The 72089-nt window shown below is 42.0% G+C and overlaps 3 protein-coding genes, 1 long non-coding RNA gene and 1 other non-coding gene across 5 annotated transcripts; 4 read left to right on the forward strand and 1 right to left on the reverse strand.

Annotated features, from left to right (window-relative positions):
• The first annotated feature begins 8331 nt into the window (after positions 1-8331).
• On the forward strand, positions 8332-8438 carry LOC125593657. The gene has a single exon (XR_007329557.1). It is a non-coding gene; the product is annotated as a small nucleolar RNA R71 (small nucleolar RNA).
• A 12039-nt stretch (positions 8439-20477) lies between these two features.
• LOC106390631 (mitochondrial amidoxime-reducing component 1) lies at positions 20478-22309 on the forward strand. The gene is made up of 8 exons (XM_013831135.3): positions 20478-20732; positions 20883-21032; positions 21119-21295; positions 21376-21464; positions 21536-21600; positions 21659-21761; positions 21841-21951; positions 22030-22309. Exons 1-8 carry the CDS (start codon positions 20609-20611, stop codon positions 22153-22155), a joined length of 945 nt encoding a protein of 314 aa, XP_013686589.1. The 5' UTR covers positions 20478-20608; the 3' UTR covers positions 22156-22309.
• A 4695-nt stretch (positions 22310-27004) lies between these two features.
• Positions 27005-31280, forward strand: LOC106390632 (putative methylesterase 12, chloroplastic). The gene is made up of 5 exons (XM_013831136.3): positions 27005-27577; positions 28080-28319; positions 28420-28563; positions 28823-28957; positions 30907-31280. Exons 1-5 carry the CDS (start codon positions 27305-27307, stop codon positions 31177-31179), a joined length of 1065 nt encoding a protein of 354 aa, XP_013686590.1. The 5' UTR covers positions 27005-27304; the 3' UTR covers positions 31180-31280.
• A 2466-nt stretch (positions 31281-33746) lies between these two features.
• Positions 33747-35580, reverse strand: LOC106392352. The gene is made up of 3 exons (XR_001278764.3): positions 34386-35580; positions 34195-34267; positions 33747-34018 (listed from the first exon to the last, which is right to left on the reverse strand). It is a non-coding gene; the product is annotated as an uncharacterized LOC106392352 (long non-coding RNA).
• Positions 35581-65732: 30152 nt separating this feature from the next.
• LOC111209458 (uncharacterized protein Mb2253c-like) lies at positions 65733-66206 on the forward strand. Its single transcript, XM_022709371.1, has one exon. It carries the CDS (start codon positions 65733-65735, stop codon positions 66204-66206), a length of 474 nt encoding a protein of 157 aa, XP_022565092.1.
• The last annotated feature ends 5883 nt before the right edge of the window (positions 66207-72089 follow it).

The raw sequence follows: 72089 nt of genomic DNA on the forward strand, positions 1-72089 counted from the left end.
GAAGACTCCTTAAGAGATTTTATTGGAATTTCAGTATTACTATCTCTAATTTTTAAATGCAATTCATTCAGTTGTCTTGCTTTAATATGCATGAGTAGTTACCTTGTTAGATTTAGGGTTTTCTAGGGTTTTGATGAATTTATAAAACATAGAACTGTTATGGTGATTTATTTGGATCCTTCACATGATTGATCTTATTGCTTGTATTCTAGATTAGCTAACTAGAAACTTGAATATAGGATAATCGGCAACCGAAAGAGTGGGTTTGACTCCTGAAACTAAATCCTGTTGAGCTAGGTTGTTAAGCGCATACGAGAGTTAAATAACTGAGTGAGCAAATTGATTTGAACGTTAATTCTTGTCTAAAATAAGTATCAATCGACACTCTGTAGTATCGGTGAACACTCTTCCTAAATTTGCATACGAGAGTTGGAATTATAGGATTTAGACATCTGATTAGACTCAGAGCGAGAGTTGGATATCTTACTGATTGAATTCAAGTTCTAGGAAGGTTTTTTATCACACCCTTAGCATCTATATATTACAGTTCTAATTGCCTGCATAAAACCCTAAGTCTAACGCTTTTAGCATATTATTTACAACCAATATTTATTGTTTTATATACTGCTTTTAATATTACTGCCTAGCTTAATCTTGAAGTCTCTAATCTATTGTGTACCCTCGCTCCATGTGGATTTGATCCCTGAGTTCTCCAATCAATCTCTTATTTGACAAAATTGCTTTAGTGTAATTTGAGCTACATCAATATATATTGAAATATCTCTAAGTTGAAGGCAATTTCTTAATAATAGAAAAAACAAGAAAAGTTTCATTCGGCCCCAGACTTTCATCCTCATTCCGTGAGCAATAACTTGGATTTCTTCCACTTGTTTTACAACAAAAAATGTGTCACTCATCTTAAAGTTTTAAAAATTTCCCACAATGAACTTCTTATCGCTTACTTCAGATTTGTACTTCTTCTCTAATGATTCCCACAACTGTTTTGGAGTTTGGAATATATGATAAACGTCTTAGAGAGAATCGTCCAAGGTGTTAAAAATATAATTGTTGCAAAAAAAATTGTTTTGTGTCCATGCCTCTGAGGCTCTGATGCTTTAATGATTTCATGAAGAATATAACCTTATACAGGTAATTCTGGTCCTTCAGAATTCAAGCAGTGTGACAGATTCAGTTTCATGAGATAAAACAACATCTTTTGTTGCCATCTTTTGAAACCACTCGTCGGAATACAAAAGGCTTCTCTACGTGACTTTTCACAATTGCAGTAGATTGATCCATCTTCTAAACAATATTTGAGAAGTGATTTGTACATGTGTCATCACAACATTCATTCTCAACAAAAAAAATGACATGACTTTCAAAAATATGAAATGTCATCAACCTAATTGTGACAAGTAAAATTTCATATATTATGATTTATGTTTTTGGTAAGATTTCTTAAATATGCTAATGCCTGTTTCCTATATAAAATTTTTTTGATTGACAAAATTTTGAAATATAGTAATAACTAATAAATTGTACATCAGAAATATTTTTCTCTATAAATATTCATTTTGGTAAGATTTTAGAAATATGGTAATATCTAATATATTTTCTGTTCCTATTAAAATTATATACTTCTATATATATATATCACGTTAATAAATAAATAAAAGTTTCGAATATGACATTTTTACATCAACTTATGAAACATATTTTTATTATTATATATATTATCAAAATAAGTGTAGTTATAATTATATTTTTATCAACTTATAAATGTTATTTATATTTAATTTATATATTTATTATAATTAATTTATCTATTTGAATATACACATATTTAATATAAAAGTAATTAAATAAAGTATAATATGAATAAAATATCTTTATAAAATGTAAATTATCTTATTAAAACTTAAATAAAATCAAAAGTTAAACTAAACTTAAATAAACAAAACTACAAATAATTACATTGTGGTTTTATTTTTTAACTAATAAGGTTAAAATATAAAAACTGAAAAAAAATCTTTTATATAAAACAGTAATATTTCTAAACTTATTATCTCTACGCATGGTGCATGAAAACTCTTAATGTTTCTTTCTTCGAAAAGAAGAAAAGAAAATTTGTCTTAGACTGTTAATCTAAAGTACATATGCAAATCAGTCGTACCTAGTCAATATGTTTTCTTCACAGATAACTTATAAACCCTTATAAATTATTAACAATATTCACAAAACCCTTATAAATATTTAAATTGTTAATTACTTTTTTTCCTTTCACAACTTAAATGATTGTAGATTGATAGAAGTTTCCTTGAGCAATCTCATAAGACATAATTTTGCTTCTACAATGGTGTGTATAGTTCATGGACATTTATCTTGAGGATTCTACTATCAATATCCGTACAATACACCATACGATCCTAGCAAACTATACTCAATTTTTCTACAGAAATTTGTTATAGAGAAGAAGAAGATTTAATCAAAATGATTCTTGTCTTTTGCGGTGACTAAGAAAAAATTGGTTTGCGCAATAATTGAAGTGATGTGAGAAGGTGAGAACTCATCAATCAAAAACTTTTCGTATAATAAGGAAATGGCTAGTCTATCGTTGTCTCTTTTTTCTTTCTCTTCCTGCTCTTCTCCCATGCCCGCCAGAAACCGCTGTTATAGTGGGACCTCTCCTTTTATGTCTTTAAAAAAGTCAAGTTCTTGTATAGCACCACTAGACCGAAGCTGTAAACATTTCTATGATGGAACAACCATAATAAACATATTAAGAAGAAACTTCGTGTGATACTTGATGGCTTTATATATTGACTCAAATGATACCTTTAATCAAGGCGTACATTGACTCAAGTGGTTCATTTATCAATACATATGTTGACTCTTAACCGACACATTTTTTGTGAAGCGGTGCTTCCTGTAATTATTTAAAGACCAACAACCCTAATAAAATTTAACATCTGTTTTACGGGATTTAAGCACATCCACTGCTAAACAGACAAAAAAACAAAGTGGATCCATGTCTCTTTCTTCTTTGTATTCCTCCTCCCAAGTTCGCTTTTGTAAAATGAAATATGCTTCTTCAGATTTTATTTTTTCTCAAGAGAACTTGTATTTAGTTTTTATTTCTAGTATTCTATTATTTCCATCTATCTTTTGAAATATGTGAAGCTACATATCTGATAGTGGTGTAATGGTGATGACGATGTCAGCGGCAGGGATCCATTCGAGCTTCAACCATGGTGTCTCTGTTTTCTCGCGTCGTCGTGCTTTGCTCTTACTTCAATACCGGCGTGCCTCGTCCAAGCTCAATCCAATCAGCCGCATTCAGCTTCCTCGTGATGTCACATGATGATTAAATCTGGTCCGGCACATTCTCACTTTGATTCAATTAATCATTGTCGTGAATTTCATTCCTCTCTGACTCCCCCTCCAACTGTCACGAAAAGATTGAAAGGAACGATGACTAACCTTGGCGTTTTTGCATATCTGTAATACACTAAAATTGTGTATTTTCTACTGCAAGCAAACAGTGTTGTTGTAATATTTGAGATTTAATTCCAGAAGACCAGTTTATACTGTATTTCTATGGGATCAATATCAAGCTAAAATAAATATGAGGGTTTTAAACGTTAGAAATCGTGAAGGACAAGTAACATGATTTGATTTGGGTTTTAGATTAAAGAGAATGCTAGCCTAGGGTGGGTTGATCGGGTGTTAAACAAGTGTGAGCCAAACAATTATTCAAGTTCAATTTAGCACTAGTCTAGAACTCGGATCACTTAAGATAGATAAGCCCACTGTCGTGGTGCTTCACATTTTGTCAATCGATCTCAGTACCTAAACTGTCTTTTGGATTGAGACGTGATGATAAAAATTAAGATCAAGTCCGATATGTTCACACAACACCCTAACATCTACTTTCGCTGGTTAGAGTATCTACTACACGATTAATGAGTAGAATAAACCTAAGTTCAGACATTAAGCTATCAGATTAATGCAATCAATAAGAACAGTTATAAGTGAATACAATCAAATGATTAACTTATTTATGTTTAGGCACGGATCTAACACCCTAACACCCTAGACTAAGAAAGTTGACTATTCAGCCATGAAACAAAAAAACACAGAGATAATAGATGAAAAAACATGTCCTAATCAATAATAAGAAACCAAGAGGGTTTAGAAATCTTCTCCAGAGGATGTAGAGATTCTTCTCCCTCAACAAGGTTACAATTTTTCTCTCCCCAAAAAGCTCACTCTAAATTCACGTAGTATGTCCAGAATAATAATAAAAGATATATTTGAAGGTTTGTGGCGGCCTAGGAGGAAAAAGAGGGAACCCTAGGTAAAATCTCGAAATATTAGAAGTTTCCATAAAAGTCTTTGCCACTGGAACATGCACTCGGGTTGCTCCGCATGCTCGAGAACAGCCTGCAAGGTTGCTCCGCTCATGAAAATCTTCAATTTGGGTTCTTACTGACTCTTTTGCTCCAGATGATCTTACTTCTCTTATTTTCAACTCCAGACCTGTAATGACTCGAAAAAGACTAGGAAGACTCAATAAAGACTTGAAAACCAATTAGAAAACATATATAAAATATGTCAAAAACACGATATATCAATTCTCCCTGACTTAGATCCTTATTTGTCCTCAAACATTGTCAAGTATTAAGAACATGGAGAAAGGTTTGAAAGTGTGGGAACTCTCCTATTCTCGGTAACCTACTTTAACCACAAACCTCTGAACCATACAAACAGTAAAACTAAGACAACACACCCTTACCAAAACCCCACTGACTGCTGTTCAAGATCGGCTTCATACTCTGAAAAAGCCACACTTTCGAGACAAAACTCCCTATATTCAATTAAGAACTGTGTGTGCTTCTCATCACATGCACTATTCAGGGTAGACAGGCTAGGTGTGGAACAAGCTATTTTACAGGTGGAGTTAAAGAGTGTTTAGGGGGTACCAATATTTAGAGGATACATGATATCGCGCAAAATTGCAAGAGAGGATGGATCAATTGATGTCCACAGCCCCATACTCATTTTTTCTTTTTTCGACTGACTGCTCTTACATAGGGATCAGTAATCAGACTGCTCAGCCCATCCTTTCCTCTTTTCATACAAGACTGGTACATTTCCTTTGGTAGACCTTCCAGTGGTTTATTTTTTCGAAATATTCTCCTTCTCAATCACCATATTTTAAATCAATGAAAGACTCTTTTTTTTTAAGATTTGGTGATGAGACAAAGAAGGAGGTACCATGTGTGAGGCTTTCCACTGGTGGTTCTGTTTCGCACCATTCTGTTTCTCTACCTTGCTCTAGCACATGTATCTCCCGAAGGAGTAGTGGCTGCTCCCTACAATTGATTGCTCGGCTGTTCCGAAAATCTGACTGCTACCCTTTCTTTGATTTTAAATGGCATTAAGGAGTAGGAGACTGCGTCGATCCTTTCCTCTCCAACCTTTTTGCACATATCTGCACATATGAAACTGAAAAAAACAAATGCAAGAGGTTGGAATAATGGATAAGGTGCAAGGTGGGAACTAGCTAAAAATGAGCTAGCCACTCAGGATCAACAAGATGGATAGAAAGAATAAGAAGTCATGAGTGTAGGTCTAGTTTCTTTGACCTAGTGCCCATAACAAGAAGAATTTTAGTCAAGATTAGGTTCAAGTTAGGTGGAGTTAAGTCTACCTGTGTAACCTGATCGGTCGAGAACTTCTGGAGAATCAAATGAGATATGTCAGGGTGTTTCAGGTCCACATGTGTGTCTTTCGCCACTGCTAAGGTCACTGAATAAGATAACTAAAGCACAAGGTGGTTAGTGATCAACACAGAATAGGGTCCTAATTCCCACAAAGTTTTGACTGACTCGATCCTAAAAACTGACTCAAACCGACTAAAAAAAAAAGAAAAGAAGGACACGAGTTAGTAAATGAGGAAAACCCTCTCACAGACTTACTTCACACTGTCTCTGGTGTGAAATTAAATCAGAGAGAATGTAAAAACAAGAATGGAAAAGATTTTTTTTTTGTCGAGATACTTACTAAGTGGAGCGGTTGCTCCAAAAAAATATCATGGGTGCTCCGTTTCTGCAGCCCAAAATTTTTGAAGTATCTCGGATTTTTTTTGCTTTTTGACCTGAGACTCAATAAGTAAAACAGAAAATAAGTAGAATAAAAACAAAACCAAGTTATATTTACACTTACCGGTGGGTTGCCTCCCACCAAGCGCTTGGTTTAAGTCACTATCTTGACTTGGTGGCGGGGATCAGTCGGGTTGAGCATGAGGGCTTTCTCCAAAACAAGCTCCACAATCAGACATGCTCAACTTCAAGACTCTGCTCACCAACCCTTTTACAGCAGCTTCCCCTTTCTCCTTCAGATCATGTGTGAGAATAGCTCTGAATTTAGAGAAAGGTTTAGAGGTACCCTTACACTTTACCTCATACTCAATGGATTTCTCATTACACTTCCGTGGTATCAAAGTCATTGTAGGGTCGCCCTTGATCCTTTTCTTCTAGACTTTTTCTTTCACCTTTGCATTCCCACTGAGTTCTTTAGTATCAGTGTGAGAATCTCCATCCAGAACTTTTTTGATCTCTCTCTTGTCACCTTGCTCCTTCTTAGGAAAAAAATTCAGATGTTCTCCACTAACCACTGAGATGCAAGAGGCATATCGGATTTGTGATCTGGTTGGCACATCATTGTAGAAAACCTTCTTGTTGATGTTGGAGAAGGAGACTCTCTTATAAGGCAGGTCGATGATTGCTCCCACTGTAGCCATAAATGACCTTCAAAAGATGAAAGACATCTCATGATCCTTGCTCATCTCAACAATCTGAAATTCGGTATGGAGCATACAATCCCCTACTTGGACAGGAAGATTGTGAAATGGTGCCATAAGGGACTGTTGTGAAAGAGTTTGCAAACGCCAGTTTCACCTGAGAAGGCTCAGTGTCCACAATACTCAGCTCCTCTACAATCGCACTTGAGACAAGGTTCACACTAGACCCAGAGTCACAAAGAGCTTCCTTGAATTCCACTCCAGCAATGGAACATGGAGAAGAAAAATTTCCAGGGACATCAACCTTAGGCAATACCTTCAGTGCTGGTGTCAATGCTTCAGTAATGAGGGCCTTAATTTCCTCGTGAGTCTCTCTGCAATTTTTGAAGAACATATGCAATGGCTGAATCTCCCAAGCAGGTGCAAATGAGATCTTTTTAGGAATCCTTCTCACTATCTTCCTAAACCCAGCCAGCTGCTCTGCACTAATGGAATCCATCAAATGTTTAGGTGGAATTGGATAGGGAACCTTAGGAACATAGACTCGAACTGATGGGGTCTCAGCAATTTCGTCGGGAGCAGTCGCTTTAGAGCTGGTAGGGTGCTCTGTTCTCTCTTCTGCGCCTAAAGCAATCTCAGCAAACAGCTGCTCCGTCTTGTTTTCCTCAGCCTTCTCACATCCCAACTCTATTGCATTACAGTGCTCAACCCTAGGATTTTTATCAGTTTTTTTCAGAGAGCGTTCCTTGCTGCTTCTGCTCTGGTGTCTACGAGAAGCTTCATGAGTCAAACAATTTACGAAGCCGATACTTATCCTTTGGTAGAGAATCTGACACTTTCAGCTGTTTGAACAAGCTGAACATCAATCCTCCTTATGTGGTTGCTCACAGTATGATATTTGGTACTCAGCTCGGTGAACATGTTTTCCATCCTAGTGTTGATGTTTGTGGTAAACTGATTCAACGCCTTGGCCTGAACTTGATGACCCTGCAACAGCTGTTGCATCATCATATCCAGACCCTTCAGCTCATCTGGTGGACCATTTGCGGCAGCTGGAGGATCTTGCTGGTTGCTCTGCGGTTGTTTCTGGTTCTGGTTCTGATTCTTATTTTGACCCACAAACTGGTTTTGTGCCTGACTGAAAACTAAATTTTTACCCTGAAAGTTCTGCAGGAAGCCTTTCTGATAGTTTCCTTTCTTTTCAGCCCCAAGAGCAACCTCTTGAGTGTTCTGAATCTGCCCACCCATAGCTTGCTCCATGCTGAAGATTTTTCCTTGGTTGTTTTTAGTAGCTGATCAACCTTAGCTGTCAGCTCATCTATCTTCTGGGTGTCGACACTGTTGATTTTCTTGGAGCGGTTGCTCTCATGATTCTCATTGGTTGAGCTAGCTACCATGTTCTCAATCAGCTTAAACGCTCCATCAATGGTCTGAGTCATGAAGTCCCTATTGCTCTACGAGTTTAGACAACTTCGGTATTCCAAGTCTACTCCATCATAGAAAAGCCTAGAAGATAATCATCATCAAATCCATGGTGAGGGCATTCTCTGCGGTACTCATTGAAACGCGCCCATGCGTCGCAAAAAGGCTCATCAGTGAGCTGTCTGAAAGAGGTGATCTTGTTCCTCAATGCAGTTGTTCTCTCCTTTGTGTAGAAACTGTTCAGGAACGCTGATCGGACATGTTCTCACGAACTAATAGATCCAGTGGAGAGAGAGTTCAACCACCGTGCAGCCTTTCCATCAAGAGAGAACGGAAATAACATGCCCTTGATGTAGTCTGGTGGTACGGCATTTGCGCAAGTAAAGCTGCAGAATCTTTCAAAGCTCTCAATGTGCTTTATTGGAATCTCTGTCGGGAAACCAATGAACACTTTTCTCTGCACCAGATCGATCAAAGCAGGATTGATCTCAAAGTCCTGTCTGGTGCCGGGTGGAGGAGCAATGGCAAAGCGCATAGTAAGGAAGTTACACAGAAGGTTTCTCTGCCCAATCGGAGTAGCTTGCTCCAGCTGTTCCTGCTACTGCTGCGCGGCGAGTAGAGCATCTTCTTGCTGAGATTGGATGGTCTGCTGCATCTGAAGCATCTGCTATTGCATTGTGACAGCGAGATCATCCTGGTTGCCGTAGTCACCCATAGTGGTGTTGGTCGGCCTTGTCTGTTCTTTCTAACATTGCTAGCTCCTGGTTGGTAAGCATAACTAATTCTCCTTGTGCGTTTTTGCGAGTATGTCTACTGGTCATGCACCTGGAACATTAGCTGCACAAAATATGATAGAGCAAGTTAGAGGTCTAAGACTAAATATATAACCAAAATATTAAGGTAAAAAGATGGTCCCCGTCACAACGACGCCAAAACTTGATACACTAAAATTGTGTCTTTTCAACTGCAACCAAACTGTGTTGTTGTAATATTTGAGATTCAATTCTAGAGGACCAGTTTTCACTTTATTTCTATGAGATCAATATCAAGCTAAAATAATATGGGGGTTTTAAAAGTAAGAAATCTTGAAGGACAAGTAACATGATTTGATTTGGGTTTTAGATTAAAGAGAATGCTAGCCTAGGGTGGTTGATCGGATGTTAAACAAGTGTGAGCAAAACAATTAATTATGTTTAATTTAGCACTAATCTAGAACTCGGACCACTTAAGATAGATTAGCCCACTGTCGTGGTGCTTCACCTTTTGTCAATCGATCTCAGTACCTAAACTATCGTTTGGACTGAGACGCGATGACAAACATTAAGATCAAGTATGATCTGTTCACAAAATACCCTAACATCTACTTTCGCTGGTTAGGGATGCAAGGCTCATTCATATCATGTCAAGCTATCTACTACACGATTAACGAGTAGAATAAACCTAAGTTTAGACATTAAACTATCAGATTAATGCAAGCAATAAGAACAGTTATGATTGAAGACAATCGAATGATTAACTTATTTATGTTTAGCTCACGGATCTAACACCCTAACACCCTAGACTAAGAAAGTGATATCATTCAAATTACCCTATAAGTGATTTGTACTCTCATAAATAAGAGTTCGAGTTGCAGCATTTAGGGATCGAATTCACGGGGAGCAAAGACACACATTAGATCTACTAGTTATGTGGTAAAGCTAGGCAAACAAGTTTAAATGTAAATAGCAGGGTTGTGAACAAGTAATTATTTGATTGATTGATTGGGGTTATAAGACAGAAATGAAAAGCGTTAGACTTAGGGTTTCTATTCAGACAATCAGGATTATAGAGATATAGATACTAAGTATATATTGGATATTCTAGAACTCAAACAATAAGAATAGTCGATCAACTTCTGTATTTTTAGACTATCTATCGCCGGATCTATGACCTCAACTGTCGCTTGTTGGTCCTGAGAAAATGTCGATCAATACCAACAATGGGTTATCGGTCGATACACCTTTCATCCCGTCGATCGTTACAACTAATGAGTTATCGATCGATGAACCTTCCAGAGAGCATTACACATGGGTTAGACGTGTTCACTAGGTTTAACTAAATCAGCTTCCGCTTGTTTCTTGCAATCCTAGCACAATCTAAACTAATTCAGACAGAGAACCAAGCTTCCGCGTGTGCCCTAATGTCTATAGGCAAGGTCCTAGTTAGCTACTCTAGAACACATGCATTAAGATGTAATTGATGGATATCCTAATACTTAGCAATTCCATATTTTGGGCTAATCCCTCATAAATATCTGAACCCTAAATCTAACAAGGAGAACTACTCAGACATAGTTAAGAAATTCATCACAAAGAAGTAAGAAAACTGCATAAATAGAATAGAGTAGAAAATTTGAGTTCCAATCACAAATCTCTGAAGGAGTTCTTGGATCTTCTCTCCAAACCTAAAACTCTTAAGTATTTTGATGTATGAAAGTAAGAAAGCGTGTGTTGCCTAGAACAATGGCAGAGCACATAAATATTAGGTTAAAACTCGCTAATGATAATCTGGTAATTCTTGTGGGATTTGGGCTTAAAGTCGGCTAGAACCAATCTGGCCTTTGCGCGCTTCGCCATCGAGTGTGTGTCGATTGATTATCATCCTCAATCACCGATCGCTAGGCTTGTCGATGGTCAGCGTTGGATTTTTATCATTTTATCTCCAAACTGCACCAAAATCACCCCTTTCCTCCAAATCACTTCAAAACCAAAACAACTATAATGTATTTAAAAACACCTATATACCATCGATAAAAGTGGGTAAAATCCATGGTATTACGGAGGCTTCAACTCAAAGTCTTGCCTTTGAATGGCTGGTGGATGGATGGCAAATTTGTTCTCGTAGTACTATTTGGCCTGTTGTAATCATTTAATGTCCTCGGTCTAGCAGCCTCACCTACAGCTTGAGCAGCTGCAATATCAACATCAGTATCAGGGATTACAACCCCCTGATCATCTATCTTCTGGCCTGCTGCATTACGCAGATGACCCTCCTGGTCGTGCAGGTTTCCAGTCGCATCCTGAATTAGAACTATAGTCACAACCATGTCTTGCAGCTCAGTATCGATCGATGTGTGAGGTGGAATGATGATCGATATCGGGTGGGTATGGACGGTCGGCGGAATAATAGTCTTAGTCGACAAACGGGTGTTGTTGTCGATCGATGCGGTGCGTTTTTCTCTGTGGATTGAGTGTTCTAAGTTTGCAGGATCTGAAAAGAGCAGTGTTTGTTCCTTCTTGCTTTTGTTACTGCTAGGCATGCACCTTAAAAGACAAGAAATTAAATTTATCAGTTTTTGCAAGTAACAAAAACCTAGACTAAACTTAACTAAATTTGATATAATCGTGATCGAAGCTCCCCGGCAACGGCGCCAAATTTGATATCACTCAAATTACCCTATAAGTGATTTGTATTCTCTCAAATAAGAGGTCGAGTTGCAGTACTTAGGGATCGAATTCACGAGGAGCTAAGACACACAATAGATATACTAGTTATGTGGTTAAGCTAGGCAAACAAGTTTAAATGTAAATAGCAGGGTTGTGAACAAGTAATTATTCGATTGATTGATTGAGATTTTAAGACAAATATGGAAAGCATTAAACTTAGGGTTTCTATTCAATCAGGAGTATAGAGATATATATACTAAGCATATATTGGATACTAGGGTTTTCCTGCACCATGTGCAGTAAGGAATTTTTTAAGTCTAACTTATATTTAAAAATAAAATTTATTAAATATTATAGATTTTACTATTTTCTTACTAATGTTTAATATAGATTTGATATATATTAAATCAATTTGTATAAAACTAATAAAAATGATATAAAATTGTATAATTATCAAAATTTTAGCCTCAACAATATTTATAAAATTTGTAGATATATAAGAAACTAATGATCTTACGATTAGATATTTAATTTTTTAAAAAAATTGTAGAAATTTTTTAAAGTTTTGGTAATACAAATTGTATAATTATACAAAAGTAATAATATTTCAAAATTTGAAATGTTATATATGAATATATTTATTTTATAGATGATGTATGAGCTATTACCATATTTAAAAAAGTTTACCAAAAAGAAATATCAATATTAAATGTAATATATGAATTATTAACATATTCTAATAAGTTTGCCAAAAATATAAATCAACATTTAATAAAATTATCTATGTCATATTTTTTCGGAAGCCATGTCATCAATTTCAGTAGCCATGTCATATTTGTTTTGTGAAATTGATTGTAGAGATGACATGTGGCAAAATCACTTCGGAAATATAGTCTAGGAGATTCTAGAACTCAAACAATAAGAATAGTCGATCAACTTCCGTATTTTTAGACTATCTATCGCCGGGTCTAGGACCTCAGCTATCGCTTGTTGGTTCTGAGAAAGTGTCGATCGATACCAACAACGAGTTATCGGTCGATCCACCTTTCAGCCCGTCGATCGATACAACTAATGAGTTGTCGATTGATGAACCTTCCAGGGAGCGTTACGCACGGGTTTGACGTGTTCACTAGGTTTAACTAAATCAGCTTCCGCTTGTTTCTAGCAATTCTAGCACAATCTAAACTAATTCAGACAGAGAACCAAACTTCCGCTTGTGCCCTAATATCTATAGGCAAAGTCCTAGTTAGCTACTCTAGAACACATGTATTAAGAACAATTTAATTGTTGGATATCCTAATACTTAGCAATTCTATATTTTGGGCTAATCCCTCATGAATATCTGAATCCTAAATCTAACAAGGAGAACTACTCAGACATAGCTAAACAATTAATCACAAAGAAGTAAGAAAACTGCATAAATAGAATAGAGTAGAAAATTGGAGTTCCAATAACAAATCTCTGAAGGAGTTCTTGGATCTTCTCTCCAAACCTAAAACACTAAGTATTTTGCTGTATAAAAGTAAGAAAGCGTGTGTTGGCTAGAACAATGGCATAACACATAAATATTAGGTTAAAACTCGTCAAGGGTAATTTGGTAATTTTTGTGGGACTTGGGCTTAAAGTTGGATGGAACCAATCTGGCTTTTTCGCGCTTCACCGTCGATCGACAACACAGAGTGTGTGTTGATCGATTATCATCCTCGATCATCAATCACTAGGCTGGTCGATGGTCAGCTACGGGTCTTTATCATTTTATCTCCAAAATGCACCAAAATCACCACTTTCCTTCAAATCACTTCAGAACCTGAAAACATACTAAAAAGACTCCAAAACAACTATAATTTATTTAAAAACACCTATATACCATGGCTAAAAGCGGATAAAATCCATGTTTTATCAACAAGCTGACTACTCAGCCATGAAACAAGAAAACACATAGATAATAGATGAAGAAAACATGTCTGAATCAATAATAAAAAATCAAGAGAGTTTAGAAATCTTCCCCAAAGGATGTAGAGATTTTTCTCCCTCAACAAGGTTACAAGTTTTCTCTCCCCAAAAATCTCTCTCTAAAGTCACATAGTATGTCCAAAATAATAATAAAAGATATATTTGAAGGTTTGTGGCGGTCTGGGAGGAAAAAGAGGGAACCCTAAGTAAAATCCCGAAATATTAGAAGTTTCCAGAAAAATCTCAGCCGCTGGAACATGCACTCGGATTCCTCCGCACGCTCGAGAACAGCCTGCAAGGTTGCTCCGCTCGTGAAAATCTTCAATTCGGGTTCTTTCTAACTCTTTTGCTCCAGATGATCTTACTTCTCTCATATGCAACTCCAAACCTGTAATGACTCGAAAAAGACTAGGAAGACTCGAGAAAGACTTGAAAACCAATTAGAAAACATATATACAAGATGTCAAAAACACCATATATCAATCTGGTCCCTCAATTTTTGTCTCATTTCAATTTTGACCCCAATACTCTTTAAACGTACATATTGCTTCTCAGTTTCACCCTCAAACTTCCAAATTTACATTTATCCCCTGTGATATGCAAATGAATATACAAATTCAATATATACACATAAAATGCAACCTAATATGATCTAAATGAACTAAAACAAGATTCTCAAAATTATTAAAATCATATGATATCTTTAGTTTTGAAACGCTTACTTTCACATGAATCCCAAATGAATTACTCGTCTTTATGCTAGACGATTTCAATTGTTATTAGATGATTTTTGCGATTTAATTAAAAATCTGATTTTAACAGTGTTTACAGCAAAAATGATTTTTGCGAGCTTGACAAAAACGTGATTTTTCGATTTTAAGTTTTTAACTTGAAAATGTGATTTGAGGTCTTAATGAGAAAACATGATTTTATAGTAACTAGAGTCAGCCTGCCCTTCGGGTGGATTATATTTTACTTGTAATCTAGGTTATTATTTTTTGTATGATTTTTCCTGTTTAGGTTTGCATTCATTGTATTTAATTCTATTCCGGTTTGATTCTTTGGTTCTAGGGGTTTAAAGTCTGTTTGGGTAGGTTCGGTGATTTTTGTTAGGTTCGGTTTCTGTTAGGTTCGGTGATTTTGGTTTTTGGTTTGGTTCGGATAACAAAGTTGAATACCGGCTTATATCAAAAATAATTTTGGATCCTATTCGATTCCAGGTCGGTTCTGGTTTTTCGATTAATTTGGGTTAAAAGGTTAAAAAAAAAGAATAGTTTTTTCGGATTAATATCAGATTTTTGGATTTTCAGAAAAAATTTCGAATAATTCAAATACTTTTAAGTATTTTAGATAAAACAAAATATAGAGCAATTTTCTCAAATAGCCATTTTTAAGTTTTTCTCACAAAAATAGCCCTAAAGAAAAAAAAATGACTAAAATGGCCCTTTTTTTTTTGAAAATTTTAATATATATATATATATATATATTTTTTTAAAAAAAATTTGAAACTCCATCCCCAAAACCCACCCCTACCTCTAAACCCTAAGTCTAGATTAGTTAACCCTAAGTCTAGATTAGTTACCCTTTAATAAAACTTATTTTGGTCATTTTCTTCATTGAGGGCTATTTTTGTGACAAAAACTTAAAAATGGCTATTGTAGGGAATTTCTCAAAAATATATTCTAGTAAAATATAATTTTTGGTATCTTGACTAATAAAAAATATTTTTAAATTAATTGATTATTTTTAAACTAAATATATTTAATATTTATAAATATGTAAACTATGTTATAGATTTTCGGGGTACTCATTCGGTTTATAGTATTAGATGTGTTAATTTTCTTTTATGTTCAGTTGGTTGTGAGTGCAATTACGTTAAACAATTAGTGTTGTCTACACCAAATTCCAATTATATAACTAAAAATTGACATGGGAGCATTCTCCGTATTGCTGCGATTTGATTCATAATTGCAAGATTTTATAGTGTTATAATACTCATAACATTTCTCTGCATAGTTGCAAGATTTTATAGTGTTATAACACTCATAACATTCTCCCTATTGCTGTGATTTGAGCATTATTAGTTAAATCTAACTAAATCGATAAAAAGAGAATGAAATTGAATTTTTAAATACCATTGAATTTTTTTTTTGTTTTGTTTTGTTTTGTGAGGGTATTTAATATAGTGGAGAATGAGATTTTAATTTTGAGGAACTCTCTGTTGAATATCTTATATAGTTGTTTTGAACAATGTTAGTGACTGCTAATATTAACAATTGTTATTGTTTTTTGGTAGTTGTGTTATATTTGAGGTATTTATTTTCTTTATGTTATGTTACAAATATAATGGGTTATTATGGTTACGAAATGCATTGTAACATAATTAATTACGTTGAATTGTTGACTAAAGAGTAATAAATTTCTGTCTTTTTTGTTTGTTTGGTGTTTTTGGTTATATTTATTCAATCCAGTCAATTATTGATTGTTATTAGTTAGAAATTAATGGCCTGGAAAAAAAATTATCTAGCTAGATTGTTATGTAAAAGTTTGGTTAACATGATTTTACTTTAACTTAACAGTGTTATTTTCTATACCAAACCGAACTATTTTATGATAGAAAATAAGCCATGTCAAAATCGACCAAAACAACTGAATGCTATTGTCCTCCAAACCAATTTATGAGAAGCCATTACAAATGAAAAGTTAGACGAAGACCAAACTAAATGACAAACTCGAAAGCAAACTACCTCAAAGGACAAAACTTTATATTTAATCAAGCAAATCAGACCATCTTTATGAATAAGAATAAAGAAATGAAAAGAGATGAATCTCAACTTCATGATGAATTTCTTGTCTCTTTCTCTTGTCTACGGAATCCCAAGTTTACCTTGTCAATAGTCAGACTTTGATATTGAGTTTACGTATTCTGTCTAATATTATTTTACTTTTAAAATTTGATTATAAATTAAATGATAATCATTATTTATTGATTACTATTTTTTAATTTTTATTTTCTCTTTCAATTAAAATTGTTTGATGTAAGAATATTGATCTCATTCTCAGTTGCAATTAGCTATATTTCAAATTCACCGGTTGATGTGGTTATAGTGGGCTATGTTTGTAATTATTTTGAGGATGTAAATATTGTGATCTATTTGTTTAAGATTAGATCATTTAGTTTAATTTATGTTCTTGTCAGGTTGTTAGTTTTATTATGTTCAGTTCATTTGTTCATCTTTGTTTTTCACATGTTTGGTCAACGGAAATGGACCTTTCTTTGTATTAACTAATAATAATGTATCACAAAACAATCTATAGTACCAATTGTGTATGTATACATACGAATGTAAATATTTTCAGATCAAGCATACTCAGCCAAACATCAAGGTACCTCGGTTCTCGGGATCCAGCAACCAGAGATCATCTTCTTCTCAGCTGTGACTATAGCTCAGATATGGAGTATGATTTTCTCACGTATAAGCGGGCCATTGCAAATGTTTATTAATTGGTGAGAACTGCTAGCATGGAACAGAAGTAATCATGCCAACAGTTCCAACGTCAGTACTGTTTCTGCTTCAGCTGCTACTATGAGATGGAAGCACCGGCTCCTCCTTCGGAAAATGATGTCTCAAGCTGTCGTGTTTCATATTTGGATACAGGGTAACATTGTTCTTCACAACATCACCTCACTTACCACTGCAACTATTTTTCACAATATTGATCATCATATCAAAAACAGTATCTCTGCAAGGAAGAACCGAAAGCCCTTTAGGCAACACTAAAATTAGATTATCTAGATGTAAATCTTGTTTCATTTTAATGATATTAACAGTAGCAAAAAAAAAACTGTTAAAAATCAAAGGCCAATCCAATTATATGTATATCTTTTTAACTTTAAAAGGTTTAGAACTTCATCACAAAACTTGAGCTTTCAGATGTTTAACTTACATACGGATTCAATAGCTTGATCAGATTTTGATGTTTCTGGATTGTAATTTTAAAAGTGAGTGGAAAAAAGGATTAGAGATTTTGATAATGCTAGATACCTGAGTAAATAGATTACTTATCTGGTTGTGTAAATTTGCTTCAAACAATGATTGCTCTGATGATTTTCTAGAACTCTTCTAGGCTGTCTTTCAAGCCTGCAAAGGTGGAATCATTATTTAAAATTTGTGTCGTCTCGTTAAAGTAATCTATTCTTAACAAAAGGTGGCCGCTTCCATTAAAGTAAATGAAAACAAACAAACTTTTTAGAGTAAGACAACACTTAAGAATTCATAAGTAACATACAATAAATGTATCTAAGAACAATACTCAAAGAAAGAGCATCAGATCTTAACATTTTCATCAACTCAAAACCGGACAGTCTAATCCCGACTTGTATGGACCTGACACATTCTCTCAAGAAAAATTTAAACTATATAGAATCAGGAAAATGCTTGTTTGGACAAAGAAAGACATGTAATGATACATTAGGGCAGGATTTTTACGATCTGTAATCGCACCCTTAAAACAGGATGAATTCCATGTCATACATAGTAAACACAGTATGATCAAACGAAACCAAAACGTTGAATGAAGCTTTATGTTCTCCTTTGTGCCCTAATTGTTTTCCTAGAACCTTAGATAATCCGTAAATTCAGAGCCACAGTCTTTCTACGCACAGATAATTAAAAGCACATACACAAATATCATCTCTACATTTTTGCAAGGAATTTAAAAACTATACGAACCAGCCACCTGAACCAACTACCTAACCAAGACTATCAGATAACACAACTTTAGTTTATGTGTGCAGTTTTGTACATCAGAAGATGATGTTCAGAGATGAAGCCTGACCTTTTATAGGTGGAGATCGACCTACTGGAAGAGATATAAGAATCATTGAATGAGTGATCGTGGTTGTAGTGGGTTGAAAGAGTTAAAAGTCATCAATGGAGTTGAATCAATGCAACTCGTAGCGGGTTGAAGAAGAATCGCCAACGAAACGTCACGAATCGAGATGAACGCATAGACACCTCACGAAGACACGTCCTGAACAATTTTCAGAATCTCCATTAATAGTTGACCCATTCAGAGTTTGCAGTTGACGATGAAAGCTATGGCGGCTACTCGAGAAGAAGATTATGTCGACTAACAAGCAACGCTTTAGTCTGTTTTTTCGGACCAAAAGACGTAATTTAAAGGCCTATAAATAATCCTTCGTTGGTAAAACGCAGAGCTTCAGTTAAGTGGACACGTGTCGCGATGAGAGATAGTGAATTATCTAGCTGGCATCCCATGTGGCGCAAGGAAGAGGGATGAAACCCTTCTTTATATAAATAGATAGATTACTTTAATAATACACAAATGTACACTTGCAAAAATGTACACATGTTCATACGTGCACATATATGACAATTGTAAATCTTAATTATAATGTTTCTCTAGTCATATTTAAGAATAAATTAATCTATTACAACTTCTAATGGTAAAATTTGGGGACTTTTTTTTCAACCGGTTGTTACGTTGAAAAAACTCTCAAATTCTAGAAGAAAAAAAAATCAAAAACCATGTCATATTATTTACAAATCAAAACTTTTTGTCTACAAATCAATTGATGTACATATGTATATTTGTAAATATGGTGATACCTTATGATTTTAATAATTTTTAATATCTTATTTTAGTTCATTTAAGTCATTTAGGTGTTCATATTGCATTTTTATAAATATTTACATATTTTGGGGGCTGAAGTTCGCATCTAGAAGTTGGGGCCAAATTTGAGGAAGAAATTAAAGGTTTATAGAGTTTGCACCAAATTGAGAAGAATCAAAAAGTACAAAGACATAAGATGTAAAAAGTAAAAGTTGGACAAAACTAGATGGATCTATGAACTTGATAGGCCATTTGCCGGTGGCTATAGACGCGACGAAACGACAGCGGCAGCTAGGATCAAACGGAGGACAAGGAGTGGAGCGCCGCTTGTTGACAAGGAGGAGTGGAGCGCCGCTTGTTGCTGGTCGTAGGAGAAGAAAAGAAAGACGGACTGACCTAAAATTGCTGACCGAAGGAATATATAAGTTATGATTTTTGTTAGAAAACATATGACTTCTGGTGAAAAGGAAAGAAAAGAAGCAAAATGTCAGACAAATTTTTAATAAAAATATTTAAAACAAAAGTAAACAAAAAATATTGTTTTAGTTACGATTAGCTAGAGAAAAGTAAGTAAAAAAAAAGTTAAAACCCCTATTCGGGAACGCGCTAGGCGCTAGTCGGGCGGTTGGGTTGGGTCTAACGCCTAAAGAAAAAATCGGAGATTAATCGGAAATTATGCGGGGCAGAATTTTTAGATTTTTTACTATGTTATAAAACATGTTAATCTTTAATTATGTATAACATTAATACATTTTCATATTTAAGATTGTATAAAACACACAAATATAATATATAAACTTAATATAGTGTAATTTTCATCAAAATTATGAATATAATTGATATTTATAAAATTTTAGATCAAATAAACAAATAAAAATATTATTAAAAATAAAATAAAAATAATAAAAAATAATAAAATAATAAAAAAAAATAGATTAGGCGGCTAGGCGGTCATTTATGCGGTCTAGACGGAAAAAATCAGATATCCGATTTTTTTAACCGATTTGACATAAATCGGGGCGGAAGAATGACGTGTTAGCGGCCGATTTTTAGAACAGAGGTCAAAACTACTCAGAAGAACAATAAGTGACTTGTGATATAATTAAAAGTCACAAAGTTACCTTGGGTAACTAGAAAAGTGGCGTATATTAGAACAACAAACCAAGAGGTCTCTGATCATCAGTTAATTTTACAGGCTGAATTGGTACGGGACTTGGGGTTGTAAAAATGAAACAGACTATGAGGTTTATTCAGTCATAAATCAAAGTGTGAAGCGTTTAATCGGTTCAGATAAAAACTCTAGGGAGCATATGTGCAATTATGTGAATACTTAGAGAATCAGAAAGATAGGGCGAGAGAGAGAGATATGGACAACGCTTTGTCTCCGTCGCCGGCAGGTGAAATCGCGGGAAGAGTAGCCTCTCTGTATGTCTATCCGATCAAATCTTGTCGAGGGATATCTTTGTCTCAGGCTTCTCTCACTCCCACAGGTATTTAATCAGAGACAATAATCCGCTTGTTTGCTTATGTTGATGTGTTCTTGATGATTTGTGCTCTTGATTCAAATGAAATTTGTGGGCGTTGTAAGTATTCTCTGAGTGGAAATTATTTAATATTTATGTGTGTGATTGGTTGGTTAGGGTTTCGATGGGATAGAAACTGGTTGATTGTGAACTCTAAAGGAAGAGGATTGACTCAAAGAGTGGAACCAAAGCTTTCCTTGATTGAAGTTGAAATGCCTAAACATGCGTTTGCACAGGACTGGGAGCCCGACAACAACTCTAACATGGGTAAGATTTTGTCTTTTTATTCTTCAACTGAATTTTTAAGATATTCTTTTTTTTTTCTCATCTCTGTTTGGGGGTGTGTGTTACAGTGGTTAGAGCTCCTGGCATGGATGTACTTATGGTTTCACTAGCTAAACCTGAGAAAATAGCCGATGGTGTCTCAGTCTGGGAGTGGTTTGGCTCCGCACTTGATGAAGGAGAGGAAGCCTCTAACTGGTTTACAACTTTTGTTGGGAAGCCTTGTCGACTTGTTCGTTTTGATTCAGGTTTTTTACATTTTCATGTCATAATCAGTTGATCCTTTTATAGCTTTAGCTTCATGCGTGCTTTGCTGTTTGTTTTGCAGACTCTGAGACAAGACCTGTGGATCCAAACTACGCTCCAGGTCACTTTGCGATGTTCTCAGATATGTACCCTTTCTTGCTTATATCACAGGTCAGTCACCATGAACGAGGAAGTTGCTTGGGTTCTTGTTCTGCTCAGAATAGTTACATTACGTTTTATAGGGTTCCCTTGATGCCCTGAATGAGCTTCTCAAGAAGCCTGTACCGATCAGCCGATTCAGACCCAAGTATGTTTGTTTCAAATTATTGCTTTGTAACAACACTTGATCAACTTTCTTGTCACAGCATCTTGGTTGATGGATGTGAACCATTTGCTGAGGACTTATGGACAGAGATCCTTATAGACAATTTCACCTTTCATGGTGTGAAATTATGCTCTCGTTGCAAGGTATATACAGCCTACTTCGTTATATACTTTCTTTGTTTTTGTTTGAAGGGTAAGCTTTTAAATTGTTTTGGATGATCAGGTACCGACGATAAATCAAGACACTGGAATTGGAGGTGAAGAGCCAATTGAGACTCTGAGGAGTTTCAGATCAGACAAAGTCTTACAGCCACAGAAGAAACCACAGGGAAAGGTACTCAAAAAACATTGTTGGGTTTATCGTCATAATGATTGAATATGGGAGTTTTGAATGATGATGATGATGATGCAGATATACTTTGGACAGAACATGGTTTTGAAAGATGGGTTTGGGGATGGAATAACAAAAACAATCGAGATTGGTGATTCTGTTTTTGTCCTTGGAAAACTCTCCTCTCCTACTGAAGCAGCAACTTGAAAAAACAAGAAAATGTGCATTCTGTACATTGTGCAAGTTTATCCGAGGACACCAAGCTTTATCAGAGCACTTGTATATATCATTTCTACTGACAATCAAACCCAAACCTTTAAACTTTATCATTATGAAAAGCCTATTAATATTGGTTAAAACATTAGTGTGCTCCCAAGTAACATGTAACACAACTAGGGAATGTAAATACAAACCCGACAGAAAATATGAAAATCGCCAAGATAGAGAAACAAATGACGTTGCCCATTGCTTTAAAATAGATATGCTCGACTCGAGTTGCTTCGCATGGCTAACAAGATCCTCTACATGGCTTACAAGGTGTAAAATCAAGCATAGAACCCCATGTCTTCGAAACTTTACGACACCTAGCAAGTTACTTCGCCGGCAATCTCCACGATATATTGATTATGAGTTTAGTCGGCAATGGTTCCATGTATTTTCCTTTTGGAAGAATCTATTTGCCTAGGGACATGAACGACTTGTGATAAAAGTAAACATGTTCACCTTTATGATCGAATTAACATTCATTAAACGTGGATTCATAGCTCAAATTGTAGAAGATTATGGATTAAGAAGAATTTTCTCCAACAATGAACTCTAGTAACCAGCAGTGTGTTAAGTTCTTAGAAAAGAATCACAACAAATTTCTGGTTATCAGCTTTTAGACTTTCGGGTAAATGCTTGGAAGAGATTGAAAAACTTTGCTCTGCCTTCTTATGTTATGGCTCGAAAATGAATGTAAAAAAGGCTAAAGTCAGTTCGAACGACATATGCAAGCTAAAGACAGAAGGATGATTAAGTCTGAGACCCTTAAAAGAGATAGTCTGTTGCTTAAAGCTACTTTGAAAAATTCTCTCAAGTAATTATTCCTTATGGGTTAATTGGGTAAAGAAACACTTGATTAGGAAAGGATCCATTTGGTCTGTTAAGAGTAGTCAAAATGGCTCATGGTTCTGAAGTACCAAACCTTTGGCTAGGGGTGGGCATTTTACCCGATACCTAAACCCGTATCCGAACCCAATCCGAAAAACCCGAACCGAAATCCCAACCAAAGTAGCAAAATATCCGAACGGGTATTGAATTATGAGAGATTGGATATCTGAACCCGAACGGGTAATAACCCGAATGGATATCAGAAGATAACCGAACATATATGTATTACTAACCTTATATTTCTAGTTTATATCTCTCATTTTATTTCAAATATTTATATTGATACTATATATACTTTAAGTTCATATAATCTACATATAATTACGGGAGAAATGATTTGCTACTTACTTAAAATGCATGTAAAGTTTTTGTTTCAAGAATTAACAAAAGTTACATCCAAAATTTAAAAATAATAACCAAATTAGTGTCTTTTTTAGTTTTAAAATGTTATGTCCAAATCTATTAACCATTCTATCTATTAAAAATAAAAAAAAAAATTAGTAAAGTGAAAGTTATATTTTTAAATACAAGAAAATTGAAAAATGAAATTTTAATTTTAATGTTTTTTTCTTTCAAAATCTAAATATTCGAACCCGATCCGAAATAGCTAAATATGAACAAAAAATATCCGAACCCGTCCCGAATTACAGAAATACCCGAACGGGTTATATACCTCTACACCGAAATACTCAAAAATCTGAAATACCTGATCCGAACCCGAATGCCCACCCCTAGGTCATGGCTTTTCACAAGGTGGAAGCTCATAATGGAATAAACAATTCATTTTCGGATGCCTCTTGGTCTTCGCAGGTATGTTTACACAATTGATACTCCTTTAATGAAGTGTCCCAAATACAGTACTCGTGCTGTTACAAAAGGACACTTGCTCTTTTTAGCATACAATTGATTATGCTTCATCAGTTCAAATACCACCATGAGATAAACAAGATGCTCAGTCATATTAGGGCTGTAGATCAATATGTCGTCATAGAAAATAAGGACAAACTTCCACAATTAGTCTCTGAAAACATTATTCATCTAGCCTTGAAAAATGGCTAGAGAATTAGTTAGCCCAAAAGACAACACCACATACTAATAATGACCATTATGCGTACGAAATGTTGTTTTACGAATGTCCTCAAGTACCATTCTAACTTGATGATAACTTGCTCGCAGATCAATCTTTGAGTATACTCTGGATCCTCCTAACTCGTACCATTAAATCTTCTATTTAAGGAATAGGAAACTTGTCCTTAATTGTCATACTGTTGAGCGTTATCTATTCTACACAGAGCCTCCATGGGGTATCCTTCTCCTTGACTAGTACCACCGGGAAAGCGTAAGTACTATAACTAGGTTGAATTGTCCCAGCCTGTAATAACTCCTTGACTATTTTATCAATCTTATCTTTCTGGTATACTGCATAACAGTAACATTTCTGATTCACTGGATTAGACTCTCCCATCAATGTGATTTTATGGTTGTGGTTAGGTCGAAATGGTGGCAATTAATCTGGCTCCTTGAAAATATCAGTTTATTCTCCAGTCAACTCTTCTATATCTTTACTCTGCACTTATTTTTCTGCATTTAACTCCACTGTATTCACACTCTGTTGATCCTTCTCTGCTTCATCATAAGCATAAGTCATATGCAATTAGATCTCTTTCTGCTTGAGTTGTTCAAGTCTTTTTGACTTAACTTCCCTCACTGATCCCGATTTAATTCCTCCCAACATTACTTTGGTTTTACTCATACGAAACTGCATTGTTAGCGCTCTTGAAATTCCCATGTAATGGGTCCAAGAGCGTGTAACCACTGCACACCAAAGACAATGTCATGACACCCCAAAAGAATCAGCATAAAATCTGCTTGAAACTGATGTCCTTGAAACTGACATTTGAATTTGTCAATCTTCACACGAACTTCTATTTTACTACCTTCTGCAACAGACTTTTGTTCTTCCAGTAGGTAATAAACAACATCACAGCAACTTTGCAATCTTCTTATCCATGAAGTTATGTGTGGATCCTGAATCAATCAACACATAAAAATGCTTCTTCCCAGGCAATCCCTTCACTCGCATACTAGTATAATCTGATACTCCAGCTACTGCATTGAGAGAATTTTGAGCAATATCAAAAATCTCCATTTGCTCGTTCATGTCAGTCTCTGCATCTTTCTATTCTTCCACTTCCTCATCATACTCCATAAAACTTGTGTTTTCTTATGTTTTAAGTAATGATCAGGAGTAAACTTCTCATCCCAATAGTAACATACCTTTAGCTCGCCTTTCAGTCAACTCTGCTTGGGACAAAAATGGTTTCATCTTGCCATTTCCCTCCTTCTTTGGTCAATCTTCCTTCTTGTTATTAAGGATCCCCTTCTTTTAATTATTGTTTAACTGAGGTTTATGAGAATTCCAGTTACTCTTCACTTCTCTCTTAGAATGTGCTTTTTCATATAATCTCTCAAGGACCGGACATTGACTAGTATATTGAGGGTGAAACATATAAATATGCATTTGTGTATGTAAGCGAAGACAAGCTAAGTAAGCACTCATTCAGTACTCCTCTGACATCCTGAGTCTTGTTCTGATTAGTTCAAACTTAGCATAATATTCTGTAATACCTTTTGTCTCTCTCAATTCTTTCGGCTCAACTATCGAATCATCAAGAACCTCTTCGAAACTTTCTTTGAGCCTGTTCTTGTACCCTCTCCAACTTCTTAAAACCAACACTTCTTCATACTCTTTCATCAAAGCTTGATGTGAAGTTGATTTTTCACCATCAAAATGAATCAATGTGATTCCAACTTTAGTTTCGTCCGGTGTATTATCAATTACAAATAACTGCTCATCTTTGCATAACCATTCTTTGATCTTACACCTGTCAATCATCGCTAGCCTTGTCTTACCTGTGTAATTAGGTTAATGACCTTGATGATGATAGAGATTCACTGTTGATTTTCTTGTACCCTCTTCTTACTTCGTGTTGATTTTCTACAACTCTATGCGCTCCACTGTGATTATGAAGCTTTTTAGTAATTTAAATGTTTTTAAAAATAGATCTACAACAAAAAATTCTAGAGCCAATGCTAAAAATCTATAGCCGATGCTAAAAAAATTACTAACCTAATTTCTAAAGTAAAAGTTCTAAAGTTACATCACCGACCAATCATGACATCTATCTTTTTAACTGCAGTAAAAAGCCACAAAATAAAAAGAAGGTGAGTCTTGGCTCTAAACATTCTGAATTGTAACATTGGTGCCTCTTGGTCTAATCATAACAACAATTGTGGAGTTTCCTGGTCGAGAAAAAACATTGGTTAAGAGGGACATGTAGTTGGAACGTCGATTTTGTATACAAAGGCATTTTCATGGTTGACTACAAGAATATAACATTTGGTTGCTTGTAAACGCTACATGCTCCTCCGTTAAAAACTTGTTGTTGATCTCATTGTAAATTTGAAGTTCTCAGGTATAGGAATGTTTAGACCTTCACAATTGAATTCTCTGATTTTCATGTAACTTTGACTAGATTCAAGCTAGATTCAAGCTATTCTATCTTTCCGTCTAGTTCACTAGAGAAAAATATGATTTCTTAGATTGGACTGCAAATATGTGTAGGTTAGTGGTTGCTCAAATGTTTGATTCTTAAGCAATGCTTGACAGTGCAAGATTATTGAACATGGTGAATTTGCAGGGAATCATGCTCATTGTAAGTGAGGACCAACTGACACCATCAGGTTATGTATATAATTGATCTTGCATGGTTTATTTAAAGATTATCGACTTTAACATATCTCATGAATTGAGAGATGATAAAAAGAAAAAGAGTATTATTTGTTTTTTTTTTTTTTTAGATTATTATTTGTTGAGACACGAAATGTAGCAAAGTCCCAGAAATATCAACACACAAAGACGAAGTAAAGTTATAAACTTTGGCTGCTTTGTCTTAAATCTGAAACGTCCGTTAGCGTAATTAATAACCGATTCCTTCTTCACCCACTCTTCTCCTCCTTCTTGTCTCTCTCTACCTCCAAAGATCTTTTCTTGTAACCTTTGAACTTTCAAATGGACATTAAAAAGCCGATTTTTAATAAAAAAAGAAAATATCAAAGCCGTTTTCTCGGGAAATTTAATAACTTCCCGTTTTAGAAAACTCAGAGACACACTTGTGGTGCTCGTCTGAGAGGATTTTGGAAGATGGGTAATAGAGTAATCTGTATGAAGAAGAAAGATGTTGCCATCAGAACAGGAGGAGGAGGAGGAGGAGGAGATGGATCTAGAAGCAAGAGAGTAAGTCGTTCTCAAAGGAAACTGCTTGGTGATGAAGAGATGTTGCATCGACGAGCTTTGTCCATGGCTATTCATCAAGCTCAGCTTTCTCAGAGATTCGATGGGTCCGTTTCTAGACGTGTCGGGTCTACTAGCTCCAGAAGACAAACTCTCTCTGACCCTTTTTCAAATAACAAGCAGGTCATTTCCTCAAATTTTATAATAATGATAAAAAAATTTCGACTTTGGACTAGCTTGTTGATGTTTGTTGGTGTTAAACATATCCGAGACATGGGTTGTGTAAGAGAAGATTCTTATATGGTTTCTTAGTATTTGTTTGAGGAGAGAGTCAAAAGTATGTAGAGATTGAAAATCTGATACTGACATTAGGTTGGGACCAGAACAAGAAGTGTTATCTTTGTAAGAATGTTTGTTTTCTCTGATTCTTTTGAAAAGTTCTCTAGTGACTTTCCTCTTTTTTTTTTTTTTTTAAAAGTTCACAATTATTTGTTGTCATAGGGTCTACTACCTCATTGTAATTAGAACATAGAGTGTGACAAGAAGCTTCTTTTTGGTTATTGCACGAACCAAGTAGAAAAGCAGATGACTTTGTTTGAATATCAAATTTTGTTCATGATTGTCCTGTCACAACGCATCAATGTTACGTGTTCCAACCGATGTTAGTATCTGTTTGTTTGTTCAGGTACCTGATCTTGTGGAGAGCTTGGCGGTTAAGAAAGTCGTTCTTGTACATGGTGAAGGGTTTGGGGCTTGGTGTTGGTACAAAACTGTTGCTTCATTGGAAGAGTGTGGACTATCTCCTGTTACAGTTGACCTTGCTGGATCTGGATTTAGTATGGCTGACCCAAATAGTGTTTCCACTTTAGAAGAATATTCAAAACCATTGATCAAGCTTCTTCAAAATCTTCCAGAGGAAGAAAAGGTTAGTCAAATGCTTGTGTCAGGTTTATCTTGAAACATGGAAGGAAGGTTTTCATTCTAAACATACATATGCATGAAGCAATGAGTGTTGATTGTTTCAGGTGATTCTGGTAGGTCACAGTACAGGAGGTGCATGTATTTCGTATGCGTTAGAGCTGTTTCCTGAAAAAATCTCAAAAGCTGTATTCATATGTGCCACTATGGTTTCTGATGGACAAAGACCCTTCGATGTCTATGCTGATCAGGTAAACACTAAGCAAAAAAAAATTCACACTCGTTTCTTGAATTTGTTTTTTGTTTTCTCTTAATCAACATAATTATATTCAGTTTAGCTTCGGTAAAGATTTATTTACACATATTGGGAGAAAAGCTAACAATTTTCTAAGAAATCAAACGAAAAATCATAGAGTTAAACATGGGTTGTGGAGTCACTTTCAACCATCTTCCTCATCTTGTGAATGTTTTTGTTTGTTCTCAAACTCTTACAAACTGTCTCTGTCACAGCTTGGTTCTGCAGAACGGTTCATGAAAGAGTCGCAGTTCTTGATCCATCGAAATGGAAAGGACAAGCCCGCAACGGGGTTCACTTTTGAAAAGCAACACATGAAAAGCTTGTACTTCAATCAGTCACCCAATAAGGTAAACACAGCACAAGAATAGCCCAATTGTTGTTTGGTTTTGTTTGCTTCTGTTTTTGTTACAGATTTGGTTCAATTTTGGATACTAATCAATCAAAATCTTTTACTGTATGTAAAATATATTTTTGTGACTATCAAAAAAGAAAAAAACTTCATTTTAATTAAGACTTAGATTCTGATCCGCACTTTAGAAGAGAGTTTTGTATTGGCGGAAATTATATGTTTACCATTTTCATGCTACCACTTTTCATTTATACCACCACTGAAGGAACATTTTTAAAAAATACATTCTTCGTTAAGTGGCAAAAGACTTTTATGTTCATGTTCTTTATATATATAATAAATAAATATTTAAATAAATAAAAATCTAAAAAAATAATTTTTTAATTTTTTTCTGAATTATACTATTTCGAAATTCAAACCCTAAACCCTAAAACTCAACTCTAAACCAAAACCATCAATCCTAAACCCTATGTTTTTGAAATACGAACCCTAAACCCTAAACCATCTATCCTAAACCCTATTTTTTTTTTGAAATAAACCCTAAACCATGAAACATCAACTCTAATCTCTAAACCCCGAAACATCAACTCTAAACCCTAAACCCTAAACCTTCAACTCTAAACCCTAAAACATCAACTCTAAACCCTAAACCCTAAACCTTTAACTCTAAACCCTAAACCTTTAACTCTAAACCCTAAAACATCAACTCTAAACCCTACACCCTAAACTTCAACTCTAAACCCTAAACCATCAACACTAAACCATAAACTATCAACACTAAACCCTAAACCCTAAACCCTAAAAAGTAAACTCTAAACCCTAAACCCTAAAAAATTAACCATAAACCCTAAAACATCAACTTTAAACCCTAAAACCGAAACCTTCAACTCTAAACCCTAAACCCTAAATCCTAAACCCTAAAACCCTAGAGTTGATGTTTTACGATTTAGATTTGAAGATTTAGGGTTTAGGGTTTACGTTTAGGGTTTAGAGTTGATATTTTAGGGTTTAGATTTGAAGGTTTAGGGTTTAGGGTTCGAATTTCAGAAAAATATAAGGTTTAGGGTTCAGGATTTACGTTTAGGGTTTAGAGTTGATGTTTTAGGGTTTTGATTTGAAGGTTTAGGGTTTAGAGTTGATGTTTCAGGGTTTAGGGTTTGAGTTGATGTTTCATGGTTTAGGGTTTAGAGTTGATGATTTAGGGTTTAAAGTTGATGTTTTAAGTTTAGATTTAGGGTTTAGGGCTTACGTTTAAGGTTTAGAGTTGATGTTTTAGGGTTTAGATTTGAAGTTTTAGGGTTTAGAGTTGATGTTTCGGGGTTTAAGGTTTAGAGTTGATGTTTCATGGTTTAGGGTTTAAAGTTGATGATTTAGGGTTTAAAGTTGATCTTTTAAGTTTAGATTAGTTAACCATATGTTTTTTTTTTTTTGTCAAAGGTAATCAAAAAGTTATAAATGTCTTTTACCCTTCATTAACGATGAGGATAAAAATGGTTAATTTAAACATGAAAAGTAGTACCTTGAAAATATATTTTTGGCAATTTCCCTTTGTATTGTTAGGAACATAGATAGTAGCATGATATTTCCATAATTAAGTTAATGTTGTTATAATGTTTTAATTAATCATTGATATTTTATGTTATATAACACATGACTAAATGTTAGACCTAACACAATATTCCTTTTTTAATAAGATAGATTACAAAATGAAATTCAATCAACTAGCATAGGAAAAAAATAATTATTTGTGAGAAAACTGAAATGCAGTGAAAAAAAAAAAAAAAAAAACTGATATGCAGTGTATATTTTCTTAATTAGTAATTATTTTTGGTGCATTGTTGTTGATTTGTGTTTGTCAACCATGGTTGTTGTCTTGTTGATCTTTAAAGAATACGTCAACAAACTAGACAGAACTCATAAATGTGCCTTAACCTGTTTTTTTCTCAGGACATAGCATTGTCGATGATTTCAATGCGAGCAGTACCATTGGGTCCAATGATGGAGAAACTGTCGCTGAGTGCAGAAAGATATGGGAAAAGTCGGAGATTCTATGTTCAGACGCTTGATGACTTTGCTCTCTCACCAGACGTTCAGGAGAAACTTGTGAGAGAGAATAGTCCCGAAGGAGTTTATAAGATCAAAGGAAGTGATCATTGTCCTTTCTTCTCTAAACCTCAGTCTCTTCACAAGATCCTTCTTGAGATCGCTCAGATTCCTTAAAAAGAGAGTTAGATCTTTAATTCACTCGACCATGTATAATTATTTTTTTTGCTAAAGAGATCATGTATAATACTTTACATTTGTCAACTTCTAAACTTCAGACTTAACAAAAAAAAAAAAAACTTCTAAACTTCAGTATAATTCGTCTTACGTCAAATACCAAACAAAACCGTTAAAAGGAATCTACACGTGATATAGTGGTGGCTTTAAAAATAGAAAAAATTACCAAAACGGAACAGAAAAACAACTACAGTATCTCTTTGCCATAAAAAAATTTTTTTGGTCCATTTTGAATAGGAATGTCAAACAGGTTGATCCTTCCCGTCCCGTCCTTTACCGCACCGGGCTCGTCTTCGAGCGGATCACGGCGGGTCAGGTCCGCGCGGACTGCGGTCCTCAAAATGGCTGACCAAACCCGTACCGCAAAACATGTAGGCCTTTACGGATCGGCCCGCGGGACATAGAATTACAAACAGACATATGACTCATGAACGCTTCAAGACATGATTCAGGACGCTTTATCAGTTTCATGACGCATCAGTAAGTGAGTTTAGTCGAGGATTGAACTGGATAAGGCAATACCCTTGTTAGTTGAAGATTTTAGTTGGATCAAAACACTAGTTTATTTATTTTTGTTAGATTCCAAACATTTTTTAAATAAACAATACTTTAGTTGTTGAATCCAAATATTATAACTCATAATTTCATAACAAATGCTTTAGTTTTCTGAATCCAAAATTAAATAAAACCAACACCAAATCAAAAATGTGAATCCCAAAAATAGATATAAAAAAAACACCAATCACACTTCTTGTTCTTCATCTTTATCACCAACAAGAGACAAAAAGATGAAAATTTCTCTTCTTCACCATCAACTTCATCTTCTGCAAATAAGAATAATAGAAGTTAGTTAAAGATATATTGAAACCTAAAACTCCAAAATGTATGATAATGTGAACAAATACATATAGGCAAAACTATGAAGAACTCATGGCGGGAACTAGATCTTCTTCTTCGGTGGAAAGTGAGTTTTCAAACTTCTTATGATGACTCGAAGAAGCTCCATCGGTGCAGATTGAAGGCGCTTGGGAGACCGGAAGCATCATCGACCCTAAAACCACCATCACCGGAGCTACATAACGTCGAATCACCTTCTCTCTCTCTCTCAATGTTTTAGGCGAAAGCAGAAATAGGGACTTAGGGCTACGGGTCTTCAAAATCCCGCAGGTTAAGCCCATCCCGCTTTCGACCCGTCCCACTTTCGACCCGTCCCGCTTTGAACCCGTTCCGCGAGGCCCACAATTTTGCGGGCTTACCAAATGGAGGTCCAATCCCGCCCCGCAGCAAGCCTTTACGGGCCAGGCCCGCGGTCCAGGTCCTTGATTGCCATCTCTAATTTTGAACTTAGATATCCTTGGCCAACTTTAAAAATTCATATCAAGTATTTTAAGAGTCAGAAAAATATGAAAAATTATATGAAAATATTTTGGTTGACTAAATACTAGGGGAACACAATTTCATTTTTTGATCTATGGATAGCATAAAACACAATTTAGTATCTGCGACCATGTAGATTGTAGTTTCGGTTAACTATATAACTATCTGTAGCTCTTAAAACGAAATATCTACTTAATGGTCATTAGTCTACCATCGCAGATTGAATTAACTGCCATTTTTCCTATGATCTGAACTAAGGTAGATTCGACGAACTCCGTTTTATGATTATATCTACTAACACGGAAACATAAAATCTGCATATATATATATATATATATATATCTATACTCTACGACATTGTGATTGCATTATCTACCTCAATACTATATTCTACCTTAGCAGGATTTTGTAGTCTACCAAGCCTGTCTTCAGTCTACGGACGACAGAATTTGAGTTCTACCAAATTCGTAATCACAATATTTCTTAAATCTCTCCCAAATTTGTTAAGAGAATATTTTCTAAATCTTAATTTTCCAAAATTTACGTGTTTCTGTATCAATTTTTTAAGAAAATCAACAAGTACATTAAATTCTAATTTCTACAACACTAAATTTAATTTGTTAAACACTAAACTTATTAAACACTAAATTCATAATCACTATTTTTTTGATTTAGGCTTTAGGGTTTGAACCCTATGTGATTAAGGGTTTAGGGTTTAAATCCTATTTGTGGTGTGAACTATATTTGTAAATCTTAGTCAAATAACATGTTTGATGTGATGGCTTATTAGATACATATAAATAGCTGTTTATCATTGTGATTTGTAAAAAAATGTGTATAGCTTGCTTGTTTACTCACACACATATTCTCATATTATTTCAGTTGATGACACTCGTACAGTCTCTGAAAAATAGCCACAGCTGAATAAGTATTTTTAGTTACACATGTACAATCATGTAAACCCTGAAAACTGTCTTACCCTAATCATAACTTTTGAAACAATGGACAAAAATATGGGCAAGCTTTCTTTTGAGGTGTATCGAAGACATGCTGCAAAGTAATAATAGAGAGCCACGGAGTCCTTAGAATGGCTCTTGTGAGAGAAAATCATGAGAAAAGAGTGAAACAACTTACAGCTAAAACACATTTACTATTGTTTACAAGAATCCGAGTACAACACGTAACACATACATAACAATTACCAGTAACTAAATCCAAAGTCATAACAACTCTCACTAAGTATCCACTAGTCAAGCTTGAACAACCTTGAAGTAGTTTCCAACAGGAGAAACATAGATAAGCTAAGGAAAGTGTATTCTGGTGCAGGTGCAAGACCAAGAACAGCTTCAATTCCCATTAGGAACAGTCTATTATATAAGGAATCTTTACCCGGAGGTGGAACCTAGAAAGAAGACAAAACCATTTTAACAACCTCTTCTACATATGCCATGAAAAAAAAACACAAAATGGGTTATTCATTCAGCCATCATCGTCTATTTGTAGTTCATCATTCTATATTAGCAAAATAAGTATTAAAATTTCATGTATTGCTAATGAATCACTAGTTCTCTTCACAACCTCGTCTCTACAGCTTCTAATTTCCCGTAAAGGAGAGAAGTCAGTAACCAAATGTGAAGCTCCATACTCTGTACTGAAATCAATGATCGTAAATTATAACAATAAAAATTAGACAATGTACAATCAAAAGTTCATCTTTCCCTTAATCATAACAATCCAAAGTACAAACGAAAGACAATCTAAGAACTTACTTGAAAATGATTAGGTCGATGAGTAAACATGAAGGGTAACACAATCGAAGAGATCTCTGTTTGAAACAGTAAGGCGCGGGTTTGAGATTCCGGTGAAGTGATTCACTTTGTTTCTATCGGAGAAGAGAGAGATTAAATCAAGAATCCATGATTCTCTTGTAAGGAGAAGGAAGATAAACATCGACGACCAGGAGGAGGTGCACCGGTGAGTCGATTCACTGGAGTTGCAGCTGCGGATAGCCGGAGTGGAGGAGCGATTCGTCGGGTGATGAGACCAAAGAGGGGAATGGGAAATTAGGGTTCGTCATGTTAGATTTTAGGGATAAATGTATTTTTCTATTTTTTACTTTGTAATTATTAAGTTGGTATTTTTAATTATATTTTACAAATGAATATAAACAAAAAAAAAACAATTTTACGAAGGACTTTGTTGGGTTTATAATAAAACAAGTTATAGTTGATATTATTGTATAGGGACAATGCAGTTGTTTTTCTGTTCTATTTTACAATTTTCCCTTAAAAATATTACACAGAGGTTTTCGAAGACCATAATTTTTCACACAATTTCGCAAACTAAAATAAGATTTTTTAAAATAGCACGCACTGATCCCTTATGATAGCATGGAGGGATCTTAACATAGGTCTTGATACCAAATTGTAACCCCCACTCACCTGGGCAATTCAAAGAACGCGGGATTGACAATCATTTCTACACCTGAAGGCTAGCCATTGCGTCTTCTCATTGTTTTCATGATTCTCAAACGTTCTTTTTTCTATTTAAATCCACCAACCCGACCATATACAGTTCTTTACACAAGGAAATGGAAAAAGAGGATGAGAAAATCGATTACTCAGTGATATAGCACTATATCAGCTTTTCATCATGAGCAACTATACTACTCAATGGACAACGAGAACTAACTAGTTGTCAACAGTTAAAAACCCACATCACCACAACTCATCACTATCATTACATAGAACATTATCATCCAACACATAAGTTCACAACAATAACTCTTTACACCTCAAATCCCTGACATTTTCCACCTGCAGCTCCTACTTGACTATTCGCTTGTGGCCGCTTTAGCTCAATCAGGAACTGCCCGCCCTACGGTCTCATAGGCACTTATGTCCATACTCAATATGATTCAATCATACCAGTGCCTCTGATCACATCTCTAATCTCATTCCCAGAGGCAATTGTTTTCAGTATCACATACATCACATAATATAATACTCAACAATCATCTCAATAAGCAGTTCATTTAATTCATCTAGAAACCTAGCTCGTTCATTTTTTATCACACAATATCATCACTCAATCCATCACATAACACAAAGTTGTCCATTTAGTCCTTTAACAATGTGAACATTCTTATGCAGCATGCATGGATCTACCAGCCTAACAACATTCATGGCAGCTAAGAAATCCTATTCAACATCATGAAATATAGAAGATCAAGATAAGAACTGGTTGTTGAAACCCCCTCACCTGGATTGAAGGAGTGGAGATCTAGATCTAAAAAAGTTTGCAAGGAAGAAGAGATCAAAAGAAAAATGAGAATAACAACAACCACGACCAAAGGGTGGTTGTTATAGGGGTCGGACTGTGTCCACCCATTGGCCTGAGAAATAAGGAAGTCGCCCCAGTAAGTTGACTTGTGGTTTCGGCTCCTTCTGATGGCTCCCGACGAGTCAAAAAGGAGTCTAGCTGTCGTTCCCGTTCCACCAAGTCGAGCGTGTGTCCGGCTCTACCAAGAAGGATCATTCGCCCTGACTATCGGCCTGACTATCGGCCTAACAATAACGACCCCATTAGGTCAGAAAGACTGAGGGCCCACCTATAAAAGGAGAGCGGAGAGAAACGAGCAGGGGATCCGAACAGACACACACTCACTTGGCGGCTAGAATTAGGGTTTTCACTCTTTAACGTTCTTGTCGACTAGTAGTTTCCCTACCGCCGCTCACCGAGCTCCGGCCTCCATTCCGATCGAACTTTCGTCTTTTGTAATCTTTTCGTTCACCGAGTTCTCTCTCTCTTTACTCGTTTTGACCGAAGTAAGTTCAAACAGTTGGTGCCCACTGTAGGGCAGAACAAAGTAGTGTTAGCAATATCGGTATGACTCTCGACGGCTCAACCTCCAGCGACGAGCCGGATCCAACTCCTGCAGCCGCATAACAAAACATAACGAATTTCATGAGTTCCGTCATGGCTCGCTTCATTCAGCACGAACAAGCAGATAAGGTGACGAACGAACAGCTCGCCGCCATAGCCGCAGACCTCACGCCTCCGCTCAGTCCCACGAGTTTCCGAAAGCAGCTCTTCAACACGGACTGTACGAACCACAAGGAGGAATCTACGGCAGGAAATGTCGACCAGAGTGCCGGACGGGCCGTACAAAGCCCAACCGGCCCAGATCTGGCTACTATCAGCGAAATAGCAGAGCTCAAATTCTCGCTACAAGACAACCACTCCAAGATGCAAGCTCAGCCTCACAAATCGACATCGTCCTTGCCGCGACGCTTAAGACGCCCTTTACTCGACGGATTAGCGATATCCGACTCAGATCTGATGAAAAGTTTCGACGTCCATCGTATTCCGGAACCACAGATCCAACCGACCACATGAAGGCGTTCAATATCGCGATGGGATGAGCAAACTTCGCCGAGCACGAGAAGGAAGCAGGCTTCTGTCAGTACTTCATCGAAAGCCTCTCTGGAGCGGCCTAAACCTGGTTCTCTAGGCTTCCCGAGAACTCGGTCGACAGCTTTCACGACCATTCTACTGCCTTCTTCAAGCATTATATAATCTTTACCAGGCAGGAGCGACGGCCTCCGACCTCTGGCAGCTTTCCCAAACTCAGGGAAAAACCCTTCGAGATTTCATGGAGAAGTTCAAACTCCTAGTCTCTGCAGTTAATATTCCCGACGGGATCGCAATCGGTGCTCTGCGTAATACAGTGTTCGTCCACTCCAAGTTCCATGACGATTTATAGAGGAACCCGCCGTCGACACTCCAGGATGCCGTCGCCCGCTCCTACAACTTCATCAAGATGGAGGAAGACACTCGAGCTATCCTCGGCAAGAAGAACGCTTCTAAGCCAGCTCCCGCCAAGAGCACCGGTAATCGGCCGGAGCCGCGTCCACACTACAACAACGATAAAAACGATCCCAAGAAGTTCCTCTACGTCATCAACGAGGAAGAGCTGCCCGAGTCGATGGTGGCTGTTCGTGAGAAAGGCTGGAATCATTGGGACCGTCCAACTGACTAGAAACCCCAAACCTCAGCCGGAATAGCCCAGCAGACTTCCACCCCGGTCGACTTGGACAAATTCTGCATCTATCACAAAACGAAGGGGCACGACACGATGGAATGCAAACATCTCATTGAAGTCCTGTTCACAGGCTACAAAGCTTGCACTATTAAGGTCAAACCTCCGAAGAAGAAGCCGAAAAGCAATAAGAACTGGAGTAAAAACAAGGAAAGGAAGGCCCAGCGACAACAGGACATGACGACCCCCGAGGAACCCCGCGTAGCCGATGAGACTGTCATCGCCCGCGATCGCGATGACCCTCCCGGCGAAGAGAAACCAGCTAATCGCAGGCGTGTTCAGGTCATTCTGGCCGGGCCAGAAACTTCTTCCGACAAGGAGCCAGACACCAACAGTAAGATTGAACTCGGCGTGGAACTTAATCCCAGCGACCCAAGTCCACCGAGACCCATGTCTGGCGCGCGAAGAGTCATCTCCGAAGCAATCGATCTCCGCGAGATTCTTAACTCCAAACTCACCGATCTCAAGCTCCATCTTATCAGTCCAAAATCTTCCGACTTACGGCGCAAACTCGACAAGTTGAAGATTGCGCAACTCCAAAAGCTGCAACAGAAGGGTCCGAGCACTCGCGTCTTGACATCGTTATAACCGTTCTACGGACACAACTACAGATCAAAATAACCGAGCAACGACCACTTATAAACGTTATAATGGGCGGATCCCTCCCCCTCCCCCATGCGGTGACTCCGTTCGTTCGATTAGAGACTACCCGCACAAAGCCATCTCCGCACATAAGTGGCCCGTAAAGCTCGAGAATGACCCACTGATCACCTTCTCATCTTAGGACGCGGTTGGTATTCACGCACCACATAACGACCTTGTAGTAGAACTCGGGATTGGGAACTGCGATGTCGCAAAAGTTCTAATCGACACTGGCAGCTCGGTTGATCTCATCTTCCAAAAGACACTGGAAAACATGAAGGTCGACCTCCGCGACGTGAGACCATCATCGCAGACCCTGACTGGCTTCAACGGGGAATCAAAAGAAATGATCGGTACGATCCGCCTCCTTGTTTACGCATGCGAAATTACACGAACAGTCAAGTTTTCGGTGATCGACGCGAACGCGCCCTACGACATAATCCTCAGAACTCCTTGGCTCCACGTCATGAAATCAGTCTCTTCAACGGGTCACAGATGCGTCAAATTCCCCGGGAAAGACGGGAGAATCCAAACCCTCCGCGGAGACCAAAGGCTTCAAGGAAACTGTTGATCACGACGATGAAAACCCGGCACCCCTTCCCCATCTCGATTGAGACTGACCATCCTCTTTCTTCAGTAAAAAAACAAAAAAAAAAATTATTACAAAGTAGATGCACCTTCGGGTCATTTCTACTCGGTAAAAACAAACTACAAACGGCTTGATTTCCCTCGGGAATACGTAGGCAGCCCTTTACCAGACACTGCTATAACCACCAAGTAGATGAACCTTCGGGTCACTTCTACCTGGTAAAATCAAACTACGAACAACTTGATTTTCATCGGGAATACGTAGGCAGCCCTTCACCGGGCGCAGCCGCAACAAAAAAAAAACTATTTCAATCTCACAAAGAGAGGTTTCACTCGCATTCAGGTAGTCGGGCAGGTCCTCGAGGAATACACACCCTAGTGACCGTATCGTTGACCAGCCGAACCGACAACCCCCGTCACTTAATGGTGTCTGAGCACTTGTCTACCAACTCAAAGATTAGCCAATTGTATTAAAGCAACAAAGAACCGTCACTGCAACAGAACCATACCGAGTCTCCATACCCGAGTACGGTCGCGTGCTAGAGAAGCAGCTTACATAGCAAGAGCAAGGGTACAAATGGTCTAGGGATCCCCGCATCCCGAACTAGTCGACACCCGATGAGAAACCACAACTAGATAAAATGGCGGCTGGTTGTAAGGACTCAAAGAATAAACGAAGAAAAATAAGTCGAATTCATATTAACGGTTTGTTGGACTGTTCAAACTAAAGATTACAACAATGGCAACAAAAAAGGCGCGCAGGCCGGGATACTAAAACAAATAACACACAGAGACGACTACTCTTCAACCCTCTCGCTAGCTCCCGCAGCCTCATCACTGCTCAGAGGGTTAGGGGAAGGATCCGTCGGAACGCCCTCGGGGGTGGGTTAGCAGTAGATGCAGATGGATCGACCGCGGAAAGAGAGTCCCTCGAGGTAAGCAGGTGCACCGCAGTTCCTGCATCGTTCAATCCGGCATTTGATCCGAACAGATCAAAACCTGAAAAGACCCGCTCGTCGTAGAACCGCGATTCGAGGACTAGCGGGGATAACGTAAGATAGGACTCTAGAATAACCCTCGCTTTCAGACCAGCGACCTCTTGTTTGAACTGCTTCTCCCTTGAGAAACAATATCGAGCTGCGACTGAGGGATATTCATCCCCCTCTCCTTCAGGTAAATCAATCTGTTCTTCACCCCGGACGCCTGGCCGAGTAGACTACGCTTCACATCATGGAGTCCCCGACGAGTTTTGAAGGTTACACTTCGCGGTCATGGCTCTCTAGTGATAGGCCATAGATTTTACCCACTTTTAGCCATGATCTATAAGTGTTTTAATATATATTTACTACTATATAGAGTCTATTTAGATTATTTACAGGTTTATGGACGATTTGGAGGAATGTGGTGATTTTGGTGTCTTTTAGAGCCTTTTGATGTGCAGAGCTGCACAGACGCGTCAAATGTTTAGCTATGGATAGTGTTGGGGTCAAAAACGGTTACGACGGAATTACCACCCGAAAATCCTCGGAGATCGTATTTCCGAAAGAGATAGTAAAAAGGAAGATGTAACTTTCGTAAAATATAACCAAACACGAAGTTTTTACGAAGAAGTATCCTTGAAGATTCAAACCAAACTAACCAAGCTCGACCGTTGCGTAATTACCACGCATACACGCTGTCCGGTCGCTGCGTAGCAACCAAGTCCGAGCCAAAGCTCGGTCGCTACAAAGCGACCGAGCTCGAGTCAAAGCTTGGTCGCTACGTAGCGACCGAGCGTAGCGACCGAGCTCAAGCCAAAGCTCGGTCGCTACGTAGCGACCGAGCACTCGTCCCGCTCGGTCGCTATGTAGCGACCGAGCGATCGTCCCGCTCGGTCGCTACGTAGCGACCGAGCTCGGCCAAGCTCGGTCGCTACGTAGCGACCGAGCGATTGTCCCGCTTGGTCGCTACGTAGCGACCGAGCTCGAGCCAAAGCTCGGTCGCTACGTAGCGACCGAGCACTCATCCCGCTCGGTCGCTACGTAGCGACAGAGCGATCGTCCCGCTCGGTTGCTACGTAGCGACCGAGCTCGAGCCAAAGCTCGGTCGCTAGGTAGCGACCAAGCGCTCGTCCCGCTCGGTTGCCATGTAGCGACCGAGCGTTCGTCCCGCTCGGTCGCTACGTAGCAACCGGGCTCGAGCCGAAGTTCAGTCGCTGTGTAGCGATTGAACCCTTCCGAACATCGATACGACATCAATCCATGCATTCTCGTCAAACCTTCGAATGCTATCTCCCGAAGACCGTAGCAAGCTCAGTCCATTTTTTCCGCTATTCAAATTCATCGATCAAGCTTCGCGGATTAGAAACCGCGGAAAGTTCGTTCTTTATCAAAAAGAATTCGTATTAAACGTGTCGAGTCGGAAGACGACCCAAAGGGATCTAAAACACGACTCGAGGCCCATCCTACGATTTCTTAACCAAAAGCCCGTAAACCGCAGCACGGTTTACGCTTGGTCCACAAGGAAGGATAAATGTCAAGTTTCCGCGGATAAATACGGAAGTTTTGAAGATAATTGGAAGATCGGGAAAAATGGAATATCTCCATTTTTATGCTATGACGGCTTAAGGGCAGAAGAGTAAAAGCGTAAACCGACCTTGGAGCTAGTATATAAGGAGTCCTAGGCGAGGAGCATGGCAGAGGATTTTTCAGAGCAAACTTAGCACTTAGAGCAATTTAGGCAATTTTCCGTTTTTGTTATTTCGAGCTGCGACTCAATTAGGTTTAGCCGTCTTAGGGTTGCTAGAACTAGGAATCTCGCCGACAGCTCTCGAGCCCAGGCTTATACCTTGTTGTAAACGCTCATACGCAGATTCGGAATAAGATCTACTTTGCTCTTTTTTCGATTTCTTATTCTTATCGTTGTTATTCTCGTGTTCTGATTGCTTGACGTGTGGTAATTAGCAGATATCCGGGTCCTCTGGGAAATTAGGGTTTTCCTAGTTTCCTTATTTAAACGGAAATCGACAGTGCGAATTTCGGTTCCCACAGTTTGGCGCTAGAAGGAGGGGGGTACGGATCAATCTAACCCGCAAAAGCCACATCACTCTCGATCAGACATGTCAACTAACGACGCGGATAACGTGCAAACTCCTCTTAACGGAGGCAGCGGCACCGATCTCCACACTCCAGTAGCGGACGTATCCGCGGCCAACGCACAAGCCAACGCCGCGACGCTCGAGGAGTTTAAAAAGATGTTCGCCACCTATGAGAAAAGGTCGGAAGAACAGGATAAGCTCGTGAATACCTTGACCCAACAGGTTGAAACCTTAACGGCAAGGACCCAAGCAATCCGCCCCCGCGGAACCACCAAAATCCGCGGGAAAAGGCTCGACTTCGCTACCCCACTCGACAGATCAGGAGTCGCGCGGGAACGACCTTCCGGTCAAAACCCTAGCGAGAAATCTCCCATCGAAAAGGGGAACCCTGAAAGTCTTCCGCCCCCTGCAAAGGACTCGGAGGATAACGAAGCCGAACACATTGACCTGGATCCTAGCGATGTTTCCAACGACACCGACGAGGACGTCGACAGACATCCGAGAAGGACCAGAAGCCGATCTGCTCGGGAAGGCTCCCCGTTCGAAAAACCAATGACGGAAGAGGAAGAAATCGCCTATTGGAACGAACAGGAGGAGCTGGCTGAAAGACAAACCGAGCTCACTCGCAGTAAACGCCGACAGGCTCGGAAATCTACTGACGAGACATCGGATATCCGCGATCTTCGCGACTACATCACCAAGACTGCGGCAGAAGTGAGGGCCGTAAAGTCTCAAATCCATCATGCTACTAGTGCTGCCCCCGAAATCGATCGACTGTTGGAAGGAGCTCGGAAGACCCCTTTTACCAATCGCATTTCGGACATGAGGGTGTCCGATCCGGGAAAAATCAAAGTACCGAAGTACGATGGTACGGCCGATCCAAAAGCGCACCTTCAGGCTTTCCACATCGCGATGGGAAGAGCTAGACTGAAGGACGGCGAAAAGGATGCCGGCTACTGCCGCCTGTTCGTTGAAAACCTGGAAGGAGCAGCACTTGAATGGTTCGCACGCCTTCGTCGTAACACCATCGGGAGTTTCCGACAGCTCGCATCGGAATTTCTCAAGCAATACTCTGTATTCATAGACAGAGAAACTTCCGATGTTGACCTCTGGAGTCTCTCCCAGAGGGAAGACGAACCCCTCCGCGAGTTTATCAGTCGGTTCAAGCTGATAATGTCAAGGGTCAGTGGGATAAGCGACAAAGTGGCCATCGACGCGCTGAGAAAGACGCTCTGGTACAAGTCGAAATTCAGAAAGTGGATAACTCTCGACAAACCACGAACGATCCAGGACGCCCTCCACAAAGCAACGGACTACATCATAGTAGAGGAGGAAACTAAAGTCTTATCGCAAAAACATAAGGCTGTAAGACCATCCTTGAAAGACGTGGACCCGAAAGGGAAAAAGAAGAACTCTCGTAACGGCAAGTACGTCCATCACGAGGGGGGAAGATCTCCAGGGGGTGCATAACTATGCGATCAACTCGGATCAGGGTCGGACAACGGGCAACACATGGACTCGCAAAGGGTATGACGAAAACACCTTCTGCGAGTTCCACCAATCCCGAGGACATTCCACAACCAACTGCAAAGTCTTGGGAGCAAGACTGGCCGCGAAGCTACTCGCTGGAGAGCTCTCGGAAGTAACTAGCGTCAAGGATCTGATCCTCGATTCTGATCGCCCTCCAAAGACGGACAGAAATCCGTCCGCTGAAAAATCCCCTCAACAAAACCAGCCTGGGGATAAACGCGGCAGGAAACGCGGCAGGAGGCCAGACGACAAAGGGAACGATAACAATCGCCGCAGAGTCAATATGATCATCGGAGGATCACAATACTGCGGCGACACTGTGTCGGCCATCAAGGCTTACCAAAGGAAGGCGGAGTCGAGCGCAAATTGGTCTACATGGTCTCCTCCCCGAGATGGCCAAAATTGCTCGATCACCTTCACAAAGGAAGAGGCCGGCGGCATCGATCAACCTCACTGCGACCCGCTCGTCATAGATCTCGTTATACGAGACTTAGAAGTCGGAAGGGTACTCGTCGACACGGGAAGCACGGTCAACGTAATCTTCCGCGACACTCTCAAACGGATGAGCATCGAACTCGGAGAAGTAATTCCGACGCCAAAACCACTCACGGGTTTTTCAGGCGAAGTATCGATGACTCTTGGATCGATCCAATTGCCAGTCATGGCCAAGGAGATCACGAAAATCGTCGAGTTCGCGGTGGTCGATCATCCCGCTATCTACAACGTGATCATGGGAACCCCATGGCTCAACGCCATGCAGGCAGTTCCGTCAACCTTCCACCTGGGTCTCAAATTCCCAACCCCAAGCGGAGTCGCGGCCATCTGGGGGTGCCAAAAACAGTCGCGGCTATGCTTCCTCGCAGAGCACAAGTTAAGGCAAATCACGACTTCTGCAGCTGTAAACGGCAAGCGCACGAAGATAGACCAATCTTCGGCCAAAAGCACCCCGGGAAAAAACGAATTAAAAACGTCTACCAACGCAAACGCATCGGACGTCGAAGCTCGACACAAGTCTGAAGCCCACGCTACAACTCAACCGGAACATCCGGAAAATAGCGTTGACCCAGCCACGATCGACAAGGTCAAGGCGGACATCGCGACATCTACCGCCGAGTAAGAACACTCGCGGCATGAAACAGAACTACGAGATGGCTTGATCCTCGAAAGGGGTACGTAGGCAGCTCGTCAAAAGACGAGTTCAGCTATCCCCCTCTCTAAAAAGGGGGGGGGGGGAGTGGGTGCGTATACTCGTATACTCCCACTTAAAAAATCGCCATTATTGTAATCGAGTTTTTAAGAAACTTCAAAAACTTTTACTACAATATACGTTGTCCTTTTTATCGGAAAACGTTTACGCTTCAGTTAAACACAAAAATTTTTCAGGACACGCCTGGAAACATTAAGACTCTTGTCTGCAGCCTCATCCGGCCCAAAAATCGTAAAAAAATCATCATCCTTCAAACGCACAAAGATACACGTATAATCCTCGAAACAACTGCGAGACGTCGCAAAGTTAAAATTCGAAGATAATACGAACAAATTGTCCGAACGCGACCACCAAAACCTTACACCCCGTTCGTCGATTGGCCCCGACGAACACGCCAGCCGTCTTAAACAAACGCAATTCGATCACTCTTTTGATCTTTAAAAACGTCCAGCACAAGGACAAAAGCGCGCTACAACAAAAATCCGAAATTTTGGTTTAGCACTTCCAGTTAATTCTGAGAAGATGCTCGATTCGTACCATACAAGTCATATAAGCCGAGAACATATCGCGGACTTTAAATCGGTGCGAATCAGGAAGAAATCGCAACAGGAAAAACGATAGCCGGCTAGTCACCGCATAAACCTTAACCGAAAGTAAACCTAGGTCTTGCCCTAAACCCAACGCTCTGGTCTCAAACATCTCAAGGCATGATATCTAAAAGATACGAGATCCTAAACCATGTCTCTCCGTTCGTATCTCAATGTTCTCGAAAATCGTAAAGATAAATAATTTTTACGAAAATCACGAACGAACCAACAGATTGAACGTCTCATCGGAATTAAATATGAGACGACAACTCATATTTACTTCAAACCTACTCAGGAAAACTCGAAAACGAAAACATTCATCATATAAATAACCGCGTAAAGCGGTAAGGGGATTCAAAGCCACCAACGGCCAATCCCGATAAACGATAAAAACGGCCAAAACAGGCCCGTACAAATCTCTCGGCCACAATCGGCCATAAACATGAAACAGAAAGACGAGCATCTCTCTTTCGATAACTATTCCACCTCTCATAATCCAAAGTCAAAGTCCCCGGACAACGAAGCACCGAACGCATCCGCGGGACGATCCACTTCCTCGCCATCATCGGGAAACCCAGTCGAAACCTCCTCGGTATCAGGGGAAACCGGGATGGAATCCCAGAACCCTTGAATCCGCTCGTCGATCGGAGGGATAAGCGCCTCAGCGTGGGCACGTTCATTCATCCCACTCTTCATCAAGCTCATTTCCTCCTCAAACGCATAGTCATCGGCTCGCGTCCTCCAAAGACTTCCGACCGAACCGCGGCACTCACGAAAGTCACCCACCAAGGTAAAGGCATTCTTGAGGTTCCCATACTCAACCTGGAATTGAGAGGCACGAGTCTTCATCACCTCGACGATTTCCCTCTTGCCTTTCCTTTCCGCTTTGCGGATGGCCCGCGCATGATCACGAGTAAGTTGCGCCTCTCGCTCCAACATCTCGCCTTGCACGCGAGCGAGATCCCGCTCCGCTTTCTCCGCTTTGAAGCGGTAGACCATGGCTTCTCTATGGCCCGCCTCAATGGCCGAGCCCAGCAAGCTCAGGCCCTGCAAAATCGATTGACATGTTATAAATATATATATACATAGGACAATCACCAAAAAATTCTCAAAAAACTAACCCCATTGATGATGCGAGATCCTTCCGCAACGACTCTCGGCCTCGCCGATTCTTTCGTAGGAGGAGGAGCATCGAAACCCGGTGGCAGATCAGCAAAGAAATCATCGAAATCCGGAATAGGGACCTCGCTCGAACCACTCCCATCGCCGTAAGCAAGGTTCGGATCCCATCCTGGAAGCATAGAGTCATCCATCGAAAATTCTATGTCGCCAAGATCGACATCTTTTCCCTTCCGAGAGCTCGACTCCGGCACAGCTGTTGGAGCTTCGACGGGATTCTGGTCGTCAGATTCGGAGTCGCTTCCCGTGTCCGCAGCCAAAGCAGGACCGGGTTGCACGAATCTCAGTGCCTTCCGAACCCTCTTCGGCGTAAAAGAAGTCCAGAAGAAGGGACCGTTCCTGAGAAGATCCCTCACCGCAATGATGTCCTCAGGGAACGGAGCAAGAGGGTTGATGAAGGGACGATCATTCGGCAACCTCCGGAACAGTGGAATGCAACTCTCTTCGACGGACGCAGCGTCTATACGAACAAAGAAAAAGAACTTCTTCCACGAGTTGAAGTTCGAAATGAACTTCTTAACCACTGACATAAATTTCCGAGGGACCAACCTATGCTTATCCGTATCTGTGACAAGTTGAAGCCTCAAAAGCGCTTCATAATGATCGACGGAAAGGGAAAGGCCATGCTCGTAGCTTAGGATCAGGATCCCAATAAGATGCTGAATGGCAAGGGGAGTCAACTGGCTTATCGCAACTTCGAAACGGTCCAACACTCGGACGAGAATTTCGGGTATTGGGAACCATAGGCGACAACGCACTACGAACGCCTCGTAGCAAGTGAAGTAACCCTCTGGGGGGCTGTTAGCACATTCCCCACGGCGAGGAACCCGGAACTCCACAGCATCCGGGATATGGTAGAACGATCGCATGATCGCGAGAAACTCGTCGGTACTCCTGCTTGCATCCCCTTTCTCGACTCCACGATGGGTCAGGACCGGGAACGACTTCTCCTTGGGAGGGGTCAACGAGCCATAATGAGCAACCCACCATGCCTCGTTCTCGGCAGGATGTACCGAGTGAGGCACAAACTCCATCTTCGGAACAATGAGCTCTTCGTAAGCACTCGCGGATGAAGACCCTTTTTTCGCAATCTTTTTCTTGCTCGACATCTTTAAACTTCTCCTAAGAAAATAGAGGAAAAGGGTGGAGAGAAAGAAAGAAAATTTTTTCTTAAGAAAGATCTTAGAGAAAGACAAGAAAGTGAAAAAATTATGAAACAAGTTACCTCCCTTCTTATAAGCATGAGGATTTACTGTTCAAGCTCGGACTTTCGGATATTAATTCCATCCATCACGCCTAACTTGCCGAACATGCCTAACCGCACGCTAGGATCCTATGATGCATGATCCTAACGGGCTGGGGCGCTAACTGTTGGGGTCAAAAACGGTTACGACGGAATTACCACCCGAAAATCTTCGGAGATCGTATTTCCTAAAGAGATAGTAAAAAGGAAGATGTAACTTTCGTAAAATATAACCAAACACGAAGTTTTTATGAAGAAGTATCCTTGAAGATTAAAACCAAACTAACCAAGCTCGACCGTTGAGTAATTACCACGCATACACGCTGTACGGTCGCTGCGTAGCAACCAAGTCCGAGCCAAAGCTCGGTCGCTACAAAGCGACCGAGCTCGAGTCAAAGCTCGGTCGCTACGTAGCGACCGAGCGCTCGTCCAGCTCGGTCGCTACGTAGCGACTGAGCTCGAGCCTAGCGACCGAGCGATCATCCCGATCGGTCGCTACGTAGCGACCGAGCGCTCGTCCCGCTCGGTCACTACGTAGCGACCGAGCGCTCGTCCCGCTCGGTCACTACGTAGCGACCGAGCGATCGTCCCGCTCGGTCGCTACGCAGCGACCAAGCTCGGCCAGGCTCGGTCGTTATGTAGCGACCGAGCGATCGTCCCGCTCGGTCGCTACGTCCCGCTCGGTCGCTACGTCCCGCTCAGTCGCTACGTAGCGACCGAGCTCGGCCAAGCTCGGTGGCTACGTAGCGACCGAGCGATCGTCCCGCTCGGTCGCTACGTAGTGACATAGCTCGAGCCAAAGCTCGGTCGCTACGTAGTGACCGAGCGATCGTCCCGCTCAGTCGCTACGTAGCGACCGAGCTCGAGCAGAAGCTCGGTCGCTACATAGCGACCGAGCGCTCGTCCTACTCGGTCGCAAGGTAGCGACCGAGCTCGAGTTGAAGCTCGGTCGCTACGTAGGGACCGAACAATCATCCCGCTCGGTCGCTACGTAGCGACCGAGCTCGAGCCAAAGCTCCAAGCCCTCGTCCCGCTCGGTCGCTACATAGCGACCATGCTCAGCCAAGCTCGGTCGCTACGTAGCGACCGAGCGATCGTCCCGTTCGGTCGCTACGTAGCGACCGAGCGATCGTCCCGTTCGGTCGCTACGTAGCGACCGAGCTCGAGCCAAAGCTCGGTCGCTACGTAGCGACCAAGCACTCGTCCCGTTCGGTCGCTACGTAGCGACCGAGAGGTCGTCCCGCTCGGTCGCTACGTAGCGGTCGCTACGTAGCGACCTAGCTCGGCCATGCTCGGTCGCTACGTAACGACCAAGCGATCGTCCCGCTCGGTCGCTAAGTAGCGACCAAGCTCGAGCCGAAGCTCGGTCGCCACGTAGCGACCTAGCTCGGCCATGCTCGGTCGCTACGTAACGACCAAGCGATCGTCCCGCTCGGTCGCTAAGTAGCGACCAAGCTCGAGCCAAAGCTCGGTCGCTACGTAGTGACCGAGCGATCGTCCCGCTCGGTCGCTACGTAGCGACCGAGCTCGAGCAGAAGCTCGGTCGCTACATAGCGACCGAGCGCTCGTCCTACTCGGTCGCAAGGTAGCGACCGAGCTCGAGTTGAAGCTCGGTCGCTACGTAGGGACCGAACAATCATCCCGCTCGGTCGCTACGTAGCGACCGAGCTCGAGCCAAAGCTCCAAGCCCTCGTCCCGCTCGGTCGCTACATAGCGACCATGCTCAGCCAAGCTCGGTCGCTACGTAGCGACCGAGCGATCGTCCCGTTCGGTCGCTACGTAGCGACCGAGCGATCGTCCCGTTCGGTCGCTACGTAGCGACCGAGCTCGAGCCAAAGCTCGGTCGCTACGTAGCGACCAAGCACTCGTCCCGTTCGGTCGCTACGTAGCGACCGAGAGGTCGTCCCGCTCGGTCGCTACGTAGCGGTCGCTACGTAGCGACCTAGCTCGGCCATGCTCGGTCGCTACGTAACGACCAAGCGATCGTCCCGCTCGGTCGCTAAGTAGCGACCAAGCTCGAGCCGAAGCTCGGTCGCCACGTAGCGACCGAGCGTTCGTCCCGCTAGGTCGCTACGTAGCGACCGAGCTCAAGCCAAAGCTCGGTCGCTACGTAGCGACCGAGCGTTCGTCCTGCTCGGTCGCTACGTAGCAACCGGGCTCGAGCCGAAGTTCAGTCGCTGTGTAGCGATTGAACCCTTCCGAACATCGATACGACATCAATCCATGCATTCTCGTCAAACCTTCGAATGCTATCTCCCGAAGACCGTAGCAAGCTCAGTCCATGTTTTCCGCTATTCAAATTCATCGATCAAACTTCGCGGATTAGAAACCGCGGAAAGTTCGTTCTTTATCAAAAAGAATTCGTTGTAAACGTGTCGAGTCGGAAGACGGCCCAAAGGGATCTTTATCCAAAAGAATTCGTAGTAAACGTGCCGAGTGGGTTTAGCCGTCTTAGGGTTGCTAGAACTAGGAATCTCGCAGACAGCTCTCGAGCCCAGGCTTATACCTTGTTGTAAACGCTCATACGCAGATTCGGAATAAGATCTACTTTGCTCTCTTTTTCGATTTCTTATTCTTATCGTTGTTATTCTCGTGTTCTGATTGCTTGACGTGTGGTAATTAGCGGATATCCGGGTCCTCTGGGAAATTAGGGTTTTCCTAGTTTCCTTATTTAAACGGAAATCGATAGTGCAAATTTTGGTTCCCACAGATAGATATCTTCCCACCGTTTGAGTGCGCCCATCTTTTGACACAAGATAGAACTTTGCGTTAGATTTCCAATGCAACCGGTTTGAGGTCAATCAGCATTCTGTAGCAGAGGTTATGCCCGTTTTACTGAAGAGTGGCCAGTCTGGCTCGCAAGAGGAAGCTGTCGAGGAGAAGAAGGACTGTCGATCGATGGAACAGTATTGGTGTCGATCGACAGTGATGCCAGAATATGGGCTGAGCATATTTTATGACCGTTGAAGCCCAGAAGCAACCCCAATTTACCAGAATACCCTTGGACGACCAGAAACCCTATTTATGTTATTTATAAGCCATTGTTTACGGCTACGCTATCTAAGATTTCTTTAATTCATTGTTCTTAGTTATGAGAGAAAGGAGGAACTCCTTTAGAGTCCTCCTGGAACTCGTTTGGTTTTATCCCATGTTCGAAATTGCGCTAGGCGTAACGCGTGCGGCTGACTTGGGCCTAACGCCGATTCGATTAATCAGAAATTACACGGGATTAATCGGGGATTAGTTTTAGAACTATTTTTCACATTTTTAGGAATATAGACATTTGTGTTGCACATTCTTCCAATTTATTACGTATGGTGCAGCGGCGGAGAGTCTTTTTCTTTCCTTTGAGGTAACTTGTTCGATGTGCATCCCCCGTGCCGTTTTTTATTTTTCTATTTAGAGTTAAATGAAGGGCAAAAAGGACATTTCGTACGTTGTCTTCTCCAGCCGTCAGCCATTTTTAGACCATTTATTTAACACTTTCTTACATTTTCTTTTGATATTTTACACTTTAATAATGTAAAGCTAACATATTTACACTTGATTTCAATCGTATAACAAGGAAATATGAAGTTTTTACGTTTTCCGATTTTTAACCCGAATACATTGAAATCGCGGCGGCGTCATCCCGCCGACCGATTTTCCGGCGTGTATACAGTTTCGGCGGCCGTGTTTTAGAACCTGGGTTTTATCATTGCTTTTATCTATTATATTCATCTATTCTTTCTATGATTTTCTGTGACAACTTCATGTCTGAATAGATACACCTGTTAGATTTAGGGTTCAGATAGTTATGAGAGATTAGCCCCAACTATAGATTGCTAAGTTGTGATATTAATCTTTAGGATTGTCATTAATGTCTGATTCTAGATTAGCTACCTAGAACTTGCCCTAAGATTGTTAGATATATGCGATAGCTTTCATCTCATCATGAAACCATTCTAATTGAGCTAAGACATGCTAGAGTAAAGCGATAGCTGATTGTGGGAACCAAAATTTACACCGTCGATTATAACAAATAATAATGGAGGAAAACCGAGTGAACCCGTTTTTCCTTGAAGGTCCGAATTCTCTGCGTAATCACTTTAGAACGATAAAAAGATAGATAATCGCTCAGAGGCGTTTTATTGAATAGTACGAATACAAGACTTCTCCGAGAGGAGTAGAGATATGCTAACTATCGGAACAACAGGACAAGAGGCGGTCAAAACGTCCTAAGCCTTGCCGTGCTAGTCTAACCACCTAAGCCCTAAGTTCTCTAAGCTAGCAGGAGTTCTCTAAGCCTAAATTCTCGGATCCTTTTTCTTCTGCTCCTGCTCTCCTCATATAGTCGCTCTAGGTCGGTGGCCCATCCTTCGCCTTCGGGCCCAAGTCTATCTCTTTCGGGCATATCCCATTTTTCGTCGATCTTGATAGTTATCCTCGAATCTTTACATTTATCTTTGGAAACTTAGCATTTATCGAATTTTTGCGAGTTCGGACAAACCATCATAACTTTTATGGGCTCGAATCCCTTCTGAGAGCGTAGATGGGCCTCTAGACCAGTCTGGATCCTTGCGGACCATTCTTAGGCCTTTTGGCGTTTATACGATTTCTCGGTTTTGGTCATAAAACTTGGAGAATAACTTTAATCGAAACAAAACGAGAAGTATATGGTCCCGAAGGTCGGATATCACAGCTATACGGAAGATACGGGAGTCGAAGTAAGTCGGACAGGCCAGGATCGATTCGAGCTCGCCGGGCGAGCCGACTCGCGTGACGGACGAACTCGTCGGCGAACACAACCACGCGATGGTTCAGCTCGCCGGCGAGCTGACCGGCGAGGTGGCTGAGCTCGCCGGGCGAGTGCAGCCACACGGCGGTTCAGCTCGCCGGCGAGCTGACCGGCGTAATGGTTGAGCTCGCCGACGAGCTGACCCGCATGACGGTTCAGCTCTCCGGTGAGTGGCTTTTGTGCGGGATTCGCTCGTTCGTTCACTTCCGATCTTTCTTTCAGTGAATGTTTTGCGAGAAATCCGTGAATAAGAAATAATCATAGCCGTTGATTTCGAAATAACCGTTTTTGACCCCAACAGTTAGCCCCCCAACCCGTAAGACTCGGAGGCGATTTTGCGGGCGAGTGATATGAATTAGAAATCAAAATCTTTGGCTAAGAATATTTATTGCGGAAATCCACGTCACCATCATATCCTTATAAGTAGCAACTCAGCACTCCTCATTCTTCACACATCTCTTTCTCTCACATTCTCTTTTTCTTCAAACTAACCTATCAAGAATGTCTTCCTCCCCAAGTGAAAAGAAAAGCTCCGATGTCGAGATGGGTGAGGCCAACTCGGTACTTCCGACTCCGGCTATGCACGAAGCTACTCCAACCTTCATCACCGGGTTTCTTTCTTTCAAAGAGAGACTGTCCAGACGCAGTGCCGAGAAGGAAGGGGGTCAGATTCAGCCTGAAGTGCCAGCTATCCTTTCTTCACCTGCGATGTCGACCTCGGCAGGAGGAAACAAGTCCCCTGGTGATGCCACGCCCCTTGCAGAATCGGCCGTGGTTCCTGTTCAAGTTCCAGAGGTCTCGGCTCAACCCTCGGGCTCTTCGACCACACTAGTCCCAGCTCCTAAGGAGGAGAAGGCGACGGAGTTGATGCCTCCACCTTTGGATAGGAAGGATATCTTCCTAGGGCTTCCCGTGTCCAGTGCTGCTCCTTTGACCAAAACCCACAAGAGGACTGGCGCTGCGACCGAGACTGTCAAGAAGAGGAGATGTACCGCTGGCGCGGAAGGGGAGCCCTCGAGACATTTGTCGCAACATCGTGCCAAGGTTTGTTTCGACTATTTTCAGCATGAGCCACCTTCTTCTACGATTATCCTGACCCTTATTTCATGTATAGTTTGTATCCCTGATTGACGGGTTGCTCAGCGACTGCGGATCAGAGATAGAGCGTTCGACAAGGGGCCTGGCTGAATCGCGAGAGGCGTTGAAGCAAGCCGAGGCCGCGTGGAAATCTACTGAAGCCGCTCGTGCTGCTGAGCTCTCTCAGCTGGAGGTTCGGGTCAGCGATCTCGAGCGGGACCTCGGAAAGTCGGCGAGTGCATTGTTCAAGCTGAAGAAAGAGAAGAAGAGCAAGCCTTCCAAAGTCCGTCGTCTCCAGCGTGAAATTCAGAACCGAGAAGAGTCGAGGACTGTCGTTTCGAGGGATGATTTTCACGCTCGCCTGACGAGGATGGCTGTTCTGTTAGATTCCCTCATGGCGGTCCATGAGAAGGACCTGGCTCTGGCGAGCGTCGAGGGAAGCCTGAACGGGATCCACCTGCTTAAAGGCGACATGGTTCTGACTCTGGACTCTGAAGAAACCAGGCTGTTGTCTCGCAAGGAGGAATTGAAGGCTTCCGACGGGGACTTCGACTCGATCCTCTCTCAGCTGCAGTTCGCGTGCACCCTCACGCCGTGTTCGGGAGAGACCGAGGGGGGCATGGCCCCGTGGCTGAAGAAGGTGGAGATGTTGCGAGCGGGAGAGGAAACGACGAAGCGGCCGAGGGAGGCAATGGCTGTGAGGTTGAGGATGAAGGTAGTGCTCCGAGGAGTGCTTAGGGTAATGATCCTTTCGGGGATTTTTTTTTTATTTTCTGTTTCAGCCTGTTTGTGAGGCGGATAGTTTGCATGTTTTGGGACTGGCCGTTGGTGGCTTTGAATCCCTGTCCTTGTTTGGGCTTTTTGTATAATGCTTGGCTCAATCTATAAAATCATTTCGGTTTATTATAAATCGAGAGAACTCCGGGTTTTTCGAAGTTAGAGGGCGAAGGAGTGAGTTGTCGTCTCGTTCCTTGCCCCCGGACGATCACCGTATCCATAGCCTGTTGAGCGCGCAGCTTTTGTTTTGTGCGAGGACTCGTGAAAACGTATAGACTTAAGTGAAGAGACAAGTTTTAGGATCTCATATCGGGATGTCGATATTATGCCTTTGAGATGTCAGGATCCAGCAAGACTGGGTTTAGGGCAAGACCTAGGTTTACTTTCGGACTAAGGCAATGCGATGACAAGTCAGCTTTCGTTTTGCTTGTTTGCGATTTCTACCTGATTCATACCGATATAAAGTCTGCGAAGTGTTATCAGCTTATATGACTTGTCTTGGCATGAATCGAGCTACTTCCAAAGGCCGTTTGGAGGTGCTGGCCAAATTTTTTGATTTTCTTGTATAGCGCGCTATGGTATCCTTGTCGGATCTAAGAGAGCCTATCCTTTCGAGGGCGGCTAGTGTCTGTTTAGGACGTTAGGGTTCGTTTGTTGTGATCAGCAACAAAGAAGCGATGCCATTTTAAAGGCATTTCACCGTTAGAGGTATGTTGATTTTGGAAACAAGAGTGTTGTTTCCATAAGTGTTGGAAAGACCGTAACTTCAAGCGTGGTGCGACGTCTCACAGTGGCAGAAGTTAATCTTTTTTTTTTGTTTTGAGCCGCGTTTTTCTTGCGGGCTTTTTACCAAGGATGCTTTTTTTTATGAGCATTCGTGGGTTTGTTGGTTTTAGCGTGATAGCTGATTTAGGCGTTCTGGGCGAGTTCTGGACCGCCGTTCTGGCTGTTTGTCGGGTAGTGGGCTTAGCGATTGTAGCGTCGCATTTTTTTTGTTGTAAAAAGTTCCGAAAAGATCAACTTTTTTTGAAAGTTGTGGGAGTATACGAGTATACGTACCCATTCCTCCCTTTTTTAAGATGGGGGATAGGTGAACTCGTTGGGCGAGCTGCCTACGTACCCTTTTTTCGGGGATCAAGCCATCTGTAGTTCTTTGGATCCACTTTACGATTAGTGGTAGTATTTCTTAAGATGCATCGCGTTCCAGGTTCTTTGGATCTTGACGTCCTGCATGTTTGCAATTTGCTATGATCCTGGTCGGACTACCTTTATGACCTTGTATGGACCTTCCCAGTTTGCTCCCAGTTTTCCTGCGTTACGTTCGGCAGTGTTTTGGAAGACTTTGCGCAGGACTAGGTCGCCTTCTTTGAACCTGCGATGGCGAACGTTTGAGTTGTAGTATTTTACGGCGGCGTGCTGGTAATTTTGGATCCGTATGAGAGCTTGATCTCGCCGCTCGTTAATAAGATCGAGTTCGTCTAGCAGCATTGCGCTGTTAAGATCTTCTTGTTCGGGGAGGAATCTTCTCCGTACTCTGGGAAATTCTACTTCCGCGGGGATCATACATTCCGTTCCTTAAACGAGGGCGAATGGGGTTTCACCCGTAGCCCGTCTCGGGGTCGTACGATGCGACCAAAGAATTCCTTCGAGCTCTTCGGCCCATCGCCCCTTTTTGGCTTCTAAGCGCTTTTTAACCCGTCGAGGACGGTTTTGTTGATGGTTTCTACCTGGCCATTGCACTACGGATATCTAGGAGTCGACTTGGTCAGTCGTATCTTCCACTTCTCACAGAATGCTTCGAATCGGGTGGAGATGAACTGAGATCCGTTGTCTATCACGATTTCGTAAGGGACCCCGTGTCTGGTGATGATGTTCTTCCATACGATGTTCTCGACTTGTACGTCTTTGATACTTGCGTAGGAATCTGCCTCTACCCACTTTGAGAAGAAATCCGTGAGGACCAGGAGGAAGCGTTTCTGCTTCGAGTTATGTAATGGCCCGACGATATTCATGGACCATCGCATGAAGGGATACGGAGACGAGATGGACTAGAGGACTTCCGCGGGTTGATGGATTGTTGGCGCGTGCCTTTGGCATTTTTCGCACTTCCGTGCGAATTTCTCGCAGTCTTTGATCATAGTTGGCCAGTAATAACCATGGCGTTTTATTTTTACGGCGAGAGATCTTCCGCCGGAGTGGTTCCCACATGATCCGGAATGAACCTCCTCCATTACTCTTCTTGCTTTTTCGCCTTCGGCGCAGGTCATGAGTGGGCCGGAGAATCTCTATTTGTAGATTTCTCCTTCAACCGTTACATATCGCGCGGCCTGGGTCTTGATTTTGCGGGCCGCCCATTTCTCAGTGGGAAGCGGTCCGTTGATTATGTATGCTCGGATTGGCTCTAGCCATGGGCTGTCGCAGCCGTATTCCGACTGATCCACGTTTTCTTCTGGTGGGTCTTCGACTTCCTCCGCATTTTTGATTTGTGCTCGAATCAGATTGGCGACCACTGGTGGTCCGATGCTTGGGTGTTCGATGAACTCGACGGGGATTACTCGTCTTAGTCCAGAATCCGAACTTGATGCGAGTGCGGCCAAGGCATCCACCTGAGTGTTTTCCGAGCGACGAATCCCAGTGAGGGCGAAGTGGTCAAAGTCTCGGGAGAGGTCTTGGATGATTTTTAGGTATGCATCCATTCTTTCGTCCCTCGCTTCGTATTCTCCGCTGTACTGATTTGCGACTAACTGAGAGTCACAGTAAGCGTGAATGTTGCGGATCTTAAGCCCATGGGCTAATCGTAATCCTGCGACGAGTGCTTCATATTCGGCCTCGTTATTCGACGCATGGAATTCCAATCGGAACGATTGTTCCAAGAATTCGCTAGTCGGAGACGTGAGCTGGATTCCGATCCCGGATCATTGTTTGGACGATGATCCGTCAACGTGAAGGATCCAGGTTGAGTCCGGTTCCGTGTTTGTCATATCCCCCGTGGGCAATTCTACCAAGAAGTCCGCTAGTACTTGAGATTTTGCGCAGGTTCTTGGGCGGTACTCCACGTCGTACTCGCTTAGTTTGATTGCGCATTTTGCGAGTCGTCCTGACTGACTCGGACTGTGCAAGATCGTTCGCAGGGGTAAAGTGGTGAGGATTATTATGGTATGCGATTGAAAGTACAGCTGGAGTTTCCTTGCCGATGTCACAACTGGGAATGCTAGTTTCTCCATCAGGGGATACCGGGTCTCAGCGTCCTGTAACGTTTTGCTTATGTATAAGATTGGTTTTTGCTCACCGCGTTCCTCTCTAATCAAAACGCCGCTTACCGCTGTTGTGGAGACTGCGATGTACATGAAAAAGGGCTCTCCTTCCACTGGTTTTGCGAGGACGGGAGGAGTGGATAGGTAACTTTTTAGCTGTTGGAAAGCTTTCTCACATTCCTCCGACCATTCGAACTTCTTATTCCCTTTCAGCGTGTCGTAGAAAGGAAGACACTTATCCGTCGAGCGCGAGATGAAACGGTTCAAGGCCGCGACTCTTCCGGTTAGCCTTTGGACTTCCCGTTTCGTCCTTGGCGAGACCATCTCTATTAACGCGTTTATCTGCTTAGGATTGGCTTCGATCCCACGACACGTGACTAGGTACCCGAGAAATTCTCCTGATGCCACCGCGAATCTACATTTTGCAGGGTTCAGTTTCATGTTGTGGGCGTTAAGTTTTGCAAAGCACTCCTCCAAATGGGAGACATGGCCGTGCTCGTCAAGAGACTTTACGAGCATGTCATCGATATATACCTCCATAGTCTTACTGAGCTGTTCGGAGAAAATTTGATTGACAAGTCGCTGGTAAGTTGCGCCTGCATTCTTGAGACCGAAAGGCATTACTTTGTAGCAATATGTTCCCCGATCGGTGATGAACGCAGTTTTCTCACGATCGTCGGGATTCATCATGATCTGATTGTACCCGGAGAAGGCATCCATAAATGATAAGAGTTTGTTCCCTGCTGTTGCTTCGACCAGTCGGTCGATGTGCGGGAGTGGGAAGCAATCCTTTGGACAGGCCTTGTTGAGATCGGTGAAATCGACGCATACTCGCCATTTGCCGTTTTTCTTTTTGACCACGACCGGGTTAGCGAGCCAGTCTGGATACCTAACTTCTGTTATTGATCCGACCTTCAGGAGTCTTTTGACTTCCTTATTTACCGCGGTGGCACACTCCAGTCCTAGCTTCCGCCTTTTTTGTTTGACAGGTCTGTAAGTCGGATCTATGTTAAGCTCATGACATGTTATGCTGATATCGATCCCTGGCATGTCTTCCGCGGCCCAAGCGAACGCATTAAGGTTCTTTTTGAGACAGGCGATGAGCTCTGTCTTTAGTGGCTCGTGGAGGTTGGCTCCAATCTCGACACATCGTTCCGGAGAGGATTCATCGAGGCTGATCTAAATTACTGGTTTGCAAGTCGGTTCTCGCTTCCCTTCTAAGACTTCGGCCCTTTGAGATTGCCAGAAGACTTCCGAGTCTCGTTCCGGGGCATTTTCATCGAGAGTCAGCTTTCTTTTCTTTTTATGGGAAGTTTCGATCGCCAAGTTCTTTCTTTTTAACTCGGCGGCGAAGCATACTTGCGACATCCTGCGGTCTCCTTGTATAGTTTCGACTCCACGAGGGGTTGGAAACTTAAGGCATAGATGGAATTTCGAAGGGATCGCTCGCATGGAATTCAGCCATGGAGTACCGACGATCGCGTTGTACGATCTTGGGCGGTCGATGACTAAGTATTCTGTGACTTTGGTGACGCTCCCGGCTTTGACAACAAGGTCGATCGAGCCGAGAGTCATAGTAGCATTTCCCGAGAGTCCGAATATCGGGCTGGGTCTTTCCGTAACGGCGCACAGATCGATCTCCATTCTTTTGAGGGTGCTTTTGTAGATATTATTGGCCGAGCATCCGGTGTCGACCAACACTCTCGCTACGTCGATGTCCTGGATCGTTAGCTCGATGACAAGGAGATCGTTGTGGGGTTTGGCCTGATCGGCCGTTGCCCGGTCCTTGAGCGGACATCCTGTGTCTTTTACCGTTTAGTAATTTTTCAGTTAGAGAATTCGTCAAACCCCACCTCCTTCTAGCGCCAAACTGTGGGAACCGAAATTCACACCGTCGATTATAACGAATAATAATGGAGGAAAACCGAGTGAACCCGTTTTTCCTTGAAGGTCCGAATTCTCTGCGTAATCACTTTAGAACGATGAAAAGATAGATAATCGATCGGAGGCGTTTTATTGAGTAGTATGAATACAATATTTCTCCGAGAGGAGTAGAGATATGCTTATTATCGGAACAATAGGACAAGAGGCGGTCAAGACGTTCTAAGCCTTGTCGTACTAGTCTAACCACCTAAGCCCTAAGTTCTCAAAGCTAGCAGGAGTTCTCTAAGTCTAAATTCTCGGATCCTTTTTCTTCTGTTCCTGCTCTCCTTATATAGTCGCTCTAGGTCGGTGGCCCATCCATCGCCTTCGGGCCCAAGTCTATCTCTTTCGGGCATATTCCATTTTTCGTCAATCTTGATAGTTATCCTCGAATCTTTACATTTATCTTTGGAAACTTAGCATTTATCATATTTTTGTGAGTTAGGACAAACCGTCATAACTTTTATGGGCTCGAATCCCTTCTGAGAGCGTAGATGGGCCTCTTGACCAGTCTGGATCCTTGCGGACCGTTCTTAGGCCTTCTGGTGTTTATACGATTTCTCGGTTTTGGTCATAAAACATCGAGAATAACTTTAATCGAAACGAAACGAGAAGTATATGGTCCCGAAGGTCGGATATCACAGCTATACGGAAGATACGTGAGTCGAAGTAAGTCGGACAGGCTAGGATGAAGTCAAGCTCGCCGGGCGAGCCGACTCGCGTGACGGCCGACCTCGCCGGCGAACACAACCACGCGACGGTTCAGCTCGCCGGCGAGCTGACTGGCGCGGTGGCTGAACTTGCTGGGCGAGTGCAACCACACGGCGGTTCAGCTGACCGGCGTGATGGTTGAGCTCGCCGGCGAGCTGACCCGCATGACGGTTCAGCTCTCCGGCGAGTGGCTTTTGTGCGGGATTCGCTTGTTCGTTCACTTCCGATCTTTCTTTCAGTGAATGTTTTGCGAGAAATTCGTGAATAAGAAATAATCATAGCCGTTGATTTCGAAATAACCGTTTTTGACCCCAACACTGATTTAGTGAGCTTAGTGAGCATATTCAACCCGCACATTAACTCTTGACCAATAGCATCGATCGATATTCAAATAGAATTATTGGTCGACGTTTCGAATAGTGCATTGATCGATATTCATATAGAATCATAGATCAACACTGGTCAATAGACGAACCTAGAAAGCGAGAGCCTAGTGGTTCGTTTATAAGTGTTGAGCTCTATAATATCATGCATATAACTTGTTAAGAATCTGTAGGATTATAATCTTGATTACCTGAATAGAAACCCTAGATCTAGCAACCATCCTTCCATCAAACCCCAAATCAAATCAATCAAGCAATTGCCCAACTCACAAAACTTGCAACTTTTCATTTAATCATTAAATCAACCTAGCTTAATCATACTTAATTATATTTATTTGGTTCCCTAGCTCCCTGTGAATTCGATCCCTAAGTACTATAACTCGACCACTTATTTGAGAGCGTATATCTTGTGTAGTTAGATTTAGTCTAGGTCTTACTACTGCTAAAAAAAAAACTGATAAAATTTTTTCTTCTGTTTCAGTTACATACACCTTAGTACCAGGAACATCAATGAAGAGAGGATTTCTGGGTTCTTCAAAGAAAGAGCATGCTGATTCACGCACGATTCGTAAGTCTACGAGGGAAGAATCGATCGACACCCTCCAAGCAGCATCGATCGACAGCGTGAACCAAGCATCGAACGACACTAATCAACTTGTGTCGGACAACACTGTTCACCATGATGCTGTTCATCACGGCATTGTTCATCACGACACTGTTCATCTCGATACTATTCATCAAGGTACTGTTCATCCCGATATTGTTCATCGAGGTACTGTTCATCTCGATATTATTCATCCCGCGTCGATCGATCATGTTCATCCACCGTCGATCGACACTGTTCATCCCCCGTCGATCGATACTGTTCATCCCCGTTGATCGACACCATTCATCCCTCGTCGATTGATACTGTTCATCCAGACACTGTTTATCTCGACACTGTTCATCACGACACTGTTCATCCAGGCACTGTTCATCCCGACATTGTTCATCCGGTGAAAAACGACACCACTTGCGGGGAAATAGAGAAGATCGAAGTGCTCATACTTAAAGTTAAAGGGATTGGGATGCTAAGAGACGAAGAAGGTCGCACTCGCAACAGCGCATGACAATTAATTAATGCTCAGGGTGCTGTGATCCCTGAAGTGATTACTGTTGCTGAGATGAATGACTTTGACCTGAGCCAAGAGTGGTATGATTGGGTAGGTCAAGACTCCTACCAGGGTCTTCCTCACCCAGATCCCAGAAACCACATCGAAGAGCTTGAGGATCTAGTGTCAAGGAGCGAGCAGAATGAAGTGTCTGAATACCATATGCTCTGGAAGATCTTTCCCTATTCCATCTCAGGGGATGCATTTAGATGGTTCAATCAACTACAACCAGGATCTCTAACCAGCTGGGAGGACATTGTAAGAGCCTTCCTTTACAAATTTCTTGATGATGTTGAAGCAACTCGAGAAAATGAGAAGAATGATAAGTGGGACAGACTCATTGAAAGTTGGCAGATAAAGAGGGAAGATCTGATTCCAAGACAGCTGGTCGACTAGATTATGGCAGAGGGTGATATACAACATGTATCTGGAGAGCTGAGCAGAGTAGAAGAAGCCGACATTAGTGGTTCAGATAATTATGAGGGATTAGCCCCAACAATAGATTGCTAAGTTGTGATATTAATCTTTAGGATTGTCATTGATACCTGATTCTAGATTAACTACCTAGAACTTACCCTAGGTTTGTTAGATATAAGCGATAGCTTTCATCTCATCCTGAAACCATTCTAATTGAGCTAAGACTTGCTAGAGTAAAGCGAGAGCTGATCTAGTGAGCTTAGTGAGCATATTCAACCCGCGCATTAACGCTTGACCAATAGCGTCGATCGATATTCAAATAGAATAATAGGTCGACGTTTCGAATAGTGCATCGATCGATATTCATATAAAATCATTGATCGACACTGGTTAATAGACGAACCTAGAAAGCGAGAGCCTAGTGGTTCGTTTATAAGTGTTGAGCTCTATAATATCATGCATACAACTTGTTAGGAATCTGTAGGATTATAGTCCTGATTACCTGAATAAAAACCCTAGATCTAGCAACCATCCTTCCATCAAACCCCAAATCAAATCAATCGAGCAATTGCCTTGCTCACAAAACTTGAAACTTTACATTTAATCATTAAATCAACCTAGCTTAATCAAACTTAATTAGATTTATTTGGTTCCCTAGCTCCCTGTGAATTCGATCCCTAAGTACTACAACTCGACCTCTTATTTGAGAGAGTATAAATCACTCCTTAGGATAATTTGAGTGATATCATCTAGACCTTTATCCATTCCATAGTGACCTCGTGAATCCGAGACTCCTTCAGCCGGGAGATCTCTTTAGCCATCGCTTTGCTCAGTAAGGCCTTCTCTTGCTCCAGCTTAACCTTCTCCTATTCTAGGGTGGCCTTTTCCCGCTCGACCTTCTCCAACGGTTCACGAGCATATGCTAGTTCCCCCTTCTAGGCTATCCACCCTTTTTTTCTCTGCCTTCCTCTGATCGATCGCGTGTTACTTATCCCTGATAGCCAAAACGGCCTCCCCAGAGACCCGCCTACGGTCTTTTTTTACCTTATCTAGGACCGCGTCCTTAGCTGCGACCAGCCTAAGCGATTTCTTCAGAGCCGTGTCGTATTTTTCGATCACGTTGTTCATCCGGCCTTGAAGCTGCATGGGAACGAACGCGTCAGCGCATCCGATCCAAAGCTACGAAAAAACAATGAAAGAAAAAGAACGAAAGCGACCAACCTGAATGGAAGTCTTAGCCGCCCCAACATAATCATTAGCAAATATCAGGTCGTCGACGTCGGACATACCCCTAGATCCACCTCTGATCTGACGGACTAAATCCACGCATTTCCCCGAGCTACTAATCAAAGGGACATCATCCCTGTAGTGGAAGTCCACCCAGTCCTGGAAGTCAGACGGGGACTTCTGGACGGCAGCAGCCTTCTCGTCCCCAATCGGCATCTTAGCAGCCCGAGAGGAACTGACATCCGTAATCAAAGGAAGTCAAGCTTCACCCTCGCGAAGATGATCGGCCGTGTCCCCAACCTCCAGCCTCGGGGAAGCTCGGGCGACCCCTAAATCGTCGACCTCCTGGTAGACATGAACATCCTCCCGGCCGCTAGGGACGCCAGGATCGTCCAGAGCAATTGGTTTTATCTTCTTATGTTTCCTCTTTCTTCTTCTTTGAAGGCTCGTCAGGAGAAGTCGCGGCAGCCTTTCCAGGGGTGTCCACGGGGTCCCCGACTGTTGAGAGGCTGCTCCGGCGAGTCCTTGCCGCTCAGCAGTCTTCTTCTTCTTCTTCTTGTTCTTCTTGAGAGGCTGTTCCTCAAGGTTTTACTCCGCGATTTCCTCAGGGGGCTTACTCTTGGTGTCCCAGGAAAGTACGGTGGGATCGGCCTGAGACTTCTTCCTATTCCTCTTCCTAGGCTTCATCGCCTCGCCGGATCACGACTTTATCGGCTCACCGACCGTCGCACCGGGGGTAGCCCTAACTGGAGTGTTCGGGCGATCCGCCGGAGGGTCAGCACCCAACAGGCACATATCCTCGTCTATGAGGGAACTCAAGTCAGGAAAGTCCAACATTTTTTCGTTCCCACGCTCCCTTGCGTCCTCTTACCCAATCGAGATTTCTTCGGGAATAAGTTAAGACGCTTCCCTTTCGTCGGGGTACAAGAACCTGATACACCCAAAATTAGGGAAATGATCACTCAGCCGGACTAAGGGGATATGAATTCGCCTAAAGGGATAACTGATGGAATGAATGGTGACACAAGTGGGGCGGAAAGTCTCTTGACACTAGTTGTTGCTTGATATGACGCACAAGTCAAACAAATGAAGAAATAGTGGATCGAAGGGTCGCACAGCAGATGCGGAAGGCTGATGATATTCCCAACTCAATGTCCTAGGATATGATGCACCTAGACGACAAAGAGGATGATTCCCTGGATATGACGCACCAGGACGAATCGGTTTGATCCCTTGGATATGACGCACCAAGACGTATCGATAGGATCAATGGATATTACACATCACTGAAAGAAAAGTGAGAATCACTATCAAGGTTCGAAAAATAATAATCAAAGCTTATGTTATTTCATTGATCAAATGGCCTTTATATAATAGGCTAGTTGGAATACAAAAGGCTAGTCAAACATAGAAATTAACAACTTATAAAAACAAGGAAGACTTGACCAAATGCTTTGATTTGACCAAAATCATAAATGTCTTGACTTGACCGAAATTGAAGAATTGTAGTCGTAAAACTCTTCGGCTGGTCTCGTGCTTCCCCATGGTCGACGGTCTCCGAATTGCCATCAGATTTGATATATTATACGACCATCACTTATAGTTTCTTGTTGGGCATTTCGTTCTTTGGGATGAAGCATGTCCATAAACATATTTTGACAAATCGTCAAGCCCATCTCGTTTAAAACTCAATTGTATAAGCCAAACCTTCTTGATATGTTTCTGCTGCTGATTCGGGGCGCATCAGAACCCGCACAACGAATTCCATCAAAAACGATGAAATGTTTTGGAGAAGAATACTCAGGTATTGAATTCCTCCAGACCCCAGGCAGGACACCGACCTTCAGGTTCCCGCTAGGAGACGCTCCGTGTCCTACCCTTGCGACCATTCCTTCCTCTGGGTAAAATGGAAATCTTCCGATATGGGGATCCTTCCATATTTTCGAATATGGAAGAGCTTATCCCTATTGGCCGACTATAATCGACCTAAAGACGACTATATAAGGAGAGCCCAAACCCTAGAACAGGGGATCGACACTTCGAGACTAAGAGACTAGAGCTAGGCGGCTAGAACTAAGGTTTTACACCAATCTATTGTAGTTCCTGCTCTTTGATCTAATAAAACATCTCTTTCAGTCTCATTATTCGTGAATCCTTGCAAAATACAAGGCTTATCCATCGTTCCATGGTACTCACAAAGATCCTACACAAAAAAATCCTAACAAATTGGCGCTAGAGGGAGGGGGGTAATCTAAACTACGTGACGATGACGGTGGATGAGCAAAACGAGCTACCCGAAGCTACCCGAAGAGAGGACGAATTCCAAAGGCAACTCTCCTCAGACGTCCAAAGCTTGAGAGAGAAGCTAGAATGGGTCATGCACATAGATGGGTCCAGCAACGTCAGAGGAGCTGGAGTCAGAATAGTGCTCTCCTCGCCGAGAGGGAACACAGCTTCAAGAGCTGTTAGGTGCAACTTCAAGGCAACCAACAACGAGAGCGAGTACGAGGCCTTGATTGCAGGGCTCGCACTCGCCCACCAGATGGGTGCAGAGAACATTCAGGTCTTCAGCGACTCTCAGCTGATAATTAACCAGGTACAAGGAGAATATCAAGCAAAGGACGACATCATGATCCAGTACCTGGTAGTCGCCCAGTGCCACATCAAGAAATTCAAGAGCTGCAAGCTCACACAGATTCCTAGGGAGCGGAACTGGCAAGCGATGTTCTGGCTAATCTAGGGTCCGCCCTCGAAACAAGTAGCCAGATGAGTATCCCATTGCTTTTGCTCTAATGGCCAGCCACCCTGGAAGAATCGCAGCCTGAAGGAATTTCCGCTATCGAAGAGGGCGAAACCTGGATGACTTCCCTAATCCGATAGAATAATATTCTCCGAGAAGACCGCAACGAGAGCAGAAAGATCAAGAAGCAAGCCACAAGGTATTGCATTTCTCAGGGGAAACTATATCGAAGGTCCTTCTCTGGCCGGTATCTGAGGTGCGTCACACCCCAAGAAGCTACTAGGATCCTCGTAGAACTGCAAGAGGGAGACCGTGGATCCCACTCCAGCGGCAGAAGTCTGATGCTAAGGGACAAAAGGGCAGGCTATTACTAGCCCACGATGGCCGAAGATGCCAACAAGCAAGCTAAACACTGTGATCAGTGTCAAAGGCATGCTCCGGTTTCCAAAGTCCCTTTGGAAAACTTCAAATCCATAAGCTCACCATGGCCCTTCAGAAAGTGTAGCATGGATATAGTGGGGATATTCCCTACAGCGCCGGGGCAGAAGGTCTTCCTCCTGGTAGTCACCGACTACTTCTCGAAATGGGTTGAAGCGGAAGCGCTCAACCGACAAACCGACCTTCAGATCCGAAAGTTCATGTGGACGAATGTGATCACACGCTTTGGGGTTTCACAAGAGATTGTCACCGACAATGGACCACAGTTCACAAGCCACAACTTCAAGGAGTTCTGCAAAGACTTGGGCATAAAGCTCACCTTCGCCACACCCCGACACCCTCAGTCTAACGAACAAGCGGAGTCCAAGAACAGGACAATGGTTAACATGCTAAAGAAGCGCTTGGAGGGTTCTCACGGGAAATGGGCAGAGGAGCTACACGAAGTCCTCTAGGACTACCGAACCACTCCCAATACAAAGATTCAGGAAACTCCATACTCGTTAGTCTACGGCATGAGGCCATAATACCCACTGAGATGAACGTGAGAACAACTGTCTCAGGGTCTACTTATCAAGTGGAAAATGACGAACTGATGTTATTGAGCCTCGACCTGCTCGACAAAAAGAGAGAAGATGCTCGACTAAGAAACTGGTCCTACCAGCAAGATGTCGCCAAGAACTACAACAAGAAAGTCAGAACCATGACCTTCCAGCAAGGGGGTTGAGTTCTGCGACAACACCAAAGATAAAGCGGCAAGGAAACTCGCCCCCGGGTGGGAAGGACCCTATAAGATAATCCAATGCGGGGAGTAGGAGACTACAAGCTTCATGATAGCCAACTGCTGGAACGCCCTGCACCTTAAAGCCTATCATTTTTAATACGGTCTCCGGATCGTATTGCTTTACCATATAGTATTTAAGCATTATGGTTTCCTACTCATATGTACGCTAAACGTCTATGGACAAACCTTATAAAATAAAAATAGTTCTGACTATAAGGGTAGTAGGAAAACCACCATACTTAAAGAGGCATACTAGCTGGATCAGGTCCCTAGAGACCTCCTATCCTGGCCAACCCTTATCAAAAAGTGGCACGTCCACAGAAAAACAAATGGGTATGAGACATAATGCAGGAATGGGTCTGCGCAAACCTGAGTATTCTGTTAAAATGACCTAAAGTCCCGATATAGCCTAAGGCATATCGGGGTCCCTAGAGTACCACATGTGAAAAGTACATGTATTAAAACGCTACGTGCTACACAATACATGGAACACAGGGTATAATTGCAAAAGTAATGTGAAATATATGGAGAAAAAGTGAAAAAGTCCGGGAGCACATTACATATGCTTATCCAGACGTGGAAAGCAGTAAAGTCTGGCGCTTGGGTCACTACACTAGGTAGATCCACACCAGCACCCCCTAAGTCTGATAGTGGCTTCCTGCAGAAGCAACATGCACCATATGAACTCGATAGTGGCGAGCTTCCGAGCGGCAGAATGCGAGATCCGAACAGGTACCAGTAGTAGTCTTGCCTAGGAAGGCGGAGTATGGTCTCTGCAAAACCAAAAATTCCGGGTTCTTACGAACTCCGGGTCCAAATATGATCTCAGGATGTAGACGAGAACCTATGGGTTCCCACATGACCCCCGGGTCCAGATAAGTTCTCAGGAGAACATCCAGGTTCCCGTATGACCTCCGGGTCTTAAATGCGATCTCAGGATCTAAAGAAGAACCTTCGGGGTTCCCAAACGACCTTCAGGTCCTTACATGACCTCGGGGTTACAAGAGCGACCTCCGGGTTCTAAGTCTGTATTTTTAAAGCATAAACATTCGGGTTCAAAGTTAATCTTGTAGGTCCTAGCTATAATCTCCGTGTCCAGAGCCGCCCCAAAAACCTGAGAGCAACCTCCGGGTTCCGAAAGCGACCTCCGGGTCCTAGCGATGCACCTAGGTTCTGAAGCGACGTCCGAGCCTGAGGATCCCGAAGAAAGGGCCTATCATCACTTGGAAATCAAAGAGCAACCTATGTACGGAAGATGGACCGTAATGCACTATTATGTGGTTCCTTTAAGATATCTCGCTCCGTCTTCAAGTCTCCTCAAGAAGAGCTAGGTAACACAGTGGCAAACACCTCTAAATTAGGGGATTTACTACCAGTAGAGCGTGCAAAACAGTTTGATGGAAAAGAGTGCATAAAAAGAAAAGAATTATGGAAAGCCATTATTCCAATAATCAAAGGGGCTACGGGAAGCCATTATTCGAAGGAAGAAGATTACCAAACACCAGTATTTCAAAAAAAAAAAGAGGAATCATTCAAAAAGATGGCCCCTCCGAGAATCGCGACCCTACGACAGACTTCAAGGTAGCAGCCTGAGTAGATCCTCCATGTTGCTGACCAATCCCTCCAGACAAGAATAGGTATCGGCGATACTCCTCTTCAGAATTCCAGTGCTCTACTCTTTTCTCTAGCCATTCCTTCATGAGCTCCCACCTAGCCGATGCCCTCGCCTGCCGAATTGACAGTTCCCGATGGGCCACCATATCCCGCACCTGGTTATGAAGAAAGAACACCTCGCCAAGCAGCCTCCGATGAACGTCTACCAATAAGTCATGATTAGGTGCAGCCTAAGCACCAGCTGGCGGAGTGGAAGAAAGACCAGTAACCGACGAAGCAGCCCTAACCAATCTCGGCGTAGGGGTATAAAAGGACGCATCTTCCGCATTTTAGCTTTTTGATACTCGCCATAGATGGCCGACACTGAGAGCCTCACAACGTTCCCTGGAAAAAGCAATACAAGAAATAAGAAGACGGAATCTTATCAGGTGGAAACTGAGAACGAAGGTTTACCCCAAATGCGGCTGTGATGCAAGGCCTCCTTGCTCACCAGAAAATTCACCCACCAGAATCGTTGGGAATTCCCATCACAACCTTCGCCACTGCCTCTCCAATGAAGGACACTGGACGGGATACATCTGATAGCAGAACCAAGAACTGGTGACAACGAAGTCCCAGAGAAAAGATAAACTTAAGGTTCAAAGAAAGGAGAAGAGCTTACCCACGGTGCGCCAGAATGTCGGATAACCGAACGGTTCCTGAATCTTCACGAATATGTATCGGTTGTTCCAACCATCCCCAAAGGGATTGTTACCCCTAATACCCCTTGAAGGCTCTTTGACCAAAGGAGCACCGTCAATAGATCGAAGGTGATAGAATCCTGCTTTGTTCGCCAAAGGGGCAAACTAGTAGGAATACAAGATCTCATGCACTCCGATAGAAAAGCCGTGAAATTCCAAGAGCACTTGGATAGCCATTAAAGTCCTCCAGGTCAAGGGAAAAAATTGAGAGGGACAGAAACCAAAGTACGAGGATACCTCGGCTATAAGAGAAGGGAAACCGCCCCGGAAACCTGCCTCTAGATACGCCTCAAAGACAGCCACCTCATTCATCCCTCCATCTGGGGCACGCTCGAACCCGGAAAGACTTCTCATCATCACCGAAGGAGGAATCGCGTATTTCCTCCGAATATCAGGAAGATCCTCCTCCCGGATCTCGGAACGAGAACCGTCATCGAGAAAGCAGGAGCGACGTTGTCTCAGGGGCGACATCAGGACTGCTCCGCTACCAGCCTCCGGAACCTCTCCCCAAGCAGGAATAGGAGATGAGAAAGGATCGGTGAAAAGACAACGTGGCCTTATGCGGACACCCATGAGCGAAGCTGGAAACGCGGGAAGATCGAGATTCATCTATCTTGTCTTAAAATCAAGAGCTCGAGATGGGTTGAAACCGTTAAAAGGTATCGCGAGCCTTTATATACGCCGAGGTCATCCTTTCTCACAGAGCCGGAAAAGGAAATAGGATATTTCCAAATATCCCAGAGAATCCTCGACATAGACGACCAACATAAAAAGGAAATTCAGTCCCCGTAGAGGAAAAAGGAAATCCTTCCTGAAAGGAAAGTTCGCAAAAATAAATTGGATATATGCCGAAATTTCCTCCTAAAGGAGATTCGACTTAAATGTCCCTCGATCCATCCGGAACCCCTCGACAAAATCTTGCGCCAGCTTCAGATCTAATTCAAAAATCACTTTCAAATGCTCTGGCCTTTTCTTCAGAGGTCGCCAAGGCTCCGAGCTTCATCATCTTCAACAAACTCGGCAGTTCAAGAAGGCATTGCTAGGCCCCGGCCTACCACATGGGAATCGGTTCTCCCCCGGGTTAAAAAAAACGGCTCCGGCCTGAGAGGAACCCGGGGTAGCGGGATTACTGGAGCGATGTTCTGCCAAAGGGAAGCCTGCTGAAAATGAGCAATCCCGGTTGACTTGAATGCACCGGTTATTCCCCGAGTTCGATGACGAAATCGAGAAAAAAGGGGCAAACTGTTGGAAAAAAAATACTCAGGTATTGAATTCCTCCAGACCCCGGACCGGACACCGGCCTCCCTGTCCCTGCTAGGAGACGCTCCAGGTCTGACCCTTGCGACTATTCCTTCCTCCGGGTAAAATGGAAATCTTCCGATATGGGGATCCTTCCATATTTCCGAATATGCAAGAGTTTAACCCTTTTTGTCGACTAGAACCGACCTAAAGATGACTATATAAGGAGAGCCCAAACCCTAGAACAAGGTATCAACACTTCGAGACTAGAGCTAGGCGGCTAGAACAAGGGTTTTACACCAATCTGTTGTAGTTCCTGCTCTTTGATCTAATAAAACATCTCTTTCAGTCTCATTATTCATGAATCCTTACAAAATACAAGGCTTGTCCATCGTTCTGTGGTACTCACAAATATCCTACACAAAAATCCCCTAAAACAAAGATTAGGAGTTACCTCTCGAGATGCGTCCCCGCTACTGGTTGATCTTCTCCCGAGTAATGTCCACCCAGGTTAGGTGTGTCTGGAGTGCTAACGATGAATTAATGTCGAGAAAGTCCTATGGATACTCTTTAGTCGTGGGATGAGGAACTGCAAGGAAGAAAGCGACACTCAGAGCGAGCATAGACGAATAAAGAAACAAGAGCTATCTACCAGGAGTAGGGTTCCACAACACTCGAGAATCATCCCTCGACGGTTCCTTGAAGGCATACTCGTCGGATTTCACAAAGAAAAAGTGGCGTTGCCAGTCTTCGGTCTTGTTGGGATGACGATCGAAAACACTGAGGTAAGGACACATCTTTACTGAAACATACCCACTCTTTTGCATCTAGGTCGAAGTTAGTTCTTCGAATGCTCCAACGCTGAACGAAAAATAATCCTCCGCGGCCATGACCATCAGGCCCACCGCTATACGGAACAATCCGTTAACAAAATGACTGATGGGGGCACCCCGGCGGGAGCTGAATGAAGTTATCAGTCGGGGAAGGGGAACCAGAGTCATGTGTTTTTCCGAAAATAGGACTCGTAGACACACTGATACCCGATCGGAGGGGCCCATGGCCGCTGTTCAT

Source organism: Brassica napus, chromosome C9 (assembly GCF_020379485.1).
Source record: "Brassica napus cultivar Da-Ae chromosome C9, Da-Ae, whole genome shotgun sequence".
Classification (NCBI taxonomy): Eukaryota; Viridiplantae; Streptophyta; class Magnoliopsida; order Brassicales; family Brassicaceae; genus Brassica; species Brassica napus.

Coding starts and splice junctions, on each gene's coding strand:
- LOC106390631 (XM_013831135.3), top strand. CDS start 20,609: ATGGACAACGCTTTGTCTCCGTCGCCGGCAGGTGAAATCGCGGGAAGA. Junction 21,033..21,118: donor CGACAACAACTCTAACATGG/GTAAGATTTTGT, acceptor TGTGTGTTACAG/TGGTTAGAGCTCCTGGCATG. Junction 21,762..21,840: donor AATTATGCTCTCGTTGCAAG/GTATATACAGCC, acceptor TTGGATGATCAG/GTACCGACGATAAATCAAGA.
- LOC106390632 (XM_013831136.3), top strand. CDS start 27,305: ATGGGTAATAGAGTAATCTGTATGAAGAAGAAAGATGTTGCCATCAGA. Junction 28,564..28,822: donor TCGATGTCTATGCTGATCAG/GTAAACACTAAG, acceptor TCTCTGTCACAG/CTTGGTTCTGCAGAACGGTT. Junction 28,958..30,906: donor TCAATCAGTCACCCAATAAG/GTAAACACAGCA, acceptor TTTTTTTCTCAG/GACATAGCATTGTCGATGAT.
- LOC111209458 (XM_022709371.1), top strand. CDS start 65,733: ATGACGGTGGATGAGCAAAACGAGCTACCCGAAGCTACCCGAAGAGAG.